The 72,089-nt window shown below is 40.0% G+C and overlaps 1 protein-coding gene across 2 annotated transcripts; it reads left to right on the plus strand.

Moving 5' to 3' along the window:
• Nucleotides 1-9,865: 9,865 nt before the first annotated feature.
• Nucleotides 9,866-42,171, plus strand: chsy1.S (chondroitin sulfate synthase 1 S homeolog). Of its 2 annotated transcripts, none has more exons than XM_018255269.2 (3): nt 9,866-9,955; nt 14,225-14,720; nt 38,841-42,171. In XM_018255269.2, the coding sequence occupies exons 2-3, from the start codon at nt 14,355-14,357 to the stop codon at nt 40,422-40,424; spliced, it is 1,950 nt and encodes a 649-aa protein (XP_018110758.1). In that variant the 5' UTR covers nt 9,866-9,955; nt 14,225-14,354; the 3' UTR covers nt 40,425-42,171. The 2 variants fall into 2 exon arrangements, with proteins under 2 accessions (XP_018110758.1, XP_018110757.1); XM_018255268.2 differs by lacking the exon at nt 9,866-9,955 and adding an exon at nt 9,962-10,888.
• The last annotated feature ends 29,918 nt before the right edge of the window (nt 42,172-72,089 follow it).

Consider the following 72,089-nt stretch of genomic DNA (forward strand, 5'->3'; position numbering starts at 1 on the left):
ATCTTTATTGCTAAAGGGACGTGGGAGTCTTGGGCCAGTACAGAACCCCAAAACAAAATATGCAGCATTTCTAGCGTACTTCTTGATAAAGGGTTGTTAACCTTTCAGATTGTTAACCAGAAATAGAAACTAGAAAGCAATTGAAAAAAAGTCTCTATCTATGAGTTTGTTAATACTGAAGTGTAAAGTTTAATTTTTCTTATGTCTTTCTAAATCAGCTCTGGGAGAGGGGTCACCAACTCTGCAACTGTTCTAATTTGATGCATTTAGTTGATACATTTCTTATTTTTGTCCCTGCTGAGCAGAATCCTAGCGTTTCATTAAAGGCAGCTGTTAGAATTTATACAATAGTTGCTAATATGCCAAAGATACTGCAGAGAAATGTATCAACTAATTGAAAATAGAAAACTGTAACAGTTCAGAATCTGTACCTGGATCACTGAGCTGCCGGACTGAAATACCTGAGTTAGGAACCTTAAACTTACATTTTGGATAAATGATAAAAAATTAAAGATGGAAAACAATGGAAAAAGGCTTTATTTCTGTCGAGCAATCTGAAAACAACTCAGTTGAAAAAAAGCGAACAACCCCTTTAAGCTTTTGTTAATGAAAAATGGCATTCCCATATTTCAGAGCTTTCTGCATAATGGGTTTCTGAATAATAGATCCCGCGCCTGTAGTATTAAGGTCCCCATAGACGCAAAGATTTCTCTTGCCAAATGACCGATTTTGGCGAAGTCCGACCAATCCTTCGGAATTATCGTGCGGTTAGTGGGATTCGAACGATCGAACATCTTGCGATTTTTCGGCCGACATCTGTCAGGAAATTGATCGGCCAGGTTAAAAAATCTTTGTCAGTCCCAGTGCAATCGATCTATGTTTGCAGAACCAAGCAGGCAGCTACCCTTTGTTTTCCTGCCAAATTGGTCTTTTTAGTTGATGGACAATTCTTACTATCGTACGATCGTTCCGAGATAATCGTGGTCTCACGATGATGATCGGATCTTTTAAAAATCTATGGCAGGCATTAGACAAAAAAATAGGTGGACACAAACTACTCAGTGACTACAAAACACACAACATGTTTCGGGCCTCAAACGCCCTTTATCGAGTGGCGTTTGAGGCCCGAAACATGTGTGTTTTGTAGCTGCTAATAAACTACACTGTTGCAGATCTTCTGCCTTGGATTGCTCTCCTCACTTTACTAGTTATATGTATGCTGAAGACTTGCGGTGAAGTCTAAGAGGAAAGAAGCACCATTGCATTAAAAAAACTGGGCAGTGCGCTGAAGTAATCCTGTTGAGTACTCAGTGACTATTCAGTTTCAGTGACACCTATTTTTAGTATTTGCTTTTCACTTCTTTTTGCTTCCTTTCACAACTCCATTGTGTCCTGTCTTAACTGTACTTCTCCTCTCAGGGGAACTGGTAGAGGTGCTCTGTTTTCTTCTGAACTAAGCCCTCTTTTTTTTGTAGGGAGAATTAGGAAAATGGTTGCCCCATGTGGGGGGTGGAAACTTGTTGGGTGTATCCTGTGTCATGTTCGACTATTTAAATAAATGGCAGTTCTTTTATAAATCCTTGTTTTGTTTGGTGAAGGCTGGGACCTGCTACTTCTTTGTGCAGCACTTCAAGGTCCACAAATGCACCATTAGTGGGTGTCATTAAGCTTTTAATGAAGGAAGAAGGGTGTGAGGATAGGTTCACTAAGTAGTGTTCTACATGTGGCTTTGAAAAATGAAATGGATTGGTAGGGCACGAGGAAGTGCGTAGCCATGAAACGCGTCAGACCTCAGATGCTATGTGTGTGAATCAGATGTGGATCTAAAGATTGTTTGCTTTTACCGGTGATCTGGGAGCGTGCGGTTCTTTGAAGTGGTTCCGGAGTGTGCTGCTGAACTTGCTGATGGATTGGTAGGGCATTGCCTGGGCCAGGGCTGATGCTCAAGGGTCACTGTGTTCTCTTTGCCCCAGAGTTAAAAGCTGTTGTTTCTTCCCTGCTTACATATGGGGATAAAGTTCACTGTGTGGCCTGAACCCAAGAAACAGACAGAGGGCTCATTAAAGTAGCTGATAAGCTACTAATTGAAGAACCTTGAGAAACCCTGCTACTAATAGCATCATTCTCTGTGCTTTTACCTAGGTTATTTTTATAGGGACGTTATCATATCATGGCTTATTTCACGAAGTCGCTTGAATATCAGATAAAAAACTCCCTTGCTTAGTAAAAAATTAACTCTAGCATTTTTCAGAGGTTCAGAGAAGATAATTTGCAGTGCTGAGCTGCTTGACCCAATCCACATTATGTTCTGTAAAATAAAGGATTTTTATAGTTGTTGATAATTTATTTTAAAGTAATACTGCAAAACAGTTAAAAAACAAACACAGGGTTAAACTGCTAGAAGAACAAAATGGTTACGAATTAGTAGAATTCTCAGTAACAAGAATGTGGTTTTGATGGTCCTGCTGGAGCAGCAGGTTTGGTAGCTGTTCTTTCAAGTCTGCTGGGCCCTCAAATGTAAATACTGTCTATGACAGTCTGACTAAGGCTTTTTATGTCAAGGGTATTAGTAAAGGTATAATAGAGTACATTAGGACAATTTGTGAAGTTGCTATGGTTTTCCAAGCCCAGGTCACAATACTAAAGAAAAAAAAAGTGACATTACTTTAAAGATTTAAAATAATACTTCTGTGCTTGCATGGGTTTTCTGGTTGTTTCCAACAAATTACTGGCAGAGTAATCCATGTTTGATGAATAGATAATAAACTGCCATGTACGTAGTACTGCATTGTACGGAATACAGGGTATATCGGACTCATGTTATCAGTTTAATTGTTATCTCTGCTCTGACTTGAGAGTTTACACAAATGTGTTTGCTTTCATGTTTCTTGGCTCGTGAGTTAATGTGATTTCAGAAAAACAAAGCACCCCCTATGTTTTATCGCAGTCGATTTACTTTATTGCTGGAGGAAATTAGCCACAGAAGAGGAGATTTATCGTGGGTCCTAAGTCAGACAAAAGGGATTTTTAAATAAAAATATCTTGTTTTAGTATAGTAATTGTTAATTTATTGAGTATATTTGTTTGTGACTTAATGAAATGTGTGACAGCATATAGTTTTTTTTATAATTATTCACCAGTATGATATGATGTTAGATTATATGTACCGATATATGTGTTATGTGTGGGGCCATTTACAATCTGCAAGTGCTGTTCTCCGTGTGCAATCGGCTTAGTCGTTGAGTGGAAAAATAACATTAATTAAATATATTGGCATCTAAAGGATCTCCTTGCACTTCCACATAGGTGCTCTGAGAGCCCATTTCTTTCAAAATCTGTGTGCAAGTGCAACTATTGACAAACAGGATCCCTGGAGCAACTGCCACCATTGAAGATGACGGTGGGTCCGGGTTCCCAAAGCACCCCTGGCACTGCAAGCTTAAAGGATCAGGCTCAAAGCCAAATTACAATAGTGGTTTTAATAGATTGATTCTGCCTGTAACATTTCCTTTGCAAAAAAAAGAGAGCTTAGATAAAGACCTCATTCTGGATTGATAAGAGACCCATCAACCTCTACCCACTTTAAAAGAACTCATCTTCATCATCATCACTCTGCGAGAGGAATTTCGAGGAGCACAATTATCCTTTCTCTCTTGCTCTACTCTGAGTGCACCATTATCAGTTGTCTCCTCTTCCCCAAAAAAAGATATATGACAGTACCATTTTGCATTCTTTAATGGCCTCACTTTCCTCCTCTGCAGAAAGATTTCTAGTGCTACATTATCAAGAGCATTACAGCCTCTTATCCTGCAATCCTTTCAGGACATTATTTTCATTATGTCCTTATCTTCTCCCAACTTATCTGGTGCACAAGACTATAAAGTACCTGTAGCAATAGTAAAACCTACTAACTTCCTTTATCTACTGCCCACACAGTAGCTGTTGTTTCATTAGCAATTTCTCTTCTTCCAGTCTTATGTTTATTTAGTATTACTTACTGACACATACTTATATAATTAACTCTACTACTACCCTGTACTACTTGCTGAAAAAGTAAATGATGTATTGGTTATATGCCAGCTTTTATTCCTTAGCCGTTTTATCTATACCAGTGTAATCGTGACTTGGAACCTGAAACTTGTCGAATGATGCAGTATGTCAGCTGTAAATAGATCTCTTTATACTATAAAGAAAAGCAAATGTAACTCTTCCCGCACTCACTAAGCAACAAAACTCCTAGATTTTGTAAGTAACTACCGAGGTTGCAGAGACACTAGAGTTATTAATATAAATATTAAATAAAATAACACGTAAAAACTTTATGATAAGCAGATACTGTATTTGGCTCTTTATTGTGCAGGCAACAAAACTGCACCTATACAGTGTGAAAAATACTACAGTAATAGCTATAATCTTAAATTGCTAATAATAGCAGTGTTGATCATCACTTCTGGGAAGGGACTGTGGCTGTGGGTTAGCAGAAATAGTAGGGAGAGATGGTGCCTATAGTAGCAGTTGGATAATAGCCTCTGGGAAGGGACTGTGGCATAACAGGTATAGCAGGGAGAGATGGTCCCTATAGTAACAGTGGGATAATAGTATCTGGCAAGGGAGTGTGGCTGTGGGATAGCAGGTATAGTAGGGACAAATAGTGCCTATAGTAGCAGTGGGGATAATAGTCTCTGGGAAGGGAGTGTGACTGTGGGATAGCAGGTATAGTAGGGAGAGATGGTGCCTATAGTAGTGTGGGAATAATATCCTCTGTGCAGGGACTGTGGCTGTGGGATAGCAGGGAGAGATAGTACCTATAGTAGCATTGGGGACAATAGCCTCTGGGAAGGGATTGTGATATAGTAGGGAGAGATTGTGCCTATAGTAGCAGTAGGATAATAGTCTCAGGGAAGGTACTGTGGTTGTGGGATAGCAGGTGTAATAGGGAGAGATTGTGCCTATAATAGCAGTGGGAATAATAGCCTCTGGGAAGTGACTGTGGCTGTAAAACAGGATTAGCAACGTGAGCTTGTATCTGCAACAGTGGAGATAAAGTCTGGGAAGGGACTGAGGCTGTTGGATAACAGGTACGGCAAGGTGAGATTGTGCCTGTAGAATGAGGGGATAATAGCCTTGGTAAATGAACTAAGATGTTGGGTAACAGGTGGAGCTTACCATTGATGTAAAGAACATTCATCAGTATTCACAAACTGTTAATACTGTCAACACACTTCAGATTCGTAAGACTGACACCATATCTACTTCATGTATATTGACCATAATGTATGGAACATTTTGGTCTTATTTAACTATCAAATTGCGTAATGTTGTTACAGCAATACATTACACCACAGCGCCAATCAGTAAAAACGTTTGCAAAGTGTATGGCAGTTAGGCAAATGAAAGAAAATGTCTGCATATTAGTGTATTTGAGGAAAATATACACAAATGTAAAAGGCAACCAACATACACCAAATACATTATACACAACCTTGCATTGTACCAATTATAGTTCATTGATTTCCATTGTAGGATAGAAGATACTGCATTGATTTCTCAAAGATCAAAATTGCCTTTCTGACATTGTGATGGACCCTCCTTATAACTATCACATTACTGAAGTTATAGTCCTAATCTGAGTCTATATTTAGACAGAACTGGAGAAACAAGCCGAAACTACAAGCCAAAGCTAAAAAAGAAAAAGCAATGTGGCTAGCCTGCCAGTAAGACAATGTAAATATGATAAAGTCTTGTCATTTATATTAGGCAAACTGTGAAAAGAAATAAAAAAGTAAGGTTAAAAAAAAAAGTCTGCTGTGAAAGAAATAGGTCAATTTAAAAACCGGCAACAGGTTTCAAATATCTTAATTTCTGCAGAAGCATGAAAACCTTTGAATAAATATTCATGAGTGTTACAAAATACCATGAAGTATATAGCGGATATGCTTAGCAATGGAGATCCAGTTGGGAAATAGATGTAATGGAAAGTGGACTGAAATATTTATGCTGTCCTACATAAGACATGTTGGCGTGAAGGAGATTTTAACAGCTAAAGCTAAGTTAAATAAATGATTTCTAGTAAAGGGAAAATATATCCTATAATGTGGTGGCTCCCACATAAATTCATAGATGCAAATACAATGATAAATAAGACTGAATTTCTCACCACTGTCATGGTTGCCCCCAAGGCCAAATAGCAAATACTAAAATCTTCTTTGTAGATCCAGTTGGCTTGTGTTTGACCTGGGCCTCCTGATAACAGCCGATGAAGTGGTCAGACTTCTATGGACTTTCTAACTAAGGTCACTCAAGCCAAACAAAGCCCATGCCTGTAACTGAAAAAAAACCAGACTTCAGAAAGAACTTTCATGAAAGGGGAACGATCACGAAAATGAAAATTTAATATAAGCTTCATCATACGGAAATAAGAAACTTTCTAAATACAATCAATTAAATATTCTGCATCGTTTCTGAAATAATCAAATTTATGTTCAGTATCCCTCTCTCTGCATCTGTTTCTCTTCATTCTGTCTTCATACAGCAGTTGGGTGTCAGATATTTATTGACAGTTTGATCCAATATATGTATATAACATATAAAGGGTAGTGATGGGCGAATTTATTCACCAGGTGTGAATTTGCTGCGAATTTGTGTGATTCGCCGCCGGCGAATAAATGTGTGAAACAGCGCGAAAATTGGACGCCGTCAAAAACGGACGCAGGCGTCAAAAACAAGACACTGGCGCCGTTTTGCAAATTCGCCCACCACTAATAAAGGGGGCTTCCTTTCCTAGCAGATGAATTACAGCTCACTCAAATAACTAATTCCAGTACAAAACAAAATAACTGCCTTTTGCACAAATTCTGCTTGTAGAGAGACGTGATGTCTGGTGATATTAATAGAGTGAGCTCTAATATATCTTCTAGGCAAAAGCAGCCCCCCTACAAGATATATTGGGTCTAACTGTCAATGAATATCTGACACCCAACTGCTGCATGAAGAGAGAATGAAGAGAAACAGATGCTGAGAGAGGAATAGTGAAGATGAACTTGATTATTTCAGAAACAATGCAGAATGTTTAATTGTATTTACTTCCAGGTTTCACCCCAGACCAACACACAATTCAGACTAAATACCTGGGACACTAAAGGCTGCTCTTTTCATTATAATCAGAGAAAATCACACATTCGCCATAGACGTAACAGTTACGTCCTGTTAAAGATCTTTCCAAGAAAGATTGTTTGTTTCAACACACACGTGTAGAGCTGAATCGTCAGATATACAGGTAGAAACAATAGCAGGGTCGGACTGGGGGGGGCCCAGGGCCCACCGGGACTTACTGTCCAGGGCCCCCCTCCGGACCCCCTGGCCCCCATACACCGCACATGGAGCCGCAAATTGTTTTTTGGTTTTTTTTAGGACCAGGAGATTGGGAGAGGGGGTCTGGCACGACGGGGGCCCATGAGGACCGGAGCCAACTGGGTTTTTTCCTGGTATCCCGCTGGGCTAGTCCGACCCTGACCAATAGCATTCTACCTATATCTGACGATTCAGCACTAAACAGTGGCTAATATTCAGGTGTTCAGAAATCAAAAATTTCTGCCTGGACTGATTGACGAGCCAACCAATATCCACGTCTTCTACTGATATTGGTCGGCTCATCTCCCACCATACACGCACCAAATATCATACAAAAGTTTCTTTTGTATGATAATATTGGTGATTGTATGGTGCAGGACAGTGGAGGGGGTGTGCCCTGGAGCCCCAGTCTGACGTTGTTCTTCAGAAGACAGACTGCTAGTTGCTTGGGGCTTGTGAGCTGGGCTCCCTGAAAGGAGACATTTTGTGTAAAAAACAAGTACTAGTGCATTATATTCATCTAGATATAGAAGAATTGTGTTTAAAAAAGTGATGTTTCAGGTTGATTTATTGAATATTTCTGCAAAAACCCTCCCTTCCACTTCGTGCTCCCTGAATTCCCAGGCTGTGCAGGGGAGCCGGTGGCTCTCAGCTCACTGCACTGTAGGACAGAAACCAATCAGCAGCTAGCAGGACCTGATAGGGAACTGAAGCCTGTCTCTGCTTGTGTGACTGCAGAGCTGTGATAGGCTGTCCCCCTCCTACTTTGATTCTGACAGGGACCGTTAGGACACGCCCACCCCGCATTTGCAAAACAGACAGGGACCAGTGAACATCTATAGTGAGCTCCAATAAAGGGGCTATTTTTGAAGATATTAATTATTAGCACCATGTAAAAGCAACACCATATATTACTTATAATTACCTACAAAATTAGGGTTTTTTCATTTATCCTATATGTCTCCTTGAAGATTTTTTGTGTGTGTGTGTGGGGGGTGGCTATGTCATGTTATGTTGCTGGGCATGACTTGGTTACTGGGACCACAGCAAGTCGTTTTAAGGTCAGATAAATTATTTCCCAAACACAGTGAACTGCTTAATAGTGTCCCACTGTCCCCATACATCCTGGGTGTCCCTACACCTACAGTGTCAGGGTCTGCTCTCTGCAATTACACCCTAGTATGGAAATAGCAGCCTGTGAATCTTCTGCAGTGGCGGAACTACCGGGGGAGCAGGGGGTGTGAGCGGGCCAGGGTCTGCACGCCCTCAGGGCCCCCCGGCAGCCCTCGCGCCAATGAAATGCGGGCCGTACGGAGGGGGGCGGGGGCCTGGCTGAGCATTGCGCACCAGGGCCCGCCCCCCTCTAGTTACAGTACTGTTCTCCAGCGTCAATTTCCGATTTTCACAATTTTTTTTGTGAAAACGTTCAAATTGCTTGATTTTTCCATGAAAACTTTTGAATTGCTATTATTTTTATTAGTGAAAACGTTCGAATTGCTCGATTTTTTTGTGAAAACGTTTGAATTGCATGATTTTAGTGAAACGGTTCGGACTGCTCGATTTTTTCATGAACCGTTCGAAATTGCTCGATTTTTCCATTAAAAAGTTGCAATTGCTTGATTTTTTTTAGTGAAAACGTTCAAATTGCTCAATTTTTTTGTGAAAACATTCGAATGTGCTAGATTTTTTTTTTGTGAAAATGTTCTAATTGCTCGATTGTAGTGAAAACGTTTGAACTGCTCGATTTTTCCATGAAAACGTTCGAATGGCTCGATTTTTTTTACTGAAAACCTTCCAATTGCTCAATTTTATTTAGTGAAAACATTTGAATGTGCTCAATTTTTTTAGTGAAAACTTTCTAATTGCTCAATTTTAGTGAAAACGTTTGAATTGCTCGATTTTAGTGAAACCGTTCGAATTACTTGATTTTTTTTCGTGAAACGTTCGAATTGCTTGAACTGTAAGTGAAAACATTTAAATTGCACGTTTTTTTCGTGAAAACTTTTGATTCACGATTTTTCACTAATTTTTCACAGTTTCGCGTTTTTTGCTGCAAATTTTTTTGGCGGAGTGAAACGGGAGAAATTCGCCCATCACTACCTGTGAGGTCTCCATGTGTATATGACTCCGACACCCCAAATCTTCCAGGCAGACTCTCTGGCTACTGATGAAAGCGGGCCCTAGAGTGAGTAGGATAAGGACATGGAAGCATTGGTCAAATAATAAATGCCTAATGTGCTGCTGCTCATAAATAAAGGAATAAGTTCTATTCATACTGCCCTATAATTATCCCCCCAGTTTGCTGAGGAGAAGAGTTATCAGACTACACGTTACTGACCAGTGCGACACACAAGCATTTCCGTCACTAGAGACACTTGAGCGCAATGAGACTTGTCGGACAGCTATTCAGACGCATCTCCTCAGCTGAAGGAAAGTTTGTTTTCTCCCCGCCCCCTGCTTTTCGTAGCCACGTTATACGGACCCTCACTTACTCTTCAGCCAATCAGAGGCTGTGGACGGGGGCCGGGCGGGTTCAATCTCCAGTTCCTGGGGTTTGTTCGTTCTTAAAGAGCCGCCGCTAGAGTGACGTGAGGAGGTGCTGCTGGTGTGTGAGAGAGAGATACCGGGTGGCAACCGTGGGTTTTGAAGGCAGGACACGTTGCGGGAAAGAGAAGGCAACGCTGAAGGCACAGGGGTGGGGAATTCTGGGGGCCGAGCTTTGACACCGAGACCCCTGAACAGGCCCGAGCTCAGATGGGAAAAGGGGGTTGGTGTGAGACGAGGAGGGGGCGTAAGGCCAGATCCGCAGGAGTGAGGGTTTGAGGTGGGGGAAAGGGAGACTGCCGGCCTGAAGTTATGTGGGGGCTGCGCGCCGCTGAGAGACAGCCTGAGAGTGGACTATGTGTCGGAGCCGGCCGGGGACAGACAATGGCGCTACTTGTGTAGAGAGCAGCGGGAGCAGCAGCAGCAGGGGACATACATGGGCACGGAGTGTATAGGCTGACAGCACGAGCCTATGAGGAGAGCCGAAGAGAGCGGCGGGCTCACTGTACGGTGGCGGCTACAGGCTGCCAGGATAGCGGGCCCCGGTGCAAGCTGAGAGGGCTCCCGGGCGGATTTGGATGCTGATTGCAGCCTGACACGGTCGCATTGGCCCTGCTGTCGCTGGAGATCGCGCTGCACCCGGAGGGATGGCTGCCAGGAGTCGCCACTCGTTGCTCAGCGTCCTGCTCGGACTGGTCCTGGGCTTTCTACTCGCCTCCAGGTTTATCCTGCCCAGAGCGGCCGAGCTACACAGAGCCAGCCGGAGGAGAGCGGGCGCCGGGGGGGTGGCAGGAGGGCAGGCTGCGAGCTGCGGCCGACAAGCTGCATTGAGGAGCGATTACAGCGGGGTACTAGGCTGGCAGCAGCAGCAGCTCCACACCGAAGCCCTGAGCCCAGGCGGAGAGGAAGACATTCCCCGGGACAACAACTTCCTTTTTGTTGGGGTCATGACCGCGCAGAAGTACCTGCAAACCAGAGCCGTGGCTGCTCATAGGTGAGAGGCTGCGTGTTACTGCTTCTTCTCCATCACACTCCTCCTCGCCACTGGCAGGGGCCACTGGGGCTTGTAGTTCAGCAACACTAATAGAATCCTGCTACACACACTGCCTGTGGCAGCTTCTAATGGGAAACTACTCATTTGCCACCCAGCTTCCCAAACCATGCCCACGCTGTGCCCTCCAGCCATTGTTATCCTGTAACTTGCCAGCTCATCGCTCTGCCTTCACTGCCAGTTACAGCTTATTAAAGAGATAAGGAATGGCTTAAGTTTCTGACTTTGGGGCGATTGCATCTCGGTGGCGTGTGCCCTGTAATCTCATTTTGTATCCATGATGGCATTTATTTTTAGTGTATGGTTGCCAACTGTTTTCTATACCGCAGGTTTCTGTTTGGTTATTACGGTTTAGAGGTGCATATAAACTCCATTCCTTTTAGAGTCAGTGGGTAGTGTATCCGGTAATATCCTGGGTGCATTGAGCTGCACTTTACAGTGTTCTTTGTGTAATATTGCAAAAAAAAAAAAAACCCTCAAATGCCTTTTTTTTTTTCTGGGGAAAATATTGAACTTCAGGTTTTATCTAGCTGCCATTTATATAGTCAGGGCACACAGGTAGCTTTGGGGAGATTAGTCGCCCGGCGACAAATCTCCGCAAAGTACCTTCCCACCAGGTAAAATGTAAACCGTCATCAGGATGCCACTCGGATTGGTTCGTTTTTTCCGAAGTTGCCTCACAAGGAAACTTCAGGCAACTTAGGAAAAACGAATCGCGTCAAGTGCCACCCCGCTGGCAATTTACATTTTAGCTGGCGGAAGGGCCTGCAAGCCCTGACCCTTACACACAGAAGCAAGGAGAAAAAAATGGGAGCAGTCATTTGTTAGTGAACCCAAACAGCCCTAGAGGAGTAGAATACTGAAGTCTTAGCAGTTGGCAAAGTGGGTGTCGTGTGAGAAGGTCCTCCTGTACAGTACCTCACACTGAAGTCGGGAGGGTTGATGATGATAATGATGAATCCTTAACGCCTAAAAACACTCAAGACCCTAAAGCGCTGACAATAGAAAAATTAAGATTTTAGTAGACCCTAGTGACTAGGGATGTAGCGAACTGCCGATTTTGTGTTCGCGAACACCGGCAAAAAATGCGAACGTTCGCGAACAGTTCGCGAACTTCGAACACCCGCTAAAATCGTTCGATTCGAACGATCAAAGGATTTTAATCGTTCGATCGAAGGATTTTCATTCGAATCGAACGATCGAAGCCATTCGATCGAATGATTTTCATTCGATCGAATGCTTACAATCGTTCGAACGAATGGAAATCGTTCGATTTTTAGCGGTCGAAGGAATTCGAATGGTCGAACGATCGAACGCGAACTCAAAATTCGACCGTTCCCAAACGTTCGCGAACATTCGGCGGACGCGAACGGTCGAAGTTCGCACGAACTAGTTCGCGGGCGAACAGTTCGCTACATCCCTACTAGTGACTTTATGGTGCGATTCCAGTTCCCAGGCTCTGGATTTAAATAAAGTGTCTTGTTCAGCTACATAAATCAATTTAAAAATACTGTACATCACAAGCAGCTGGCATAGCTTTGGGTAGTATGATCATATAACCACAGTTGCACAGTAGGTCTAATCCATCTATTTCATTTTACTTTAAGGCAAATGCTCATAACTTGCTGTCTGCACTGAATATTTCTTTTGAAATACATTTTGACTTATGGGATCTGACATGAAATATGTCTGGTTCTTTTTAGGAAGTAAAGTATTTCCTACTACTAGATAGTAACAAAGTAACGAATGGGGCTGTCCTTTTGACATTCATGGCTAATTAATGTGTAGCCGCTCTATATGTTTAGTTAGTGTGTGTGCATGCACAAGAAAGCATGTACTATGCCCTCGTACTTCTGTCACAGAAAACAGTGCAAAATTGACTGTGTCTTTGTTTCTTTACTTTACATTGAATCATGGAAGGTGCTTATATCAATTTAGGCAGTTTATTGTGCCAATTTTCTGTAGTGGCCACAGCACAATCTGGCAAGTCTTTTGTTTAGTCTCAGACTTTGAATCTTATCTGTCCTAATTGCTGTACAAAAAATAAGATAGACTTGTATATTACATATAACTGTTGTGATGTTAAAAAGTATCAACAGTCTAAAGGTGGCCATAGATGTTACAATTACCATATTTCTTGGAAAAGATCTTTCCAAGAAAGATCGTTCATTTCAATACACACGTGTAAAGCTGAATTGTCCGATATAGGTAGAATTCTATTGTTTCTACCTGTATATCTGACGATTCAGCACTAACAATGGAAGATGTTTGGGTGCCTTCAAAGGCGCCCTATCAAAAATTTTCCGTCCAGCCCGATCAATGAGCCAACCGATATCGGTCTGCTATTTTCCCACCATACACGCACCAAATATTGTAAGAAAATTCAGACTTAATTGTCAGCCTTTCTGCCACTGTGTAGGGCCTGTCTGATATCTACCTGAAATCTGGTGTTTGTTTTCACTTCATCGATAGTAATCGTGTTAAGGTGAGGGTATGCAGGCTGATAGCTGATGTCTTTGTTCTTTGGGCCAATAAGCTCCTGACTTGGTCCCATGTAGGGAGCCAGACAACAGGCCTGTTCAAAAGGTGAATGTTGGTATGTATGGTATGGTTACTACATGTTTCCCAGTAGTGATTTGTTAGTGAAGTAAGACAATTTAACATTATGTACAACAGTTTCTGAAAAGGGACCTTAAAAATATCCATTCTAGTATGTGGTCATGCGAATGACTAAACATAGAAAGCAGACCTTATCTGTGTTGAAAAAAGTTTGAATTAGTGACCTTATTACCTATTCCAAAATGGCAAGGGTCTGCATTTTTATTTACTTTAACAGACCGTGACAAACTGGAATTTTCTAAACTGTAAAGAATCTTTACATGTGTGATAAGTGACTAATGCGCTAGGAAAATAGCAAGGTCTTGTGTAATTTGACTGCTCCAGATGTTGACTCTGGCTTCCTGGCAATTGTGGGATATGAATTGCTGGGAATGGTTCATTTCTGTGAATATATTAAAGCTAGGTAGCCATGAGCTCTGGTCCTATCTACAGATCTTGAGGACTTATTTAAAACTTCCATTTGCTACCTCTGAACCTTGATGTCTGTGTTACAGGATTGTGTAGGAATTTGGAGTAATTTGAAACCATGTTAAGCTGCAGATGGTTTCTCTAGAATATTAATGTTTGTTTTCTTGACCATCTGTTATCTTTGTCACAATGTTCTATTAAAATAGTGGCTTGATGTTTAAGTCTAATGGTTATTTATATACTTTCTTGTAGAACCTGGTCAGCCTCCATTCCTGGTAAAGTTGAATTTTTCTCCAGTGAAGGCTCAGACACATCCATTCCAATTCCAATTGTGCCACTGCAAGGAGTGGATGACTCCTATCCGCCACAGAAGAAGTCCTTCATGATGCTCAAGTACATGCATGATCACTACTTGGATCAATACGAATGGTTTATGCGAGCAGATGATGATGTTTACATCAAAGGGGATCGCTTGGAGAACTTTTTGAGGAGCCTCAACAGCAGTGAGCCGCTGTTCCTTGGACAGACTGGCCTTGGCACCACAGAGGAAATGGGCAAATTGGCATTGGAGCCAGGAGAAAATTTCTGTATGGGTGGCCCTGGTGTAATCATGAGCAGAGAAGTCCTTCGTAGGGTGGTGCCCCACATCGGCGAGTGTCTAGGGCAGATGTTTACCACACATGAGGATGTGGAGATTGGCAGATGTGTCCGAAGATTTGCCGGAGTGCAGTGTGTCTGGTCCTATGAGGTAAGTTGTCTTTGGCTAGCAATTGACGAGCCTGGCCACCCAAAAGTGGTGTGCATCTTGCATTTCGATTATGACCTATTAAAGGGATACTGTCATCTGAAAACATGTTTTTTTTTCAAAACGCATCAGTTAATAGTGCTGATCCAGCAGAACTCTGCACTGAAATCCATTTCTCAAACGAGCAAACACATTTTTTTTTATATTCAATTTTGAAATCGGACATACAGCTAGACATTTTGTCAATTTCCCAGCTGCCCCTGGTCATGTGACTTGTGCCTGCACTTTAGGAGAGAAATGCTTTTCTGGCAGGGTGCTGTTTTTCCTTCTCAATGTAACTGAATGTGTTGCTGTTATCTGGTTACCTTACCATTGTTCTTTTGTTTGGCTGCTGGGAGGAAAAAGGGAGGGGGTGATATCACTCTAACTTGCAGTACAGCCGTAAAGAGTGATTGAAGTTTATCAGAGCACAAGTCACATGACTTGGGGCAGCTGGGAAATTGACAATATGTCTAGCCCCATGTCAAAATTGAATATAAAAAAATCTGTTTGCTCTTTTGAGAAATGGATTTCATTGCAGAATTCTGCTGGAGCAGCACTATTAATTGATTCATTTTGAAAAAAATGTTTTTTTCCCATGACAGTATCCCTTTAAGTATGATCCCTACACACATGGCATAGTACTATTCTTTTACAGGTAAGGAGTAAAAATGTTATCTGACATGCATATGTGCGTCTGACCGTTTTCCACCTGCAAAGCTTTCTTGGGGGGGGGGGGAACTAGTCTTTTCATTGAAACCTACCAGCTTGAAAACTACAAAATCCCAATACCCTGTGACATTTTAAGGTGGCCATAGATTAAGATTTTTCTCTTCCCCCAACAACCAATTTTAGTGCGATGTGGAAAAAAAATGAATTGGTCAGGTTAGAAAATTTTCATTGATCAGAAAGAAATTTACCCATTGTCCAATTGTTTGCAGAGCCAAGCAGGCAGCTACCCACAGTTTTCCTGGCTTCAACTAATCGACATCGCTTGAAACTGTCTTTTTAGTTGATGGACAAATATTACATTTAAACAATCGTTTCAAGATAAGCTTAGTCATTACGATAATGAAAAGATCTTTCATCTCAATGTCTATGGCCAACTTTAGGTGACAGGGCAACAAGAGCTCTTCTGCATTCATGTTTTAATAAGAGATGTGAAACATTGGCTTTTCTTAGTGCCTGCTAGTGTTTTATGAAGGATTTTGCTACTTTGTACTTTGGGACAAACACAATAAAGTATCAAGAGGTGGATCTGGCTACCTTCAGATCTTTTTCTGGCTAATCAATCTGCCTGTAAACACTCTTGTGACAGTGTATTCCAGTCCAGGCTGGAACAAATGAATAAGATATGAAGATGGATCATCCTTTCCACTTAGGATTTACAAATCCTCTCATAAGGATAAAGAGACTAGCTGCTATATTCCCTAATTAGAATGCTGCACTCTTCTTTTAAATAAAGAGAATTTGGTATATAATTCCATCTGTTAAATTGCTTTTCAGTACTTGTGCACTTTGTGTATTTATTGCAAAGCTCATATCAAGCTGTGCAGATGCCAACTGCCCCAGGGTGGCCTATTCATTTATCTGCAGCAAATGTAGTGATCTGCGTTAAAAACAGTTTCCCATTGTGGTTGAGATGTTTAGTCCCATTAGTCGGCAGATTAAAAATCTTTAATAGAAAGCCCCTGTGTTAAGCACCTTCTATTCATAAATGTTTCTGACCTCTCCACAGGGCACAACAAGTGCAATTAATTCGATTTATAGTTGTGGCCAAAGGGTCAACCGTTAGGAAATTGGAAGTCTGTTATTTTAAGTTGATGGTTCTGGTCCGTTTCACAAATTGGATTCTTTGACATGGGAAATGGAAATCTTGAGAGAAACTGGGTGTCATTTCCAGTATTCCTTCTGCTTGACTTGGTACAAAAACTGTTTTTTTTGTGTGTACCTTTTTCCTTCAGTGCTAGGCTCCCGATAAATGGGTGTAATCATGGAGGCATGATATTGCCCATGCAAAGGCTTTGAACTGTGTTGCACTTCCTCCAGCTACAGAGACAAACATCAGGTGACCCTCTCCTAACTACAGTAGAACCCCATTTTACATTTTTCAGAAACCGGGCCCACACACTCACTCACTCACACACACTCACACACAATATCTAATCATGCCCGCTCGCAAACCTGACCTTTTCCCCTCACTCAACCTAATCCCCCAGTCCCCTCTAAAGAAGCGACTAGCAGGCGGCATGCCACCCCCCCCCCTAAACTTTGCCGGCCTAGACCCTGGCTTTTGTGGCCTGCCCACAAATCCGGGCCTGACTAGAAAAAAATGCTGCAAAATTAAGGAAATGTATTTTGCATAATATATATAGGTGAGACCACCAAACAACAATGTAAGATGAGGGAAATCTAAAAAACAGGGGAAGTAAAATTGATTTCACTGTATTATAGAATGCATGTTAACTTGGTATTTTTCAGTTAACAGTCTAGTGCTTAGTCATCAGTTCTTTCCTTTCTTATACTATTTCCAGTTGGTAACTTTCATTATGCTGGAGTGCTCAGTAAACCTTCTGTCATTCTTTCAACTTGCTGCATGTTCATCCAGGGGATAAGAAGCAAACCGGATTAAACGTCATTTTTGGTTTGGGTCAGCAAAGGCTAATCTTTTACTGCTTTGTTTCAAGTGGTGCCTTCACATTTCTTATTAATGAAGTCGCCTGTTAGGGTTTCGATTTGTGAAGCGTTGTTCCAGGTGTGCAGACATTTTGGTAGGGTGTTCAGTAGCATAATCACGTTTTAGCAACAAAACTAAGATTTGAATTGTCCTAGCTTTATTGTTATAATCCATTTCCATGTTCACATGATGCTTTCACCAGTTTAACTCTTCTGATTGGCCTCTATTGATTCCCTTTTACTGGGATAAGAGCAACTGCTACATTTATTGATAATGACATTTCTAGGACCACCATCCTGTAACCAGAGAGAGCATTCCTCAAGGATTGAGGGTTACCTCAATCTGCGCCTCACACATAACTGCTTCTACTGATATGGGCCCCTTGTGGTGGCACAGAAGGCGTGTGGAGGGGTCTAACTTTAGTAACGGCTGGTGTCCTGTGAGTTTGTACTTCAGCATTAATAGTAATGATAATTTATCTATATAGTGCTTCCATATACTTCAGAACCTTTCCTTTTGCATATTGTAATGAATAGAAGACTCCATATTGAGGATATGCTCATGAGGATGTGCTGTTTGGATGAGGCCTTGCTATTTCATATTTCTAGCTGCAAAAGCCTTCCTCACACAATCTATTATTCCCCAGTAGTCTCCTAGTAAATGGAAGATTACCAATGCAGTTGATGGGTTGTTTTGGTTAATGAGCCACAAAGATGATAAAAGTGGATAGAGCTTAAAGAAACTGGAACACTAAAAAAAATTTTATTAAAAAATCCATTCTACCCACACTAATAATAGATCTATCCTGCATAAAGTTTATTAATAGCAATGCTTTATTAAAAAAATACTGTTAGAAAACACTGCTTCCTGTCTACTGGAAAACGGCGATAGTGTTACAGTTCCTTTAAAAGGAGGTTACATGTAGATTTTCCACTCTCCATATGTTTATGTGAATGTCATGTCCCACCTGTTACATTAGGGGTCTCTTTTTCCTGCTTGCGTTTAGGTTCGTGTCACCTTGAAGGTCACAAGTTGACAAAGCAAAATAGGGCTGTCTATTCTAGCCTACTACATTATTCTGGGAAGCTGCTTGCATGTGCTTACTTCCTGAGGCTTATCTGAATCATGACGTCGCATAGGGACCCGTCCGCACTCCCCCTCTCAGAACCTAGGAAGGATCTTCAGAAAGAAAATCCATTTGTTGGGAAGGGAAAGATTACACTGGAGGTATAAGCTGGTCTTAATTTTTTTTTTTAAACAATGGAAAATTTTTTTATTTTTTTTTTTAACCATGAGATTTTTTGTATCTGAAAGACTTTTTTTTTTTTTTTTTTTTTTTTTAATTAAAGGCTTTTTATAGGGTGGTCATGTTATGACCTATTTATTTACTATTGTGAATGAGTCATTTTAAAAGGAGCGTAACCAAGCACAGGGTTTGATATGCCTCAGTGTAGGCAGTTGAATAGGTAGAAAAAGCAAAAAGCAAATTCCAAACCAACCAAGAAAAGGAGCCTGTTTGCTTTGCTTGACTATTGAGGGCATATCTCTTACAGACCAAGCCTTGTTAGGTCTATGCCTGGGCACAAGGGTTGTTTGTAACAACTCTGCACCCAGGCTCCAGTATGCTGCGCTATAATTAGCTTTGGGCACTTTTTCTCTATAGCCTCATCCTAAGTTAGAGGAGCCGTTCTGACAGAGGGTAGTGGGAAAGATCAGAAAGTGAACAGCACTCCACACTAAGGCATAAACCTGGCATGCAGCCTCCGATAAGCCCCACTTAACTAATCTTCTCCACCTCGTCCTCATTCATACACAAACTGTTTTTTTGTCCAGTTTTGGAACATTTACTCCTAGTGCCTTATGGTCATACCATACCACCCTATTGTATTATCACCCCCATGTCATTTCAGCTGTGTACCAGTAGACATTCCATACATCAGCCCACAGAGCTAGTGATTTGTCATTGTTAGGTAGTGTCTAAAACACATGGCAGCACTTCCACTTTTATTGCAGGCAATTGAATCCAACTGTGCACAGGAAGCTTTCTTGTGCCATTTCCATCATCCTAAAATGGAAAGTAATCATCTGAAAAAGGTACACCAGCTATATTTGGGATTAAGGTTCAATTGACCTTCTGTACTTACATTCGGATCAGTGGGAATAGCGATTCAGTATATTGTATTGACCTTCTGTACTTGCATTCGGATCAGTATATAGTTTATAGGGACTAAATTTTACCTGCAACTAACCCTGAAGTTATTACAGTTCCAAGTACCTTAGTGGTTATTACTCTGAGCTTAATTGTATATTCCGACTGTCGGCCTATGTGGCCGGTTTAGCATAGAACTCAAAGCACTGGTCATTTGTACGAGTTACATTGTAACCTATAAATGTCTTTTTTTTTTTTTTTCTTTAACATTAATCGCGAGGCAGCAGATAGATTTGACCGTTAATGAAGTAAGGTGAGAGTTGTAAAACCCCCTTGGGGGGGGGGTGTTGGAACAAATCCAACATTTTTCCATAACTCCGTCACAGTTTGTTACACAAAACTGTCAATTTGTCACTAAAGACTGTTTCCCGTATAAAATCTGTTGCTTAACAGTATATATTAAAGTCATTCCAGTAGTTGGTTTAAAAGTTGTAAAGCCTTTGGCCTCCTATAGAATAAGAATGCTTTTGCAACACGATTCCAGCGTTTGTCCTTCTGGCCTCAGGACTTTTCAAAATTTGACTCTGGGTTTAATCCACAGTTAATTAAACTGCCATGAATTATAGAACTAATCTGTGTTAATGCCCTGGATCACTACTCTGCAGTTACCAGTGCACAGATGTTTTGCTTCAGTGACAGGGTCATGTTAAATCTGTTCATTGCTAATAAAAACCTGTTGTAGACATGCATCCTTCACCTCCTGAGAAGTTTCAGGCACATATGCTTTATTAAGACTTTCTTTGCCAGATGTTATTGTACTGCTGGCTTAAGAATGCATTGCATTGGTTAATTGCAGCTTTGAAAGTATACAATTCTGCACAATGAAAGTGTAAATGTGTAATTGATATAATTAAAGTTACAGTATTTGTAAATGTAATTTCAGTTGAAGGCAGGATCTGTCGGTCCTTTGCTGTTCCTTTCACTGCTTATCCTGGCTGCATGTACAACCGAAACAATGCTGTGTAAAGTATCAACTTCCAGCCAGCCAAGAGGCAGATTTTGATAATGTCTTGCATGTTCTGTGATTTAAGAAATTGTGAGAAGCTGAGGCTTGGTTTCATTGTTTCAGTGAGTGCAAGGAATTGGACAGCCTTTATTCAGTGGGGAATACAATTAAACAATGGGGTTTCAATTATGGAAGGAGCTTCGTCTAGAAAACTTAATTTTCAAAATATTTTATAGAATATGTCCCATAATTACATAGACTTGCTAATCTTTTTTTAGAATAACAGAGGTTTGTCTGTAAACCCCCAGGTGACAAGCATTTTGGGGAGCTATAATGTTACCTGCATTATATGCAGTGATTTTCACACTTTAAGGAGTAAATTGCCTTTGTAAAACGAATATTTTAAAATAGAGCTCCACAAATAATGACTCTCCGTTGCTCTTTTTTTTTTTTTTTTTTTTTTTTCTTTCTTCTTCTTCTTGGTATCTTATTAATGAATTGGTTTCAAAGTCAATGGCAATGGTGGGATTTAGCATTTTTTTGGCACTGAGAAAAGCAAGTCATACCATTATGCTTTACTGCCTATTTCTTTTGTACTACTTGTTTCTATATATTTTATAGACATTTAATTTATGCCTATTTCTCCTTTCAGTGATAATCACATAGGGCAATGACAGTACCTCTACAGTGAGTGGCAAATCTCCCCAAAAATGCTTTGTTGTACACTTGCAGCAAGTATATTACATTACTGCTCTCATAGAAGATATGCTTGTTTTCAGAGAGCTAATGTATCTGCTTTCGTTTACAGGAACTCTGAAAACTGAGCATATTTTTGATTGCAAATACTTCCTTCAAGATACTGTGACTGATATTCAGTCATAACTAGGCACTGGGATCATAAAAATACCCTGTTATATGTTACTGAACCTTTACAAAGCTGCTGCTATTAAAAGCCAACTCACCAAAAAGAGCAGATCTTTACCCAATTTGATCACCCATGTTGTGGGCCTATTTGGGCTATTCCAGCTGTTTGACCTCCAGGCTAAGTAAACTTTGAGAAGGGCGTCCATAAAGCTTGACCTGTTCATAATTAGCAATTGGTTGAACCAACAACTACAAAAGGAAATGTATTAACAGAGAAATTCTATTTGATATGATAAGGGTAACTGCTGGCTCAATTTTAGCATTTTCTTGCATGAACTCAAGGAAAGGTGACAAATCCTGAGATCTTGGGCTCTCTGTCCTACCACTGTTGTGAGTTTATTTTATTTTGTTTTTTTTAGCTAGACATGCAACTAGGATAAAGTAAAATAAAGTGCCTCAGAACTACAGCTTTCTTTGTGGCTGGCATTGTGTTATGGCATTGAGATCACGGCAGTTGCCACCCACTGTGTGCACTAATGATTTATAAAATAGTATGTTACTAGTGTAATTATAATAATCAGTGTTACCTCAATTACAAGGACTGAATAAAGAGTTATTTAAATGATGTCTGCGCTGTCAGCCAGCTGGACACCATATTTATCATAATATACAGGTTTCATGCCAGCATGACTTGTCTAAAGGAGTTTATGCCAATAAGGCACCATATGTCTGTGTGCAAAGGCATGTCTTAGGTTTTTTTTTATCCCATCTTCTGCCATAGCAGATGTCCGTGGCACAAAGCAGCTCATGGTTTTGTCTGACCCCCTTCTGGATTTCAGCAAATGTTTGGATTTACATATTTTTCTGGGAACTGACATGTCTTAACATATTCTTTCTCATGGCATATTTTGCCTCTGGAGACTCCTAAATGTATTTGTGATCACCCTCTTAACCCTCCCACAATCCAAATATGTTCTAGCCATCCTTCATGTTTGGATCATTCACTGTACCGACCATTAATAACAGAATGCTGCTCTATTAGCTGAATCGTTTTTTAGCTTGTGACAAGACCTAGAAATACTGATAGCATCAATACTAGCCATTTGCTTGTGTGTTGCTGATGCTTGTATAAAGACTTGTGTGCTGTGTACTGCCAGACCCTGGACAACTTTAGTGTACCCCATAGTCCAATAAACATAATGACTTTGTAAATAGACCCTGCTAGTTTTATAAACTCCGTATGTTGATCCTTAGGTTAAGCATTCTTATTATAGACAACTCGCACATGTTAAGGCCCAAGCCCTACATTTAACTCCAGTGCTGATCTAGTGTTTGGCATTTAAATCTATATATATCACATAAAATGTGTTGAAACCAGTAAGGATTACATGCAGACAAAATAAATGAATAAATGCCACCAAAGTACAATTGGTGAATTTGCTTTAGTCTGAGTAATCCGCAAGCAAGTGATTGGTATATTTCTCGCTCTGCTTTTATCCGTAAGCATTATGTCACCAATTGGGTATTTGCTTTTATTACGCTTTTACTAATTGGTTGCTTTAGATTACAGGAGGCACTTTGAAGTATACTTAACAAACTGCAGCCGGCAAAGGTGTTCAGTGTTCCCATGGCCAGATACTTCACTCCTACTGTTTACCATTCTGCCAGATAACTTCAAAGTGAAAGTAAAAAGTTCAAGTCATTGTGTAGGCAAAAATATAAAAAGTTTCCAAGATAAAGATCATAACGTGGTCGTGAGCATCTAGTCCTGCATTATGGTATATTTCCATGTAAACTTTTCTTTTTAGCACTCTGAGTTAAGGTGGCCATACACGGATAGATCCGCTCGTTTGGCGATGTCGCCAAACGAGCGGATCTCCCTCCGATATGCCCACCTTGAGGTGGGCAATATCGGGCTGATCCGATCGTGGGCCCTAGGGCCCAACGATCGGATCCTAGCGTTCGCCAAACGGGCGGTCGGATCGCGGGACCGCATCAAAGAACAGATGCGGACGCGATCCGACGGGATTTCTGACTTTCGGCCAGATCTCGATCGGGGAAGCCCGTCGGGGGCCCCCATACACGGGCCAATAAGCTGCCGACACGGTCTGTTGGCAGCTTTTATCGGCCCGTGTATGGCCACCTTTAGGCTCGCCCCAAAACCATGATGGTGGGTTATCACTAACTGGATTGTGGTTTGCATGTGCAAACTTTGGTAGGGCGCTTTTTACCTGTCCCATGTTGAAGGTAGAGCCCAGTCAGGAGAAAAGCGTCAAGCTACTGCTCTGATTCCTGTACCTTTGTGTCATGGGGACTGAGTAAGAATTTAGTCAACTAAATTGGCACTGGGCCGATTATGAGTTTCACTTATCCTTTACCATTTTAAACTAACGTATACTGATGTGATTCACAATCATTGCCTGATACATGTGCAGCATGCTGTCCAGTGCTTCAAGCTACCAAAATTCTGTGTGCCTCTGCATGTCCCATACAGAATCTATATGAAAGAGGCACTCTGACTCAGACCATGGTGTTGGAATGTCTCAGTTTGATTTACCTCTTGCTGACTCAAGTCTTGCACACAAGTGTTGAACAAGGTAGACTATGAATAACATTAATTCTCTCTGCTTCAGGGCTGTGTAGACCTGCATCATGATCCAATCCTGCTCTACCCTGTCCTCACAGCTATTCTCTGTTTTATTTAATTTTACTGCTCCGAAATCTTCCAATACCTGTACCAAAGCAGCTGCCTAGAATGTTTACAGTTTTTTGCTCTCGATATCTGTCTGATAGCAGTGGAGGCTCCCGTTCATTGTTTCCGTACCTACTAGTCTTGCTTTTGTCTTGAAGCAGTTAAATCAATCTTCTTTAATGATGCATACAGCCTTGGTGTTTCCTTTAGCTGTAAATAGATATCAGTCAGGATATGGTTTAAGAGAAGGAGGGCAAAATCCTTATCCATAGGAGCTTACAAAGAACTTATTGTTCAGCCCTATTGCAGCCCTCTGGCCAGATCTTGCTCCAGGGTTCTTGCTAGCAGTGCATATTGAATTCAAGTTATCTTGTGATAAGTGATACGTTACAGAAGCCTTTTCCTCCACAATGGCCCAGTCAGGAATCTAGGAAGACCTTCCACTTCTTTTTAACCCTTATTCATTACTCTTAAATTCTTTGTGGGGGGGGATGCAAAAGAGATTCTGCAGCTGGTTTTCCAATTTGAATATATCACCACTCACAGAATTTTTCCTATTAAGTATTTATCACAGAGTTCTGGCAGGCTGTTTGTAGCTCACGATTCTACACAGTCAATAGCTTGAGACTTGCAGGCCCTGCTGTGAAATATCTCGATCTCCTATAAACCTGTGTGTGCTGTGCTGTTCTGTCTCTCTTTCATTCTGTTGCAAAGTATTCAATTATGTTGTCTGCTTATCTGCTAGTATGCAAGTGTAGTCTTGGCTCCTTTGCCAGTGTCCCTGAATCTACCCCTTGTAGTGGTTGCTTTAAAAAAAAATTTAAGGATCAGTTAAGGTAAGTTATTTCTAAATAAAGACTTTGCGATTTCAAAGTTTAATACGTGTTGGTGTTTTGTTTTTTTTCCCGTTATGTACAAACTAATTTTTTTTTTAAAAAAAAAATATATTTTTTATGTTCTTGGTCCTTTAAGGCCACACAGGCATCCTGAAAACATTGACCAGTGCATTTCTGGGGGAAAAACCTTCACCCCTGCACCTGGCTTCTCCAGGTTTCCTCCTACAAACAGGCAAGTTCATTGGCTCCTGATAGAATTGACCATTATATGCATGGCTGTTATCAACTCCTTTAGATTGTGAGCTCCACTGTAACTAGGGTTTTGTGTATAATCTCTGTAAGGCATTGCTTAATATGTTGGTGCTATATAAATAAATAAATGATCGTAATCATAATCCCCTCCCAGTTTTCCCATAGGCCTCTGCTAATTTCCTTGTGTGTCTGCTTCTCTTCAAACCTCTTGTACCAATCAAACGAAGTTACTGTTTATTTAAAGACAGCCACTTTTCCCCTACTAGCACACCCAAATCCAGAATGGGGTATAGTAGAGGATACTTGAGTACATAATCTGGGATGCCGCTCACTACAGGGAAAGCAATCTATTAGTTGACTCCATGAGATACTGTTAAATGAGCACTGCTGTTCTGTAATCTGGTGCCAGTAATGAATGTTACATTGGTATTGCTGGAGGTTGCATGCAGGGATACACAGTGAGTATATAGAGCTCTGTACCCTTGTCACATCACAATGCACCACACTGAAGCTGCAATCACTGTGTCCTCCCCCACTTTTTTGTCTGATGTATCCAGGCAATAAACCCCCTCCCCCTTTTTTTATAATGTGACATCTGATTCAATATGACTTGTATATACGACCGCACATTTAGTCTGGGGCAATTTCCTCATGCCGTATCTATAAACTTTCTATGGTGGTGATATTTCCTGTACGTGCAGGTTATGCTGCTATCGGAACTCTTCGATTGTTACCGTCGCTGTCCATATGCAAATGTAAGGCGAATCGGCACTATGCTACCAACACAAGAACAAGGCAAACCCGTAAGCTGTCTTTTCCAGAGTTTGAGGCAAAACTCCAATATCTGATTCTATGCAACATTTCATGTGCACTTAATTCGCTTTCTCGGCTGGCTCTTTACAGCCTGTCTGATTGCTGACCCCAGCAACTAAAATCAGATTTGACTGTCTTTGAGGCTTTTTGGTTTTATTTAGGTTTTCTTTTTCTTTCTGACTTTCTAAAATTTATCTTGTTGGTTGCTAGGATAATTAACCCCTAACAACCAGGTTTAAATTTCAGGCCTGAGAGATGCAAAAGTTATTAAACCATTATTACTGCCAATGGCATTTTATACTGCTTTATACTCCACACTAGACGTTAAGGTAAAACTATCCATCCTTGCTAGATAGACTTTTGTTACAGTAAAGCTTTCTTTGTGTTTCAGCAATGAGAGAACTAGAAAACGTTTTTTATGTGGGCAATACAAACCCCAGTGATTGAAGCTAATTGTATTCCGCCCCCCCCCCCCCGAGAGGAAGTTGTACAGAGGTGCTACAATCCCAATCCAGCTGTTGATTTAAGGCAAACTTTTGGCTATTTCCGGTTTGTTTCCAATTGTGTCTTTGCTCTGCAAGTGTTTGTTAAACTTTCAGAAAACATCTGAACCCACTTTTCTCATGTTGTAGTGGCTTCTGTATAGGGTAGAGTGCCAAGGTGATGACACTTCTTTTGAAAGCAATAAGAGACTCTGTGTCGTATACTGGACAGTTTGTTTTGCACCAAATGCAACATTTGGGCATTATTCAGAATTAAGCAAAATCAACCAAACTGCAACCCCTGCGACAACCATCTAGGGTAGAATTGTTAAACTTGAATGATATAGAAGGCCAAACTCTGTTTGCTCTCTCTGTCCAACTTTATCAAATAAGATGGAATAAACCTATTTTATTTTAGTCCACTGTATTAATAATTGTTTGTTTCAGCTTTAATCAAGTGTACATAAATATTTTCTGGAATTTTTTTATATTACTTTATACTTTTGTTTATTTTATGTACACAATTATTAATACACAATAATTAAATATGGCTCCAACCTTTTCTGGGTGTTCTGCGTCAAATATTTTCTGGGATTTTTTTATATTCCTTTATACTTTTGTTTATTTTGACGCAGAACACCCATAAAAGGTTGGAGCCATATTTAATTATTGTGTATTAATAATTGTGTACTTTTCAGCTTAAACCAAGTGTACATAAAACAAACAAAAGTATAAAGTAATGTAGAAATCCCAGATAATATTTGACACAGGACACCCATAATGGGTCAGGGCCTTTGTTGGCTTTATGTGTTTGTTCTGGCAAAACGCGTTAAAGGAGAAGGGAAAGGTTATCACGAAGTACTGTTTATCAGAAACGTCTATATTAATACACTAGTAAACCCTCAAAGTAATGCTGCTCTAAATCCTCTGTCAAAAGAACTCCACATTTCGCTTTCCTTCTATTGTGTATACATGGGCATTTGTATCAGACTTACTGTTTTCAGCTTAAACCTCCAGGGCTAGGGCTTGAGCATGCTCAGTTTGCTCCTCTCTCCCCCTCCCTTTTGCCAGCTCCCTCCTCCCCTCTCTGCTGTAAACTGAATTCAGAAGTACAATTTTACCAAACTAAATGCAGTTTTAAGTAACTTTCCAATATACATTCATTCATATGGTTAAAATGGCTTATTTTTATTATTTATAAATATCATTTGTAGTTGAAAGTTGTGTATTTCATTCCTTACACTGCAGGTCTGTATCTTGAAACATGTATCAGAAGTCAGCCTTGGATGCTGCTTCACAGGTCTGTTAATCCTGCTACATTGTTCAATAAAGAAGGAAGAGCCAGTAGGACAGGAAATAGAAAAGAGACCGCTTTCCATAGCAGTTACAGTATTTATAAATCACATGTTGAAAATCTGTAACTGATATGTATTGTAAGTTGCTGAAAATTTAAAATTTTCGAACAAAATTTTACTTTGGGTTTATGTCCCCCTTTAATGCCCAGCTTGCAGACAGTCTCTGACCATCCTGTGAGTGTAGCCCTGCTGATGGTGCAGGGAAATGCAAGTCTTTTGATCCCGGCTTGTGCTTTTGCTTTTTACGCTTTTCACGTATCGATTGTTAAAATGTGTCCACGATCTCCCTTGTAGTATCTCCTCCAGACATCAATTGACCTATGTAGCAAAGGATGAGTATTCCGCTTTACTTAGTCATATGAAAACAATAAGCTGTGGTTCTTGCAGACTTCGCTACCTTTCAAATTCAAAGATGTGACCTTTGATAATCATTAACATATTTTTATAAATTGTCAACGTATTCTCAAGCACTGGGCAATAGATAAGTGTATGCACTGAGCATACAGATTGCCACCCATTCTCTCCCTCTCTGTCTTTTTTTTTTTTTTTTTTTTTTTTTTTTTTTTTTTTTGTCTCTCACAGGGGGTCATTTATCAACACTGGGCAAACCCATGACAACCAATCAAATTGCTCCATTCATTGTTCTACTTGCAGCTGGCTTTTAAAAGCTAATCACTGATTGGTTGCTATAGGTAACTGCCCATGGGCAAATTTGCCCAGTGTTGATAAATGACCCTCTCATCACTGTCTCTTTCTCTCCTGGCTGTTTATGAACAGCACATTCTTAATTTCAAGGTTCTTCTGCTAGAAATCTTCTGGTGTTCATCCTGTGAGTGTAGCCCTGCTGATGGTGCAGGGAAATGCAAGTCTTTTGATCCCGGCTTGTGCTTTTGCTTTTTACGCATTTGACTAGATACTATCCATTAATGTCCAGCTAGATCCAGCTAACAAGAGATGTTAATTCCATAAAGATAGTTTGCTGTTATGCAGTGAGACACTGGTTGTTGCACCTGGGCAAACGTAATCAGCAGGTAGCATTCTTCGGTAAAAGCAAACCTCTTACTGGTTTCTGCACCTGGGCAAATGTGATGGCTGATGCCATCAGTCGTTTCGAAATATTTTGACTTATCCAATATTACACAGGCCTTTTTATTTATTAAAAATAGTTGCATTTGATCAAATGCAGAACTATAATCTGGAAGGCTTTCTGTTTCCTCTCACAAGCCGGTATGCTGCAGTATTGATCTACGTCTCTCCTCCTCAATGTGCTCATATTCTCGTACTCTTAATTAACCGTTCCAGTCCATAAGTTTTATTGCAGTTTTCAGGCATATCATTAATGCCCATAAAGAGCTAGGTGTTTGTTTTTCTTTCTTGCTTGCTTTATGTGCCAGTGCCATTAACTCAAATCATTCTGTAGTTTTGCCAAGTTCTGAAATCTGATTGACATGGATGCTGAGATATTCTAGGCATTCTCCCTTGGGGGCAAACTAAATGCCTTGCTTTCCTCTAGTTGTTCTTCTTATGTTTACAAATCATGCCCTTTTGGCTCCTACTTTCTACTGACCTCCCATGGAATGTCCCCCAGCTGGTATTACCATACACACACACACACACACACACATTCAGTTAATGTTGGTTAAAGGGAAAGCAAACAATCCCAGCCTAGTAAACCGGCTGCCAATTTAATTCGGATGGGAAATGTCTTTCCCTGACCCTGAAGTTAGAAGTATTCTAATTCCCTTGGTCAACCACACTCTTTGTTGTTTTTTTTAGAACAGCAACTTGCTTTATCTAAAAAGGAATACAGAGTCATCTGCCCTGTCCTATTAATTAAGTGAGCAGGTATTGCACTTGTATTCATTCATCCATTTGTAATAAAGATTTGCATCATCTTTTGAGACATAAGGGAGAAGAGCAAATCATGAAATTGTCAAAGTGGGGCTACATCAGGCAAAGAAGCAACAAAAGTGCTGCTGCACAGCTGAAATCTACTCTGATGCTGGCTACCCTGGTTTCTGTACTGCACTGCAGTGTACATATGGTATCCTTCCAAATATGTATTAATGCTGCCTTCTTGAGTAGAATATAAGGTCTGCCTGCTGTATTTCTGAATGAGTTGGGACATTAAGCTTTTAAAGGGGTTGAAACCCTTTATTTTCTATTTGTTGACCGTTTTTCTAATTAAAGTGTAAAGTTTTATTTTTCACCTTCTAAAGCAGCTCTGGGGGGGGGGGGGGTCCGACTCTTTAATTGTTTTAAAGTGATATATTTAGTTAATACATTTTTTTTATCTTTGTCCCTGCTGAGTAGAATCCCTGAGTTCTATTCGAGGCAACTGTTAGAATTTATACAATAGTTGGTAATATTCCACAGATACTGCTGAGAAATGTAAATGTAGTTGTAACAGTTCAGATGCTCCTGGATCACTCAGCTGCCAGACTGAAACACCAGAAACCAATTTCTAAGACCTGGACCAGACCCCAACCCGCAGCCCGTGTCTCGAACCACAACCCGCATATTTACCAAGTTTGATCCTCTACCCAACCCGCAACTGCCTTATCCGCAACCGCCGACCACCATCAAACCGGAAGTGATGTTGCTGCAAACCGGAAGTGACATCAAAAGTGGACAGGGACAGAAACAAGTTTTGTAAAATAACATAAGAAAATTATATGAGACCCGCAACCTGACCCGCATCTATATCCGCACCTGAAAATCCTCCCCTCATTCTGTAGGATGCCTGCTTTTTTTTTTTTTTCGAGTAACCCGCGGGTAACTGACCCGCTGCAGGATGCTACATTAAACTTCAGTTTTGGAAAACCGGTAAAAAATAAAAGATGGAAAGCAATTTTAAAAGAAGTCTTTGTTTCTGGTGAACAATCTGAAAACAACTGAACTGAAAAATTTTTTGGAAGCTGAACAACCCCTTTGGTTTGGTGGTACCACATCAGAAAATATTAATAGCGAGTCTGGTTTGTTTTTGCTGGGTTATGTGACCCTAAAATTGAGTTATCATTTCTGCTATCTGAGGCACATTTGGAATGCTACTGATTTTATTAAAAAATAAAATAAAAAAAAAAGCACAATACATAGTGAAGACCAGTGGAAAAGCTGCATAGGACAGGTCCATTTATAATATTCAGGCAAAGGCAAGCATCCCATTTAAATGCATGGCGCTTCATTCACTGGAGGTTGCGGTTCCTGAACCACATCAAGCAGACTAATATAAGAAGTATATTAATAGTCTACAGTTTCTAGTTTCCGTTTCAGCACATGGTTGTGACTAAAACATACCTTCACTTATTTTATGGCCTTCGCTCTGGTCCTGCTGGAGCCCTTTGTTTCCAATCTGTCAGTGAGCTCCACTGACTCTTTCACTGTATGACATTTTAATAGCTTCCAGACAGGGACTTGAGGAGATAGATGTAAAAATATCAACACCTCTTATCTGTGGTTACAGTATATGTATGTGTTCCTATTGGCTGCCTTGCCAGGGTCCAACCAAGAGATGAAATGTCTCCATGTGATATGGTTACCCCCCACAGCGACCAGCAGATTAACAGTGATCGAAGGAATGATTTCCTATCTTCCTATCATTAAATATCATTGCATTCATCACACAAATGCTTTCTGGTCAAAGTTTAATAGGGAAGTAAAGGCTTTGTAGAAAGTTAAAGGGATACTGTCATGGGAAAAAACATTTTTTTCAAAATGAATCAGTTAATAGTGCTGCTCCAGCAGAATTCTGCACTGAAATCCATTTTTAAAAAGAGCAAACAGATTTTTTTTATATTCAATTTTGAAATCTGACATGGGGCTAGACATTTTGTCAATTTCCCAGCTGCCCCATGTCATGTGACTTGTGCTCTGATAAACTTCAATCACTCTTTACTGCTGTACTGCAAGTTAAGAGTGATATCACCCCCTCCCTTTCCCCCCCCCAGCAGCCAAACAAAAGAACAATGGGAAAGTAACCAGATAGCAGCTCCCTAACACAAGATAACAGCTGCCTGGTAGATCTACGAACAACTACTCAATAGTAAAAACTCATGTCCCACTGAGACAGATTCAGTTACATTGAGAAGGAAAAACAGCAGCCAGCCATAAAGCATTTCTCTCCTAAAGTGCAGGCACAAGTCACATGACCAGGGGCAGCTGGGAAATTGACAAAATGTCTAGCCCCATGTCAGATTTCAAAATTGAATATAAAAAAATCTGTTTGCTGTTTTGAGAAATGGATTTCAGTGCAGAATTCTGCTGGAGCAGCACTATTAACTGATTCATTTTGAAAAAAAATTTTTTCCCTTTAAGGGAGTCTATTCGATAAAATTGCTGCAAAATGCTACAAATCTCCCCATGTGCTATTCCATTTAGATGGTTGACTTTTCTTCCAGAGTATAAAGTACTTGTTCCTTACCATTTTGGTTTGTGAGCATCACTGCAAGGAAACTGTTAAATCAAGCAAAAATTAAACCTTATGCATTTTTGCTTGAAAAATTCAGAGAGTAAAATGCCCAAGATCACCACACGTGCAGTTGGTTCAGATATTATTTTTAAGAAAATTTTGTGAAAAGTTTCATCCTCTTATCAGTGTGTCCCTTGGTTTATTAACTCAAAATACAGCAAAATGTAAAATACAGCTGTGACGACATAATTTTTCTGAAAAGATCTTTGCCGTTCCTAATTTATCTATGCAGCAATGGAATGTGTCCCTGCTGATGCAGTTATTGGAATATCGTTGAATAAACTCCATATTGGTTCACTCCAGCAGTGCTGCTTGTTACCAGTCAGTATCCGTAATACCAAAATGCCTGTAGCTTGTTGTTTGTTGCTCAGGAGGCACCTTTCTCACAGACCTAAAATGATGAAATGAGAAAAAAAACCCTCTATATAGCACCCATATATCCTCTATCTCCAAATGGTGGTTGATACGTTTCCAGTGCAAAGAAATAAATAAATAAGCATATAGAAAGTAAATGGAATCAATGTTCACAAAGTAACTTACTCAACAAGTTCAGGTCAGAAAACTGATCAACTGCACTGTATACAAATCTAGAACGTTAGATGGACTTCATACTATAGCTATAGGACATATATAACTATTCTGTTGGACTGGTGCTTCAAATGGGCCATTACTACTGTAGCACTTGAATTGGGAATTGCAGTGTTGTGTGACTGTTCAATTTTTTGGACCTGATCTATAGCCATTTCTGCCCACAGACTGTCTGAAGTACCCATGTATTTCCTATCTGGCATGCATTAAATGGCCACAGCCAGGAAAAACTTACAGGTTACATGAAATGGCTTCATATTCTTTCACTCGACAGTAGAAGACTTAGGTGTGGCTTCTTTATAATATTTGTAATTTCATTTTTTTTTTTTTTTTCTCGCACCCCATGTCATTGGCAAACCACCATTTCCTTCTAAGAATCGTCTATGGTATGTATGTGATCTAAACACATACACACATGTACATGTATACATATACACCTTACATGGTTCTTAGAAGGAAATGGTTTTTGCAGTGTAGTTATATTTAGTTTTGGGTGGTAGATGCCCAGCACTATGGAATGTTAATTCTAGGACCAAGGAGGAACAGTTAAATTGCTGGTCTGATGATTGTCCTGCCACAAGGCAGACAGTAGCAGAGGGACAGAATCTTGTATGGTTTTCTGTCCAGGAAACCTCAAATCATCTGCTCACGACTCTATTTCAACTTCTTCCCCCCCACCCTCCCATTTTCTTGCTTTACTGGTCAGTAGCTGCAGCTTAAACCTTAAATTGCCAAGAGCAGATGGTTTGGCATAACTAAAGGGCACAGCAGTGAGAATGCCAAGGCATCCAGCAAAACTCACACTGTAAAGTCATACCGTAAAAAGGAATCTATTTCCGTTTATCAAGATGCCCCCCCTTCTAATACAGGTATGGGATCTGTTATGCAGAAAGCTCCGAATTACAGGAAGGCCATCTCCTATAGACTCCATCATATTCAAATAATCCAAATTTTTAAAAATGATTTCCTTTTGTATTTTTTGATTTTCCTCTGTATTAATAAAACATCTTGTACTTGATCCAAACTAAGATGTACCGTAATTAATTCTTATTGGAAGCAAAACCAGCCTATTGGGTATGTTTAATGATACAAGATTTTCTAGTAGACAAAGTATAAAGATCCAAATTACAAGGATCCGTTATCCGGAAAACCACAGGTCCAGAGCATTCTGGATAACAGGTCCTGTATTGGAATAAATGTGAGCTGCTATTCTGTTTGCCAATATACTGGTCTGTTTTTTTCCTATCTGATGTTCCTAAAATTAGGTTCTAGCTTTGTCTCACCCTAAAAAGAGATGGTGGTCTTGTGTTCTCTTGTCCCACAGCAACCTGGGTATTATTTGCTTGCACAGGAAAAGTGGGACAGACAAGTTTGTTTGTGTTTTTTTGCTTAGTAGCCTGCAAAGTAGCCTGCATATTAGGGGCAATCATCATACTTGGTTTTTGCTGTAGTGACAGCAGTACATAATGCATATTTCTCTAGTAGTAGAAGAAGTATTAACTCTCCTATTCTGCTTTTTTCCAAAAATCCTGTTGATGGCAAAAAAAGCAGATTATTTTGAGGTTGCAGTTTTACTGTCTTTCGTTTTGTGTACATCTCTGAGCCCCTCTTGCAATTCTACCTTTCTCATTTCTAAACCACTGCCTGATTGCTGTGGAAAGTTATGCCTAGCAACCAGATTAGTTTAAAATTCAAATGGCAAAAACCAAAATAACAGAACAGTGTTGGAACACTACTGTCTGCACATTAAATCCCACTGCGTTAATTTCATTTTTAAAAAGTTGTTTCTTGGCGAGGAGCTTCACCATTGGGTCTACCTTGGGGTCCCAATAATGGATCAGTTTGATAGCTCTGATACCAAATAGTGTAATTAATAGGATGGTTGTTGAAAAGAGGAACAGTCCAGCCATTAAGCCATCATGTTGGGGCACTTGAGTATCTGGTATTTCTCCTCCAGCAAAGAAACTCAATGCCATGAGCCTTCGTTGTGGAATAAACCTCTCATTCTGCTGCAGCAGGAGCCATTCTGAAGGCTGTGTCTGGCCAACTGACTGATAACCATGGAAAATGATGGATCTATTTCTAAAATCTTCCATTTGTTCATTCCCATGTGAATCTCTGTTCAGCGTGCAATCTCTTTAGCCTCACTTTAGTCATGGATATAAATAACTTACTTTTGGATTGTAACGCACTCTCTTGCAGCAGTTCTGTAATGAGACAGACTCTGGCTGATAATGTGATATATAAAGAAGTATGTTGCAATAAATGCTGTATAATGAGACCGGCCATCTCTTCCTTAACTATTGATGTAAAGGACCAAAGGCCAAGGGTCTCCTCATGCATAAAGGACATGTGCTTGGCCTGTCATTGGAAACGGCTTTAACACTTGTAAATTTTGGGGCTTTACATAGAAGAAGCACTGCCACTGGACAATCTTATAGTTCCGAATATTCAGGGGATCCACAGGCTTCTTTTTTATATATAATTCCAGCTTCTAATTAATGCACTAGCGCTTCCCGTGAAATGAATCCATTCTTTGTTTCCAGTGTCATCCGGCTTAGAGAGGAATGGTCTTTCCAAAATATTTCTGGCACTTCTGTCATACACTTAAACATAGTCCATCCTATTGTCCTCTCAGAGCATCCCCAACATTTCTAAGTGCTTTACGTAGTTCTTAGGAAGAACTGATCTACAATGGGTAAAATAAAAAATAATAATAAGTCCTATAGTTCCAAAACACTTTTTCTTTTGTAGTATAATATCTCATTGCATTGCAGATTTTGGTTGTATGTTATTTTGTTTTATTTTTAAGAGTGTATGTTTTTGGGCTTAGAAGTAGTACCTTTTATTTATTAATTTTTTTTCATTACCTCGACTTCACCCAGGTACATATTCCTCTGGTTTGCGAAATCTATAAAATATATATAAAATACTTGCTGTCACATAGAACCTGCATGATGTGATCATTAAAGAAGCCATAACACCTATTCAATCAGAATACAGTGTACAAATAGACCATCTGACATTTTATTTTAAAGGAATTGTTCAGTATAAAAATAAAAAATGGGTAAATAATCTGTGCAAAATAAATTGTTTCTAATGTAGTTCTTGCCTCCCAACTGTCCCGTTTTGAGTGGGACAGTCCTGCTTTTTACAGCTCAACCCGCAGACCCCCATTTGTACTGAAATGTCCCAATTTTCTATTTGATCTACTGCACTGAACACCCAGAAAAAGATACAATGTTTCTAACTTAATTGGCTTTTGGCAGAGAGGCCAGAATAGATACCTTTGTAAAAGTGTATATAAGGAGGTCTCTTGGGAGAACTAAGACTTTAAGGGAAGTTCACCTTCATTAGCAAAACTGTAATAACCGATTAAAACCACAGAAATGTGTTTAAACTTTCATAACCTGACACATTTTGGATGGTCATGGTAATTAGAGGGTGTTGACACAAACTGGGCATGGTCAAAAATGTCACTGTGCTCCGCTCGGCAAATGTTTTTGTCCCTCTTTCTATTTCCAAAATGTTGGGAGGTATGATATAGTTAGTTAGCCAAAAAGGTAATGTATAAAGGCTGGAGTGAGTGGATGTCGAACAGAACTCTAACTCGAAGTTAGAGAGCTGAAAAGCAGGAAGTAGTCAGGGGGGTCACATGGGACATAAGTGTTCAGTGAGTTTGCAATTGATCCTCAAGCCTGCAGCACTGATTCAAAAGCAAACAGTTATGATCCATGTGTCCACCCATTAAAGTCATTGATTGGTTACTGCCTGGTAACCAATCAGTGGAAACCAAAAGAGCTGAAAAGCAGGAAGTAGTGTTCTGGCTATTATGCTAGACATCCAGTCACTCCAGCTTTCATACATTACATTTTTGGCTAACTAACTATATTAGAAACATTTTATCTATTTACCTAGTTTTTATTTTACACTGAACTATTCCTGTAATGTTAATGAATGCACCAGTATATAGGCACACAGTGCTTAGATAAGGACTTGTGTTGCCTCATACCGACCTACCCCTACCAGATATGCAGCTTCTCCAGCTAAATTGTGGGCAGTCACTAAGCTCAAGGCAGTGGCACGTCCTGACCGTATGTCTCCTCTGCTTCCCATGTTAACACTGACACCATCATCATTTATTTATATAGCACTGCCATGTACTTTCTTATTCATTTTTAGCGTCCCTCTCCGGTGCTGAATGAGCTTGTGTAGAGATAATATCCAATTGCTGCTATGTGCTAGTGCACCTATGACTAACCTCATTCTACTAACCAGTCTTACATTTGGCTGTAGGGTTGTGTGGTGTCAAACGATTAGCCCCTCGCATTGCTAGCACATGATGGCGGCTTGATCTTGCAACAGCAGAAGAGTCCATTGCTCAACGTCTGTTATAAAGAACTTTTTGTGCTATTTGAAACCTCTCATCGTTTTTTTAGTGCCACGTAGACTTCCAGAAATAACATCAACACACTGTCATTTATCTGTCCAGGCACAGCCTAGCCACAAGTATGTTCTACTTTAAACTTGTGGGCAAAGCCTTGTGGTTGGCCTGCTGCATTAAAATGCCCACCTTCTTTTTTTTTTTTCTTATGGCCTTTAAATATTGTATCTGTTAGCCCTTATTAAAGGTGGAACAAAATCAATTTAAAAAGTTACATGTGAATAAGCACTCTTAGAAACCCGTTTCAGGCAGGGATGAGCATTAACTGATCCCTTTTTTTAAAATTTTATTATAAATAAACCGGCTCACGTTGCATGCACTTATTCATTGATCGAGGGCTAACCATGAAGCCTTGTTCAGAAAATATGTTGAGCTGAAGCCTGTAACTGTGCAGCACAATTTCAGACTGTGATGAATCCCTTTGGGACGCTCTGCAGGCATGGGGCCAAATTTTGTATAAACCAGGCCTTATTTTTAAGTCCATTTTGTCCAGTGCACACTACTCTCTCTGGCAGGAGTTTGTCTTCATTAAACTCAAAAACACAACATGCTCTCTTTCAGTTGGACTTTTGGAAAGCGGCCAGTGCGACCCATAACTGCTGTACCACAAACCCTTAACCCTCTAAAGGCTGGAGAACGTGTCAAGCCTTAAAGGCATTGCACTGTTCTTGGATAAATATATACGGCAAAAAAAACAAACCAGGCTGCATTTCTATTTGCACAGAATTCCCTGAAGGGACAGCAGAAATTATTCAGAAGTCTTGACATTTTTCTTCAGAACTTCTTAATGTTTCTTGGACTATTGTATGCTGCACAAATAGCCAAGTGAATTCAACTCATAACGTGTCTTAAATATAGTTTTATTAGACCATTAAATTTGTCTCTACGAAGGGTCTGCAGTGAGTGTCACTCCAGCCGTTATGGAACCAAAATTTAATATACTCTTCAAAGATCACAGACCCAGCAAATCTTAAATGGGTGGTTCTCCTTTAAGTTTAGTAGTATGATATAAAATGAATATTTCTAAGCATCTTTTCAATCAGGTTTTTTTTTTATCATTTTTAAATTATTTGCCTTCTACTTTGTCTATTTCCAGCTTTTTAAATGGGGGTCACTGTCCCCGACATCTAGAAGACAAATGTTCTGTAAGCCTACAAATGTATTTTTATTGTTACTTTTTATTACTCCTCATTCTATTCAGGCCTTGTCCTATTCATACAGCCTCTCATTAAATCAATGCATGGTTGCTAGGGTAATTTGGACTCTAGCTGTTGAAATTGAAAGCCAAACTCAAAAACACTAATAATGAAGGGACAATGTGCATTTTTTTGCACACTTGTATGAAAGTATTAGTTTACTTCATATAGCACCAGATAAGACTGCAATCTTGTTGACGTCTCGATATGTTTTGTTTATTTTTAGCCAATATTAACAGAATTCTTGTTTGTGCTTCCACAGATGCAGCAGTTGTTTTATGAAAATTATGAGCAGAACAAGAAGGGCTACATCCGAGATCTTCATAACAGCAAAATCCACAGAGCCATAACATTACATCCCAATAAAAACCCTCCCTACCAGTACCGCTTGCACAGCTACATGCTGAGTCGGAAAATAGCGGAGCTCCGGTATCGTACAATCCAGCTGCACAGGGAGATTGTGCTTATGAGCAAGTACAGTAATGCAGAAATCCACAAGGATGACTTGCAATTGGGGATTGCTCCATCTTTTATGAGGTTCCAACCACGTCAAAGAGAGGAGATTCTGGAGTGGGAATTTCTCACTGGCAAGTATCTATATTCAACTGCCGATGGACAGCCTCCTAGACGCGGAATGGATTCTTCCCAGAAGGAGGCTCTTGATGACATTGTAATGCAAGTTATGGAGATGATCAATGCCAATGCCAAGGTTCGAGGTCGCATTATTGACTTTAAAGAAATCCAGTATGGATACCGTAGGGTTAACCCAATGTATGGGGCAGAATATGTCTTGGATCTGCTTCTTCTTTACAAAAAGCACAAGGGCAAGAAAATGACTGTCCCTGTAAGGAGACATGCCTACCTCCAACAAACATTCAGCAAAATTCAGTTCATGGAGCATGAAGAGATTGATGCTAAAGAGCTGGCAAATAAAATAAACCAGGAATCTGGTTCCTTGTCCTTTTTGTCCAATTCTCTTAAGATGTTTGTTCCCTTTCATCTCACTGCATCAGAGGCTGAACACAAAGAGCCCAAAGAAACAAAGGTGAACATCCTGGTTCCACTCTCTGGGCGATTCGATATGTTTGCCAGGTTCATGGCCAACTTTGAAAAAACCTGCCTCATCCCAAATCAAAATGTGAAGTTAGTTATTCTGCTTTTCAACTCTGACTCCAATCCTGACAAAACCAGGCAAGTTGAGCTCATGAGAGATTACCGTGTCAAGTATCCCAAGGCGGATATGCAGATCTTACCAGTGTCTGGAGAGTTCTCCAGGGCTTTGGCTTTGGAAGTTGGATCCTCGCAGTTTAATAATGACTCTCTGCTCTTCTTTTGCGATGTGGATTTGGTGTTTTCCACAGAGTTTATACAGCGATGTCGGGCGAACACCGTTTTAGGGCAGCAAATATACTTTCCTATTATATTTAGCCAATACGACCCCAAGATTGTCTATGCGGGGAAAGTTCCCAGTGATAACCATTATGCTTTTACTCAGAAGACTGGCTTTTGGAGAAACTATGGCTTTGGCATCACCTGTGTCTATAAGGGAGATCTTATACGTGCTGGGGGCTTTGATGTTTCCATTCAAGGATGGGGACTAGAGGATGTTGACCTTTTCAACAAAGTGGTACAAGTAGGTTTAAAGACCTTTAGGAGTCAGGAGGTTGGAGTTGTTCACATCCACCATCCTGTGTTTTGTGACCCCAATCTTGATCCTAAACAGTACAAAATGTGTTTGGGATCCAAAGCCTCCACCTATGGGTCGACTCAGCGTCTGGCCGAGTTATGGCTTGAGAAGAATGACCCAACTTTTGGCAGAACAAATGAGTCTGTGAGGACAGCCTAGTAATCCAGCACTGCTGGGGGACCCTTGAACTTTCATAATCTAATTTATTTTTTCAAAATTATTTTAATAGTCAAGACTGTAGCGTTTGATAGAAATCATGTCTTTCTAAGAAAAAAAATGTGATCAGTATTTGCCTTTCAGCTGTTGCAATACGGCAACTTGAAGTCTCAAGAACAAATCTCTTGTTTTTTTTGTTTTTTTTTAACTGCATTCCACGTTTTCAGTGCTGCATTTCTTTGCCGTCATTGTCAGGACAGTCTTTCTTCTACAACCTTTGCCGAGGCCTTGCATTGTACCTACATTAACATATTTGCTCCATTTCGACACTTACATTCGGAAACCTTACAAATAGCGACATGGCCCCTCCTTTAAATACTGTTGCACAACCTTCAATGTCCAAAAATCTTGTGTCTGCACATGAAGTCAAATGACACGATTGTACCCTTCCATGTTTTCATTAATATTAGTATGCCAGTAACAGAATGTTTCCCATTAACAGATATTGCTGGTCATGTCCCAGGGTAACGTGTGTAAACTGGCGTAGATTCATAGTTAACAAAAAGTGAGCCCTTAGCCGACTTTTGTCTGTTTTTTTTTTTTTTTTCTTGTCTTGTCTTCCTTATGAGTTATACTTATTAGTATTGTAATTTATCTGTCATGTTTTTTCCCCCCCATTTTGTTTATTTAAGAATTTCTTATGCATAAACATTATGTACAATGATGTCCCAAGGCTTTATTTTCTTATGCTTGTAAGCTGTGTTTGTGTGGTTGTGATCAATCTGTGGTACACTGCAGGATCTGCCTGTTAGGTAAGCAAATTGGAGAGTAGCTCTGACTTTAGGAATACACAATGCTTCAATTGTTTACAGAAGGCTTTGCCTGGGTAGGAGCCCTTCACATAGCAGCCACCTACATACATATATATGCTTGTTTGGCCAGGTAGCTAAATGAGATCTTTAAATATTTAATGGCCCAAATATGCTGATGTAAATGTTCAATCATTGGGCCAATAACTGGAAAAGATGGGGGTGACTGTGTAGTACAATCAGAGACCTACTTTTAATGAATTAAATTTTTATATTGCTATGCCCGGCCACTGTCTGAAGGACTACTTCCTAATCTTTCTTATTTCTAATTGGTGACTTCTATTTCTTTCTGCTGGTTGTCTGACTTCTTGTCTCTAAGCAGTCCTGCTCGCTGCCCCATCCTATCCTTATGATAAGACCAAATACTTCAACATTCCTGCAATTACCAACAACCCTGCCTTTGTCAGAGATAGCCATGTAAAGACACTATTTTCCAATGTGCCTTACTTGATTTCTTGATTTGTAGACAGTCTTTCTCTACAGTGCTCCGGAATCATCAAACATCATGCCGGTCATCTAAGTTTCTCTATTGAGATGCTACTTGCAAACCATAAATAAAAATTCTGTATTTTAATTATCATACTTTTTTTTTTTTTAAATACTGTTCTTTTCTTAATGTCTTGCGGTGCCTTAAATAATCTGGCGCTGATGTTTAAACCAAATGCAGTACATGAGCTCAAAAAATAAAATTGAGCTGTCAATTTTTCAGGTCTCCTAAATCTCCTTTTTTTCCCATTTGTAATGTTTATATTTCGGGGTGGGAGTGAGTAGATACGAACAAAGTTTTTTAAATTATTGTTTTTATTTGACCGTTACATCCCTCCCAGAGGCACAATGTCTTGTTCATGTAAAATGTTTAATAAATAAAATGTTCACTGAAATGTAGTTCCGTTTGTAACTGTCTCATAAAATATACATTTGTTTGGTTTTGTTTTTGTAGTGGTCTGCTTGCAATTCGAATTATTCTATATCTGCACTCTGAAGCCCTGCCAGCCATGGACCAAAAATCTAGCAGTGTGAGACAAGCGATTAACTGCACCACACCACAGCTACCTGAGCACTTTAACCACAATTTTAGGGGGGGGGGGGTTTGTAGCCCCCAAAACACCTTGCCAAAGCATCAACCGTAGACTTTTATGTAAATGGTCTGGCAGGCTCAAGATGCAGTAGCCTGAAATAAAGTAAAGGGTTTTTTTCAGTCTTCTATGGCATGAGAATGGGGTTGCTTTGGAGCTTTAAGCACTTTACTTTTTGTAACCTAGAACCCCCCCCCCCATGCCATTGCCCTGAGAGAATTTGTTTGACATAGCCATTCATTATGTGCCAAGAAATCTAGATATACAGTACCATTACTGGGCCTTTTCTTCCCCCACTGCTCTGCTTATGAGTAACTCAAAACCCACAGGGACTAGCAGCTGCTAATAGAGTTAGTTACATTGTATTTGCTTCCAGGTTTCTTGATTTGAAAAAAGAAAATCAAATGTCTAAGTAGAAGGGAAGGCTGACTCATTGAGGGAGCCAAATGTTAGGCACCCATGTGATTATAATCGCTTACCTGATAACCGGAGTGCTTTTGTTTGCAGGAAGCCCCCTATAATCGTGTCCCTAGGTCAATGCAAATGTGGTAGAGTGAAAAAGAGTTTCTTTTCTCGCTCCACTACACATGCACCTCTGCACAAAGAAAAAAGAAGCCAGAATCCCTCTGCTCACACTGGGGCTGCTTTCTGATAACAGGAGCACCAGCCTGGGGTATTAGGAATGCGGTTCTAATCACTTGGGATGCTTAATATTTGACACCCCATAGTGATTTCCTTTTAATAGCCTTTTCTTATAAAGTTGTTTGTTTTTCCCAGAAATCTTCTGGCGGTGGAGAAAATGTACCTTTCACCACCAGAAAAGACCTCCTCCAGCCTCATTTTATTTAGAATAAACCGAGTGCCGCTGGTCTTTGTGACAAGTTTGCTACTAGCCAACCGAACAGGAACATTCTCTCATCCATGACCTTCTACCTTTGGTGCTTCATTTTCAGACATTAATGTTTACACAGTGAGAATCTAGTAGAGTTCTTCAGCATTCTCCTTGTTAAACAGTGACCCATAATACACAGTGCTTGACTGAGCATGTTAATTATTCCTAGTGGTCTCCAGTACAGGTCTCCCTACCACCTACGTCCGCTTCTTCCATATCAAGAGAAGTCCTCGACTGGATGAAACTGCAGAGAATCCGTACTTCAGAAAATAATCGATAAACCTGTATTTGAGCAGCTTCCAGACCACTCATCTTCAAGCAGAAAAATGTCCTCCTAAGAAGTGTTACATTTCTTTGAGAACATTCTGCTGTATACAGACTCTTCACAATGTGGAGTTTTAGGGGTTCATGTCCCCTGTAGCATGCACAAAATTTCAAGTTCTCATAAGTGAAATATTCAGCCACTCGCCAGCACATGAACCTGTCAGCCAGTGAAGTTTATTATCAGTGTCTTCTGAGCTGCCATTGGCCCTTCCATGATAAAGCTCTTTAAAGAATGCAATCATTGTTTCATGTATATGTATTTATTTTATAAACATAGTCCTTCTTATTTTCATCTGCCAATACATCTCTATCAAAGTTTCATTGCCCCCACCTTCGCAGCAAGAATCAATTGAGGAGAATCTTTTCCTCTCTCCGTTCCATGCCGGGAAGGAAGTTCTATATCAGCCTCTGTATCGTCGAGCAGCACTCAATGCTACTCGATTAATTTTTTTTTTTTTTTTATATTTGATTTCGAATTCTTTTGCTTTTTATTCAGCAGCTCTCCAGTTTTCAAAATGACCCTAGCAACCACGTATTTATATGAATAAGAGACTGGGATATGAATAGTAGAGGGCCTAAATAGAATGATGAGAAATAAAAAGTAGCAATAACCTTTATAGCCTTACAGAGCATTTTTGTTTTTTTTTAGATGTCAGTCAGTGATCCCCCCAACTGAAAGTTGGAAAGAGTCAGAAGAAGAAGGAAAATAATTCAAAAGCTATAGAAAAGAATTAAGGACAATTGAAAATATGCTAAGAATTAGCCATTCTATTATATACGGAAAATTAACTTAAATCTGAACTTCCCCTTTAAATTAGAGATGCGCTGAGTGTACTGTATATGCAGTTAATGGACCTGTTTGTGTTTTGTTTGTCATTTCTGTTTGGCATATACTTCTAATCAACAAAACGTTGCCCCATACAAGGTTTTCTGCCCTCCCATGAAAATAAGTGTTAGTGCCTGCATATGACCACACCCCTTAGATATTTGTGTCTGTATCATAGAAGCTATGGTTAAAAAATTATTCATCCATATCATTTGGCTGAAAAGTAGGGGTGTAACTTTAGAGGAAACAGCTGGGGTTCCAGCTATTATGGGGGGTGCCTTGTGGGAAAACCAGCTGGAAAATGCCTCAGCAGGAGCAACCGGTTGCAATAGGACTGAGGGCCCTTTCTGTGACATACTGTATACAGTTAGGTCCATAAATATTTTGACGTACAGAACCAAAATGCGAAAAAAAATGTCTATTACCACAATGAATTTTAAGTAAGTACTGGTGAACAAAGCAATGCAACAAGTGAACGACACTCGCCAGAAGTTGGTGTATCACTATCCAAGTCTACCATAAAGAGAAGACTGCATGAAAGTAAACACAGAGGGTGCACTGCAAGGTGCAAGCCACTCATAAGCATCAAGAATAGAAAGGCAACATTGGATTTTGCTAAAATAAAAAAAAAACATCTAAAAAAGCCAGCTCAGCTCTGGAAAAACATTGTTTGGACAGATGAAACCAAGATCAACCTCTACCAGAATGATGGCAAGAAAAAATTATGGAGAAGGCGTGGAACAGCACATGATCCAAAGCATACCACATCTCTATAAAACATGGCGGAGGCAGTGTGATGGCTTGGGCGTGCATGGCTGCCAGTGGCACTGGGACACTAGTGTTTATCCATGATGTGACACAGGACAGAGGCAGCCGAATGAATTCTGAGGTGTTCAGAGACATACTTTCTGCTCAAATTCAGCTAAATGCAGTCAAATTGATTGGGAGGCGTTTCATAATGACCCAAAACATACAGCCAAATCAACCCAGGAGTTTATTAAAGCAAAGAAGTGGAATATTCTTGAATGGCCAAGTCAGTCACCTGATCTGAACCCAATTGAGCTGCATTTCACTTGTTGAAGACTGACCCTGTTTGTGAGCCTTTCTGTCCGAAGTTCAGTCTTCAACAAGTGAAATGCAGCTCAATTGGGTTCAGATCAGGTGACTGACTTGGCCATTCAAGAATATTCCACTTCTTTGCTTTAATAAACTCCTGGGTTGCTTTGGTCATTATGCCCCTAGGACAATATAGGTATTTCCTTAAAGGGGATCTGTCCGGAACAGGGCTCAATTCCTGCCGCTGGGCCTGCGTGTGGCCCAAGCGGCGCCTCACGGTAGGGGGGGCTTGGGGGGCCAGAAGGCCCCCCAGTCTGACCCTGCCCACAAACAAACAGCAACTGCAATCCGTTGCAGTAAAGGCCTGGCAGAGCATTAAAAAGGAACTCATGGACATCACCAGATTCTGGGTTTCCTCAAGACTTCAGGCTGTCATTGCCAGCAAAGGGTTTTCAACCAAGTATTCGAAATGGACATTTTATTTTCAGTTTTGTAATTTGCCCAATTACTTTTGAGCCCCTGAAATGAAGTGATTGTGTTAAAAAAAGGCTTCAGTTCAGGGGTCTCCAACCTTTTTCACCCATGAGCAACATTCACATTTAAAAAGTGTTGGGGAGCAACGCAAGCATGGAAAATGTTCATGGGTTGTGCCAAATAAGGGCTCTGATTGGTAGCCCCTATGTGGACTGGCAGCCTACAGGAGGCTCTGTTTGGCAGTACATCGGGTTTTTAAGCAACCAAAACTTGCCTCAAAGCCTGGAATTCAAAAATAAGCACCTGCTTTGAGGCCACCAAGGGGTTGGTGAGCAACATGTTGCTCACAAGCTACTGGGTGTGGATCACTGCTTTAGTTCCTCACATTTTTATGCAATCTATTTGTTGAACCCGCTGAATTAAAGCTGAAAGTCTGCAGTTCAACTTCATCTGTGTTGTTTCATTTAAAATTCATTGTGGTCATGTACAGAATCAAAATATTTATGGACCTAACTGTATGTATGTGTATAATATGGAAACGATTAAAGATAACACAGTGTAGTGTCCCAACTGTGTAAAGTATCTACAGATAGAGATATTGAGCAACAGTCTTTCTATTAGGCAGCAATTCTAAGTTGTAAGGCACTTTATAAATGCTAGTTGTCTCGTGGCCCCACACATTCTGAGGAAACATAATGGGCATCCACCTGGGCTGCACCTGGCTCAGTCACAATCTGCATTACGGATCCATTTTCAAAAATATTCAAATTTATAATAAATTAAAATAGTATCATCTGTCATATTAAGTTGGCCAGAGCCTTAAAGCCACATGAATGGATCGGATTGAGTTCAACAGTTTGGCCAAATCTGAATCCATTAAAATTGCTAGAGTTTGGCTCAGACTTTGTGAGTGGGGGGAGTGGGGACACTGTACAGACAATCAGGTAACCAATTAATCTGCGTTTTAGGAATTTTATTCCACGGGAACCTACCAACTGTTAGGCAAGGATTCCTCCACTTCAGAAGCATACAGCCAGGTTCATTGGCTCCTGATTAAATTGACCTTAGTGTGTATGTAGGGACCTTAGATTTTATATGCATCAGCCCCTGTCAAAGTGGAGCTTACAATCTATGTGCTATAAATACCAGGAAATAAATAAAAACCAGGGGATATATGAGAATCTTCCACAAGCAAATCTCTGGGAGAAACAAAGCGACACAATACAAAGCAACAAGGTTTGGGTTAAGTAAAATATAATATGAGAAGCTTAAAGGAGCAGCAGGACTGGCACTTGAAGGCTCAACTCTGACACGCAGCCTGGAGCTCTGAATAGAAACAGAATAGCAGATTTGCATTTGTCTTTCACTTGATACTTGTGTGCCCAGGGCATTTCTGTGTCAGCAGTACTGCTGGCACAGAAATGCCCATGGCACACAAGTATCAAGTGAAAGACAAATAAATAAATACAGGTAAGGGAATACCACCCCAATACAGGGCTTTAACTTGCACATTGAAAATGGAATTCACCAACAGTATGGGTAAAAAACTGTTTATAATGACGCCCTGTTTTGTTTCCTTGTCTAAAGAACAAGCAAAGAAGTTGGACTACATTCCACATTCTACCTCCTGCTAGTTCCTTTCAAATGTCAATGGAAATTGCCAACATCATTTCATGGTTTAGAGCTAAAGTAGCATAAAATAAACAGAGACCGAGTCGGCAGCTTATTGGCCCGTGTGTGGGGCCATTCGACGGGCGTCCCCGATCGATATCTGGCCAAAAGTCGATCGGGCACGGTAAAAAATCCCTTCAGATCGCAGTAGCATCGGTTCATTGATGCAGTCCCGTGATCCGACTGCCGTATCGATTCCATTCTAATCTGATCGTTGGGCCCTAGGGCCCATGATCGGATCAGCCCGATAGCGCCCAGCTTGATGTGGGCATATCAGTGAGAGATACGCTCTTTTGGTGACATCGCCTTACAAGTGGATCTCCCTTAATTCACTAATCTGTCTAAATTTTACTCCAGGGAGGAAGCCCATAGCAGTCAATCAGAATTGTATCCTTTTAGAGCTCTTACACACAGGAGAGGCTAAAGAGTTTGGTGCAGTGATGCCATGAGATGTGACCACTGATCTCAGAGGAAGGACTAGTTATCCCATGGGTCCCATTAACTCCAATCAATGGGAGTCCTATGCAGATTTCCTTCTTTGGAAAACGGGGCAGGTATTTTGAACCAGCCAGCCCCTCCAAAAACTGGGCTGTCCTGGTCAAAACTGAACAGGTAGCAACCCTATCCCTCCTTTTGTTTCACCACAATGTAATCACTGCCTTTAAGTATGCATGCTCCTGGTGAGTGATCACTGCTGTGGAGTTCAAACATGTTGCAGCCAAACATGGCTATTGCATAGCATTTGGCACACAAGCAAAGGGGGACAACGGCACTTTTGGAGTTTGATGAGGTTGGGGAGGGATCAAAGGGACTGCATCCTTTCACAAGCTCCACTAATATAATAATATATACAGTAAATTTACACTTTATTATTCCTTTCAACTTTTGGGGTTCTTAGCATACATTTCTGGTCCAAAATTTCTGTTCCCTATACCATACAGATGTATGGAAACACTGCAGTTCTAAATATTCCCGAAACTATTGAAATGACAAACAGCAGTTATTCCTTTACAGAAAGTGAAGAAAAGGGAATATTAGGGTGTTCCAAGAAATAGCAGTGTCTGCATTCTTCTTTATAAACATTCACTGTATAAACTGAAAAATGTTTCAAGATTTTGCTTTCCTTTGAATCACTGAACTAATATTTAGTTGTATAATCAGTGTTTCTGAGAACTGCTGCACATCTGTGTTGTATGGAGTCCCCCAACTTCTGGCACCTGTTACATTCCACAATTCTTCTGCATTTCTTGCTTTTGTCTCAGAAACAGCATTTTTTATGTCACCCCCATGAGTTTTCTATTGGATTAAGGTCCAGGGATTGGGCTGGTCACTCCATAACGTCAGTCTTGTTGGTCTGGAACCAAGAGGTTGCTCGTTTACTGGTGTGATTGAGGTCATTGTCTTGTTGAAACCCCAATTTTAAGGACATTTCCTCTTCACATAAGGCAACATGACCCCTTCAAATATTTTGATGTATTGAAACTGATCCATGATCCCTGGTATGTGATAAATAGGCCCAACATCATAGTATGAGAAACATCCCCATATCATGATGCTTGTGCCACCATGTTTCACATCTTCACACTGTACTGTGGCTTAAATTCAGTGTTTGGGGTTGTCTGACAAACTGTCTGCGGCCCCTAGACCCAAAAAGAACAGTCTACAAAATGTTGCGCCATTTCTCTTTAGGCCAGTCAATGCCAGTCGTTTTTTTCCAACAATGGGACTTTGCAGGGGCTTCTTGTCGATAGCTTGGATTCACATAGACGTCTTCTAATTGTAACAGTATCACAGGTTACTTTACACCTTCTTTGATCTTCCTGGAGGTGATAATTCGCTGACTCTTTACGATTTGAATGGACAGAAGAATAGCAAAAGAAAGCAATTTTCCATTTTCTTCCTTGTCTTTCAGGCTGCTCAACTAAAATGATCTCAAAAATGATCCTGATTCGGCACTTCTTTGATTAAAAAGTTGATTGGAGAGGAAAAAATATACAAAGTTCTGAACAATGTCTGGAACCACTCATTTTACCAGAGAGAAATGCACTATAACCAGTATGCACAACATTTGCTGCCTCCCTGTAATTGACACCTGTTTTTTCACAGATTTTCACTAATTGAACCCCACACTGCTATTATTTGGAACAAGCCTCAATTAATAATTTAATTACACAAAATCAGCAGCATGCATGTCATGACTGTTTGGTGGTTTTCAATTACTCTACTACAACTGAGTAATTGTCCTGCTTTCCTAGTTCTGGGATGCAGCTTATGTTAATTTGGTCCACAATGCAATATTTTATCAATAGAGGGAAAGCTTGCTGTAACATACAATCTACTGCAAATATTGTTTGTGTATGTAAAAATAAAATGTTATTAAAACAGATTATATAATCAGGAAATTTTGATTTTTGGGTTTTACAACGCCTGATCCCAATGTTAAGTGCAGGAGGTCAATTGAACCTTAATCCCAAAATTTGCTGGTACACCTTTTTTATTTATGTGTTGGAATAACACAATAGCAAAACAGAGGAGCAGAAATGGTAATTAGAGAATTCCTTATATCCAGTCCCCACGTGTTGCTGTTATAGTGCAGGTTCCTGGGTTCTGAAGTTTCAGCTGCTGGTCGGCAGCCTAGTTCCCGGCACATTGTTGGTATAACAGTTGGCAGATAAAGGCAGTGCCTAGGTGGCATTGCTAGGGAAGTGACAGGACGGTGTTGCAGACACAATTCACACCCAACAATTGGATGCCTGCCACTCCCCAGGCCTTTACAAACAGCTGGAAAAATTCCTCTTGTTCCGTTAATTTCTCCTACTTGGATTGGGAACCTAATCCCCCTGACAGGAATCCCATTAAATGTGCAACTTTATCTTTTAATTTACCTCTGAGAACAATGGCTCTTTGTACCTGGCCATCGCTGCTCAGTTTATTGATCCTTTGGGCTGTGTGTGCAAGCTATTGCAACACACATTTATTTTCCCAAATTCTCAAGACAGATCAGTCCAAAATAATATGAATGAATATCTGATCCACTCGGGAACATCAAAGGGGCTTCCATAATAACTCAACTCCAGCACTGGCAATGTAATATTGCAATACTTACTTGGGGGTTCAGGTATACCCAAAACTAAGAAATTGTGTCATCACTTAGCACAAGTACTTTTTTCACTGAATGACATTCTACTCTATGCACAGACATTTTGATTGCAGTTAAGCCAATTGAACCCCATTCCATTCCATGACAGTTCCCAAATTATTAGCCCATAAACTTGCCACAGCTTAAAACGCCTCCCCTGACAGCTTTACATTATTTATTATGTAGGTATGTGAATAGTGTATATTCCTCCCCAGGGTTAGTGTGGCAGTAAGGTTTAAATAAGGGTCAGACTAAGTCGGCAAGACACCGGGGAAAAAACCTGGTGGGCCTTTGTGGTCCCCACTGACCCAGACCCCATCCCCCCGCCTGAAACCTTGTGTGCTGCCCCCTGACATGTTCACATCCATAAAGAGAGGAAACATGTAATGGCTGGGGTGGGGTGTTGGAGGGGTGTTTGGGCTACAGAGACAGCAGCCCCGGTGGGCGGTGGTCCCTGGACCACCAAGTTTAAATACATAAGCAACTGCTCCACAAGGCTGGTGGGTGCACTAAGGTGTAAAAACATCAGTAATCTCTCCCCAGGGTAAGTGGGGGCACTAAGCTTCTCAGAGAAAAGCTTTTTCATAAGCAGATTTGAAGCTGGTCTTTCCAAACAGCAAGAGACGTACAAAATTGCAGAAAAGTTCACCTTATCCCAGCCAGTGACACAACACAGCTCCGAATCTAGGCTGAAAAGTTAAAGTGGACCTGCCACCCAGACGTTAAAAATGTATAATAAAAGTCCTTTTCAAATTAAACATGAAATCCAAGTTTTATTTTTTATTAAAGCATTCATAGCTTAAACACATTTAAAAAGCTCAGCTGTCAATCAAATACTGCTTCCCCTCCTCTATGCCTTAGGCCAGGGGTCCCCAACCTTTTTTACCTGTGAGCCACATTCAAATGTAAAAAGAGTCGGGGAGCAACACAAATAAAAGAAGTACCTTGGGGTGCAAAATAAGGGCTGTGATTGGCTATTTGGTAGCCCCTATGTGGACTGGTAGCCTACAGGAGGCTCTACTTGGCACTATACTTCGTTTTTATGCAACCAAAACTTGTTTTCAAGCTTGGAATCCAAAAATAAGCACCTGCTTTAAGGACCCTGAGAGCAACATCCAAGGGGTTGGAGAGCAACATGTTGCTCGCGAGCTACTGGTTGGGGATCACTGCCTTAGGCATAGAGGCGGGGCAAGCAATTACTTTCACTTTCCATTCAGAACTTCCTAGATGTCACTGCTCTCCCCACATTCCCCCGTTCTCTTCACCATTTAATTGTGTAGCCAGGGCATGGGGATGGACATCAGGTCCCCCATTCTGGTACACAACCAAGATTCTGAGATGATACAAGGCTTGAATTAATAACAGTTTGCACAAAATGGCTGCCGTTTGCTTGCTATAAATATGAATTCCCAGACTGAAGAAAAGCAAGATTCAAATAATATATGGAGTGTAATTAAAGTTAATTTTGCTTGACAAGCGTGATAAAATACTAAAAACAAGAAAAAGCAGTAAAACCCTTACCTTACTAAAATTAATTGAGATTAATTATATGAGTGCTTAGTGCTATTATAATCATATGCTTAGTTCTCAATCAATTTAGCACCAACATACAATTAATGGTATTTCAATTAATTGTTTTATATACAAATAATTAAAAGATTAAAGTGCTCAAGTGATATAAATCAGGTGATGTGACCCGCAATAAAATTTATCTACACACAATTGATGAATAATCTAAAAGTTCATGGTTCTTATATGAATTAAATAAGGTGCTAGTGCTGTAGTTATAATTTTAAAGTGAGTTCATGGTATCAAACAATTAAAAATTTAAAATTGCGTCAGCAATTCATGAATAAAAGTTAGAAATTAGAAAATAGTATAGAGGTGGAGTTGTCCCGAAGAAACTAGCTGCGTTGTTCTAAGCCCTGGGACACCACACGTGGGAGAACACTGAGGACTGTGGTCTCGTTACTACATTTAACTGTCTTGTAAGGAGAGCTAACTTTGCTATAAAACCAACAAATCCTCAGTGCCTTAGAGATAAAAGAGAATAAAAGGAATGAATGCTGCGCTAGTAGCGCTACAATTCCATTAAACTTCTCTAGATCCGAGATTCAATTAAAGTTTAAAAAGGTAAGCTTTCAATAATAAGCTTTTTTAAAAAAAAAAAAGGTTTGAAGGCGTTCCGACACACGTTTCACTTACGCTTTATCAAGGCAAAATGTGATAAAATAGTAAAGTTAATTTTGCTTGACGAAAGTGATAAAATAGAATTTGGAATATTTTTTTTTTAGGTGACAGATCCCCTTTAAGGAAATACCTATATTGTCCTAGGGGCATAATGACCAGAGGCAAAAATGATGCTACTAGAATGTTCCACAATGTGGAGGGGCTAGTGTTTCTAACTATAAAGCAAACAGACCCGAGGTCTCCTCCCCAACCCCATGCAGGCTCTGCTTCCTTTATAGTTACACCACCTCCTCTATATCTGGAAATGATTCCCCCTTTCCCAGTCGCTCTGCTACCTGTGAGCTGGGAGGTAAGTGGCCTGGAGACACCGGCAGAGATGAGGAGTGGGCAGGCAGGGGGTCGGGTAGGTATCACACTGTGTGCCCCTTTGAAGATTTTTTTGTTGGGGGGCCAGCCTTCTACTTTTGGTCAAACGTACAGTATATTGTTATAGGGGTGTAGTTAATAATGCAGTCTTTAGCAATACAATTTGCATGAATTAATCTTCTATAAAGCAGTGCAACCTACAAAAGGAACAGCATCCAAGTTAGCGCCAGTTGCTTTCTAACCAAATGTTGCCCTGACAGTTGCCAATTCCTGTGCGCATTCACTGAGCATCAGTAGGCTGCTGCTATTCACTGGCACTGGCAGTGTGAACCTTAAAAGAGGAAAGATGAATTAGAATGAAAAATTAAAAACAAAATGTTAAAACAAAGTATTTTTTTAAATTTTAGAAAATACTGTTTTCTGAACAGTTTGTCATGCATATTCAATGCTAATAGGCCATACATAGAGCCATTGAAACATACAGCCACCATGCAGTGGGAACCAGTAGTGTTCTCATCATGATTCACTTTTGTGCAGCCAGCGCTACTACCACCGCTCCACTGCTCATTATATAGTGAATAAAGTAACCCCTCTTGTAAAATATAAGGATATTATAAGTTACTGAGGAGTTTCATGACCATATAAAAACAAGAGGCCGAAGGGTACTGGGGGTACTTTATTTATTATAATACACAAGTTTCAGTGAGTCATGTGACATCAGAACTCACCGTTTATAACTGATGACATCAGAACTCACCGTTTATAAGGATATAATTTACAAGATATTCATGGCTTTTGTGTATTATAAACATATACTCATCTTTCACTGCTGGATTTTGTTCCCTATTCCACCTGAAATCATAATGAATGGAGAAAGCAAACAAACAGGGCAGGGCTCCTTTTACTAAACCACTAAACCACAAAAAGAAACTTTAATTCAAAGGTGAACAACCCCTTTAATAAGTTTCAGAGAAAAATTGGTTTACATTTTTTTATCATTAGTGGTTTTTGAGTTATTTAGCAGTACTCCAGGGCAAGGCACAGGAGATATTTACTCCAAGTAATGCTACTATGCAGAGAGGTAAAAGACCTTTTATACTATGACCAGAGGTAAACAAGTTAGGGGTTTAACTTGATGTGGTATGGTGGATTATCAATTTTATCATCATAACTTTTTAATTTATTGAATTACTTAGGCAGGGTATCAGGGAATGTGCATTGATTGACTGGCCGGATCAGTGGCACTTCCATTGTACCTAAACATATTAAAATTTAGCCTTAGGTATTCACCCACAAACCCCCTTTTTGTAATAAAAACTAGCAACAACAATATATTTATAGCCTTACAAAGCATTTGTTTTTAGATGGGGTCAGTGACCCCCCATGTGAAAGCTCGAAAAAATCAGGAGGAAAAAGCAAATCATTCAAAAGCTATACAAAATACATTATGAAGACCAATTGAAAAGTTGATTAGAATTGGCCATTCTATAACATACTAAAAGTTTACTTAAAGGTGAACCACCCCTTTAAGTAGAGTAAAAATATGCCAAGGTGCCTTTGTATGAAGTTCAATAACCAAGGACTCAATGGGGCAAATTTACTAAAGGGCGAAGTGGCTAACGCTAGCGAAAATTCGCCAGCGTAATGTCATTATGCCACTTCGCCAACTTACTAACGGGTGCTGGCGTAAATTCGGTAGTTCGAAATTTTTTTTTAGGGTACCTTCCTTCCCGCCTACATTTGATAACATATGGCACCTAAACTATACTGTGTAGGGCATTAGAATATATTTATTAAGGTTCCCTGGCCTTGTGTAGCGTAATGTGTTTGCTGCTGCATATACGGCCATTGTTCTTTAACTGCACACCATATGCAAATTTGCCTTCGCTAGCGTAACTTCGAACCGTTGATCGTAACATTGCTAGTGCAACTTCGCAAACGATCGGTTACTTGTGCGCAACTTCGGATCTTCGTGAATTTGTGCAGCCCTGGCGAATCTATGCTTGGCAAAGTCAACACAAGTTCGGAGGTAAGTAAATTTGCCCCAATGGGTGGGTGGTGGATCTCTTCTTTCAAAGGCCGCACAAGCTGGAGTTAGTGCTGCCCAATGGGAGCCACCATTCAATATATTCACAGGCATCTTTTCTTTTTATTATGTAGTCGGTCCTTCTCTATTATAACAAAAAAAAAAATCATCAGTTTCAATGATCACACAGCCACCCACCCCCTGTGGGGCATAAAAATGTGAGGAACTAAAGCTTTTTTTCTAAAACAATCACTTTATTTCAGGGGCTCAAAAGCAATTGGACTATTGACTCAAAGGCTATTTCATGGGCAGGTGTGGGCAATTCTTTCATTATGGCATAATCAATGAAGCAGATAAAAGCCCTGGGGGGGGGGGGGGTGCTTGTATGTGGAATATTTTGCTGTGAACAGACAACATGCAGTCAAAGGAGATCTCCATGCAGGTGAAACAAGCCATCCTGAAGCTGCAAAAACATTAAAAAAAACATCAGAGAAATTGCTACAATATTAGGAGTGGCAAAATCTACAGTTGGGCAAAGAGAAACCCATCACAACAGCCAACTCTACAGGAGGTTGGTGTATCGCTATCCAAGTCTACCAAAAAGAGAAGACTGTATGAAACTAAATACAGAGTGTGCACTGCAAGGTGCAAGCCACTCATAAGCATTAAGATTAGAAAGGCAACATTGGACTTTGCTAAAAAAAAAAAAAAAACATCTAAAAAAGCCAGCTCAGCTCTGGAAAAACATTCTTTGGACAGATGAAACCAAGATCAACCTCTACCACAATGATGGCAAGAAAAAAGTATGGAGAAGGTGTGGAACAGCTCCTGATCCAAAGCATACCATATCATCTATAAACATGATGGAGGCAGTGTGATGGCTCGGCGTGCATGGCTGCCAGTGGCACTGGGACACTAGTGTTTATCCATGATGTGACACAGGACAGAATGAATTCTGAGGTGTTGAGAGACATACTGTCTGCTCAAATCCAGCTAAATGCAGTCAAATTGATTGGGAGGCGTTTCATAATACAGATGGCCATTCAAGAATATTCCACTTCTTTGCTTTAATAAACTCCTGGGTTGCTTTGGCTGTATGTTTTGGGTCATTGTCCAAGTCACTCACCTGATCTGAACCCAATTGAGCTGCATTTCACTTGTTGAAGACTGAACTTTGGACAGAAAGGCTCACAAACAAACAGCAACTGAAATCTGCTGCAGTAAAGGCCTGGCAGAGTATTAAAAAGAATGCAGATGGTGATGTCCATGAGTTCAAGACTTCAGGCTGTCTTTGCCAGCAAAGGGTTTTCAACCAAGTATTAGAAATGAACATTTTATTTTCTGTTTTTTAATTTGTCCAATTACTTTTGAGCCCCTGAAATGAAGTGATTGTGTTAAAAAAAGGCTTTAGTTCCTCACATTTTTATGTAATCTTTTTGTTCAACCCACTGAATTAAAGCTGAAAGTCTGCAGTTCAACTGCAGACTTGTTTCATTTAAAATTCATTGTGGTCATGTACAGAACCAAAATTAGAAAAAAAAGTCTCTATCCAAATATTTATGGACCTACATTAACTCTTGCACAGCCTTTTAGTGTGTCAAATATAAGAGTAACCCTAGTAATTCTCAATAAATCTCAATAAATTAACTAATGGTATCCTTGAACAAGTAGTCATGAACATACATATATGACAGTGACCAGTCTTCGGAAACAACCTATGCTAGGCCTGTACATGCCTGTCCCAAGACATCAAATGAATAAAGCAGAAGTCTAAAATTAAGCTGTCCAGCTGGAGGCCCTTTGGCCAGAAGTCACCAACCAATACATAACCCCCCCCCCGGCATGCCCTAGTACATCGTTCTTTGTATTTCACTTGTTGAAGACTGAACTTCAGACAGAAAGGCTCACAACCATATATAATATATATATATATATATATATATATATATATATATATATATATATATATATATATATATATATATATATATATATATATATATATATAATATATAAATATATATATACACATACACACTGTACGTTGTTTATGGTTGCACAGCCATCCTTTGAGAGAGTTCCTAAAATTGGTTGGAGCTCCTGGAAGTGCTGAAGTCTGTTAGTAAGAAGAAATTGAGCTGGAATGTCGCTGAGATGGGGCCCCACTGTCTACAGGGAAACTGCAGGTAAAATACAAGCTTTTACTTTGTGCAATGAACTCTACAAAATATTCCTTCATAAAGCTGTATTGCCTATACATATTTCCCTTGGTATGTTAAGCATTTTCATGATTTTTTTTAGGCCACTAAAAAAATTCCTAAGGTCATAAAGGCAGGGGGGAAATATCACAGCCTAAATCTTCATTTTCAGCAGGAATCCCATTTTTCTTCAAAGAGGTCAGACATAAGAGCATCATAGAAATATATCAGCAGAATCAGGCTCATCACTGCAAAAGCAACTTGATCATATCTTGTCTAAATGGCTGCTATAATGCCCTTACGTCCATCTCCAATGAGTTACAGTTTCAGACGGCCAAAAGTTTAATCTTTCAGAACTAATTAATAATTGGTTTCTTTTATAAATGTTCTTTTATACTCCTTAATACTCAAAACCCAAATCTCTTTAGGCTGACTGCCAGTTAGTTCAGATGTGTATTGCTTGACTGCATAGTAGATACCAGGGTAGACTGATGTGGCCATAAGAGCTGATTAGTAAATAATCCTGCAGCATGGGTATTTTATAAGTTTTCTCTGATTGCTGCAAGCATGCATGTAATAAATTGAAGCTATAATATAGTGAATAAAGTACCCCCTCTTGTAAAATATAAGGATATTATAAGTTACCGAGGAGTTTCATGACCATATAAAAACACGAGGCCGAAGGCCGAGTGTTTTTATACAGGTCATGGAACTCCGAGGTAACTTATAATATCCTCATATTTTACAACTGGGGGTACTTTATTAATTATAATACACAAATTTTAGTGAGTCATGTGACAGAAATTACATCACTACTCACCGTTTATAACTGATGACATCACTACTCACCGTTTATAAGGATATATTTTACAAGATATTCATGGCTTTTGTGTATTATATATGTATATTTCATTTGGTCACCTATTTATAGAGAGCTATTTCTTTCCCAATCGGATGGATATATGGTTTATTTGTGGATATCACAAAGCTAGGGTGGCATAGTATACGTGTAGCATGTTTTACTGATATTTGTGCCAGTGTATTCTCTTGTTACGCTGAAGGAATCTTGTTTCAAACTGGCAAAAGAAAGAAGAGGTGTGCGTGCAAATGTGCATAATTGCCCTTCTACAAAATTATATTGTACTGCTGCTTCAGCAATGTCTCAGTATTTACTGCACGCTGCCTTCCCTCCTATGGTGCAGGGAGAGACACAATTTCTTCCTTTCACTGCCAACTCTAAAATCAACATTTTTAACAATAAACTCCCCAATGAATATTCAGTTTTATTTTCAAAACTTTCACTTTCCTGGTCTCTGCTTAGTTTTATTGTTCTGGGAATTTTCACTCCCTGATAAAATACAATAGATGGCATCCCCTTCACATTTCAGCAGGATATAAATGATGTCTCCCGGAAGAGCCACTGTGCTGCGTGCATTTGATATGAAGAAAAGAAGTCTTCTGTACTCACTCTTCTGTACTCACCCATAATCAAGGATATTACATTTTTTAATCGCTTAATACACAAAATGTCTAAATGTGCTCGGTAATGGGTGCAGAGGTACTTTTTTCTTCATATGAATTTTGTGGCCATACCCTCACTGCAACCCCACCTAATGGTTTATAATTTTTTTTGACACACACAACACACGCACAAAGTGATACAAACACTAATAAGAGTCACGGGGGGCCGGAGAACAGGGTGATCCAGACAGCGGGGTCTGCTTCCACTTTGGCTCAAAAGATTAACCAGGATAGTGTTTTCCTATGGTATAATCATTATGTATTTATACATAAGTGGCAACATATTTCACAGTGTTTTTTTCTGGGACAAAGTGAAATTACGCAAATGTACATAAGGTAGGGGAGGAATTTAGACATTTTCGTTCTTTCTTTTTCTTTTTGCATATTCCAAGAGCAAAGGGACTATGGACACATGAGAAAAACATGTAAAGAACTGGTGTGTCATGATCCTTATGTTTACTGCCATCAACTTAAATCACCTTTAGCAGCAGGATTTTTTCCAACAGGGAATACACTACTTGTGTCATAGTTGTGTCAGTGGCACAGTATAAGAGCACCCCACAAACATTAACTAATCTATGTGTCAGGTAGTGAGTATGGGTTTGGTAGCAGCCTCAACCTTACCATGGACTGACATTGGTTGGTATGATTCTGTTTATTACCAAATACACTACCTGAACCTTGAACACAACATGTTACTCTGACTAGCCCCTTTGGATTCAGTATGGATAATTTAATTCTGCCACTGCTGATACCCAAAGTTAATTTTGCCTGGGTAAGAGACATATTTTTATTTATATATTTAAGGTGTTAAAAAGCCTAAAAAAAATGGTGTAGTTTGTATGTTCAAATTAAAGCAATTCATATTTCTAAGAAGTAATCCAATATAAAAAAGCATAGAAAGGCCTGTATGTTTTTTACACCTTACAAATGCCTACAAATATTTTATACCACCGCAGACCGATTGGGGTCAATGAGACAAGTTCAGGCAGAGAAGATTTTAATGTGGGCTGTTTCACACCACTTTTTACACCAGAATTTTACACTTGGCTACACATAACATTAGTTACATGGCTTGATAACTCCATGTGATTTTACAGTCTATAATGTCTATCAAGCACTAACAGTCAATCCGTGCCGTCAGCCCAATGTGTAGACTGGTCTCTTTGTGGTTTCAGCAATGATTGCAGAATAAGTTTTGCTCAGTTACTACTGTGTGTTAATTTGCCCAAGCCCCCACAGTTATCGAGCGTGTGGCAGATCTGTGTGAAGATGGATGTCTACCAACATAATTAGTTCCTGTATAATGTGACTTTGTGGAGCACCAATATATACGCTTGTGTCATGAATGAGCTTCTGTAACCAATCTGTGGGGTCTGGTGCCACAGCCAGCCAGGAAGATATAAGGCTAGGGGGAAAGGAAACACCAAGAGCAGCAGCCGTATCCTTTATTAATCAAGGGATTTTAGAGTCCCATAAAGTTCAATTTAAAGTGACGTCCTTTAACTCAAACCAGTGCGTCATATGGAATCAATAGCCGACCCTGCAAAAACCTTCCTCATCCTGCCCATTAATTTCACAACTCCTGCACAGAATTCTTTGGAATAGCACAGAGGTTATGTGTATGTTACATAATAAGCTGCATTTCTCAAGAACACATAAAACTTAAGGGAAACTGCAGGCAGCCCAGCACATCAAGCTACAAATATTATGCATCAAAGAGGGGTGAGAGAACGTTGCTGGAAATATTGGTACAACAGAGTTGGCATAAAAAAACAAGGTAGGGTATGCTATTGGTAGGCGCTCTATTCAGCTGGAAGGGTTTGCGCGCCCAACATGATCATTGTCTCTAGACCCTCCTGTGGAGCCTAGCTTATTCCCCACTGGAGCTATGAATAACATAGTATGACTCTGGGGGTCAAGGAGGACATGAATCCTACTGCTTTGAGTAAATACTTCTGAGAAACAGAGAGCTCTGCAGACTGCAGTTAAGTTTTTTGCCATCACAAACCCTGTTCTTGGTAACGTATTCTTAAAGGATTCCAAAGGTTCTAAGCAAACAATCACCCTATATCCCAAAACGCTGCAGATTATGGCTCATTTCTTTGTGGCCTCATTCTCTTTACCCACTCATTTCTCACTTTGTAACCCATGGATTCCTTGTATATGGAAATAAACATACAACTTACATTGCACTTACAAATTGGGGTAGGCAGAAAAGGATAGGGCACAGGGGGCACTGGGGAGCTTCCTTCCCTAGACCAGACTCACTTTCCACTAGACTTGCGGGTATGCCGTGGTTTATGTATTTTTGGCAAGTGATAGTATTAATTAGCAGTATCTTCAGATATCCGTTCTTTATCTAAAATACCTGGTTTGTCCATTTTTCTAGTGCCCTATATAAGTTTAAATAAGACGCTTGGAAAATTCTTAGTGGGGTTACTCTTTAAAGGTACATAGGTAGATTTACAGTATCTTGTAAAATGCTGTTCTGCTTCACTAATATAATCCATATAGTTCAAGATTACTATCGAACTGCCTTCATTTGGATTTTACATGCTTGTGTGGAGGATTGCTCCTTGTATAACCACTTAAACTAACATTTTTTGGTCTTGATTTTCCTTTATCAAAGTAATAAATATATCATGCCCTGCACTAGTAAAAATTATGTGTTTGCTTCAGAAACTCTACTATAGTTTATATAAATAAGCTGCTGTGCAGCCATTCAAGATGGAAAAAATTAGAAAAGGCACAAGATATATAGCACATTAGCTCTGTCCAATACAATGATGTTTTATCTGTTATCTGCTCTGTAACCTGTGCCATTTCTCTTTTTTTCCAGCTTGAATGGCTGCCCCCATGGCTACACAGCAGCTTATTTATATAAACTATAGTAGAGTTTCTAAAGCAGAGACACCAGATGTACCAGTGCAACATAATATTTTAATTACTTTGATACACTTTCAGCTTTTGGTGTTACTGTTCCTTTAACACTGTCTAGACCAGAAAAGCCCTATTAATCGATATCTTTCTATCTGTGTATGTTTATATGTATCTATGTATCTATTATCTATTATCCATCTGTCCATCTATCTATCTGTCCATCTATCTATCTGGTGGCATAGAAAATATTATGCCAGGTGAGTGAAATTAATATTTTAGTGCAGGTGACCATTTAAATTGTTGGCTCTTCCCTAACAATGTATATACTATTTTCTGCTATCTTTTAGGACAGCCTTCTGCACATTCTTTCAAAAGAACAGTATTGACCAAGTCATTTATTGGTGAATTTGGTTTAGGAAACAAATGCCCTTTATGTTAGAGGATGCTAAGCAGGTCTCACAACCAATAGTCAAATACAAGAGGTTCTCTGCACTCAAACCATTATCAATACATTTAAGACAGAGACATTTTGTGGATACAGGTACTAAAAATGCCTTACCCTTAAAACAAAACAGGGATTGTTTGTCCATATATTGCAATATATTTAAGCTGGCCAACTACGTCAAAGTCATCCCATATCTGGCCAGTCTTACACTCAAATTTTATCTGGTTCATTAAGAATTCTATTGCTTCATTATACATTTTTTAAAGGGACTACGTTTTACCTGCAACTTACTTGCTGCTTTCAAAGTAAAACTTCCAAACTTGGTTGCCCTTTTATTAGCCACCAGTGGGATCACCTGACTATAGTTGGTAAGGGTGGGAGCTACAACATGGAGCTGGCCAATGTTCCTATATAAACTATAAACTATAGTCTCACAACCAGTAGTGACAGTTACTTTAACTTTTACATATTGCTCTCCAGAACTCCTTGTTCCTTGTATCTCCCAGCATGTAAAATCCTGTGCCTCCATCTAAAGCTGGCCATAGACGCAAAGATCTGATCGTACAAATTGAGAATTCGTACGATTTTCGGACCGTGTGTGGAGAGTCCCGACATTTTTCATCCAGCGGAGATCGGTCGTTTGGTCGATCGGACAGGTTAAAAGATTTCTGTCGGCTGCCGATAATATCTCTGCGTGTATTGCCGATCGTACGATTTTCAGTGGGAGACTGTCACCAGCTTTGTCGGACATAAACTTTCGTACGATTGCTGTCAGGGGCAGAACATCGGCTGATCTGTTCTTTTGTGTTTTATTGGATCGGAATGGTTAGTGGCAGGTCGGGAGATGGGGAAGTCCGATCGTACGATGATTCGTACGATCAGATCTTTGCGTCTATGGCCAGCTTAATTATTTCAGCTCTTTTACTGCTTTAGCCAAACTTCTGTGTCCCACTACCGGACAATTGCACCTTTCTCAGCTGTGAAGTGAAATGAAACCTATTTGAATAGTTTAAATATAAAATTTCTCTTGCAGATCCAAATTCTGGCAGCGGATTCATACAGTGACACTTTTGTCAGGAACTCTGTCCGCAGTGATTCTCTTTCCCCGTTAATAAGGCAGCACATAAGGGACTAAATGTTGATCGTTTGCCTATTTCCTGTGTTTATATGAAACACATTTCCAGGCTGACTTACATGATGCTTTGCATACAGTTGATGAGTGACATTTTAAGTGCAAACAGATTTCTTATTCCTCCACAAAGGCTTCCAGTGAAGCAGCCTTATTCATTTTGACCACAGGGCAGCTATGGGGGCATTTCCTTAGCACATTTATCTCTTGGCCTGCCATTATTACTAAGCAGAAAAGTAACACTATAGACCCATGTAAAGAAGATTTAAATCGTTTGACTCTTCCAAGCTGAATGTTGTCATTCATGAGCTGTAATCCTGTTAACACAACACCATTTTTGTGTTGTTTTTTAAACCATGTGCTGTACCAATGTAAATGAAGTTTCAAATATTTATAGCACAGGCATAACTAGATGTTACTGGGCTATACAGCTGCCCATGCTACTCACATAAGTTGGCTAAGGCTAAGGCTGCCCATGCTACTCACATATGCTGTGCTTCATTTTGATGCCATTTTGTGCCTTTCATTCTCCTGGGCAACATCTAAGCTTGCTGTTATTATAGGGAATGGGCAGGTGGGACACCTGGACCCATGGGGGGGGGCGACGGGTGCAGGCCCCTGAACCTGAAACCCCATAGTCCAACAATGGGAATGGGGATTCATGGCTATGCCACATAGTCTCCGCTGCAGGGCATAAAGATAGCATGCTGGGTAAATTTAGACAGGGAAAAGTGTATATAAACATAATATAGCATACAGTAACCTTTCAACCCTTCCATAAGGGTGGTGACACACGCTAAAATTCTGGGGAGATTAGTCACCCAGCGAAATTTTTCGGGCGACTAATCTGCCCGAAAAGCCTCCATGAATGCAACCCGGGACCTCACGAAGAAACGGACGACTTCGGAAAACGAAGCACTCCGAGTGCCAGCCAGCGATTTCCATTCTAGCATGACTACCATGAGTGACAAATCTCCCAGAATGACTTTCAATAGACTATCATTAAGATCACTAAAAGTAAGCCCTATTACTTGCAACAATCTGACTTAATTACGGGAAATTGAGAAAATCATAGAAAGGAAATTTGCTGCCTGCAGTTGTAAAGATTTACCAGCAGACAACATGTCCCCCCATGGGCCATCAAATATTAAAGGGATGCAGCCATGTAAAGGCTTTGAATCTGCACTCCCTATAATAACCACAGTCATACAAAGCATTTCTTATTTCCAAAGTACAGCTGGATATAGATGGGAATTCCTGCTTTCCTGCCAGAGCACAGTCGAAGAAAGCGGTCGGAATTAGCACAGTGATCATTATTATAAGAGAGAGAAGTATCTTGTGTGATAGTATTTCTGATAATCGGTAAAACTGTGCATTTTGTCAGGAAACCATTGTAAGTTGTCTATTGGCTTTGAACAGAAATTATAATAATATTGCTTTTAAATGGTGTTAGTATTTTCCTACACCGGGTGAAAGGTATAGAAGAGAGGGGTAAATAAATACACATCATGTCAGGGGTCCAAATCAGAGAGCAAAAGTAACTGCAACTGAAATAAGGGAATTCCAGCCTTAGGTGCTCTGACTTCGGCTAAATTGTAACTGCTAGACCTGGTCCCTTCTCAGTTAAGAGCCCAAGCCAATACCCTCTCTGCATTGACCTAAAACCTTTTTCACAGACTGAAAAAACCATGATGACTAATAGAAACGAGCAATCCCTGCATGAGTGTATTGTAAGTTTCTTCATCTGAGCCCTTCTAGTAGCTAATAGGATCCAGACCAATGTTAGCGGCAAGGCAGGGAACTTAATCAGGCCCAGCAGTTTCATGCCGGGTTAAGAAGACATAGTTTAAAGGGAAAGTACCACCAAAAATGAACTAGGCTTATAGAGCTAACTACAATGATGGGATTTTGGCCTTTTTTGTCAATGTAGGAAATGAGTGTTTATGGATAGAAGTCCTTTTAGAGGCAACAGTGTAGATTTCTAAAATGTTGTACAGATGTGAAGGATAATGACAGGGAAGGTTTCTTTAATCACCATCATTTAGAAGCAGGATTTCATGCCACACACTTAAAATTCAAATGCTGCAAACTGGACTGCCATGCATATGTTTACTCATCACCCTCTACCTTGTGCAGATTGTACATGTGTCACCAACACAGCCCTTTAACCAGAGCATCTGAAATCACTGCAACATGATATTACATAATGTTTTAAGGCGCACAAATAAAACTACTACGGGCAGTAAAGGTGCAGCTGTGGTTTGACATAATAAACCACAGCTTGTTATAATTAACACTGGTGATTTTCACTCAGGAAACCTCCAAATGAGCTTCCCTTATTTTCTATGAGACTGATCACAGAATATACAGTTAGTGAAGTAGCCTCCAGAAACTGGAATGAACATTCTTATTGTGGTTCTTATGTACAGAAAGTGCTTACCACCAAAAAAACTGAGGGACAACTGATGTCTTAGACTTAGTTATAAAATTAGGGAACATCCTTGAAATGAAGGGTTTGGTGAGTGTTATTGATCACTCCCTATATTAGCCCAATATTAGCCTTCATGATTGATGAACAGAATATTGGAACGGCAGCCGTTAGCTTTGGGGGGGAGTGTACAAATCTTCCACTTTCTATGTTTATACAAATTAAAACAGCAACCAAAAGTACTGAACTGGGCCTCCTAGAGCCCATTAGAGAACCTAAAGTTAAATTCCCATTGTCACAGACATTAGGGTTTCATTGTCATGGTTATGACAGCTTAACAGCAAGATATGATCATCAACTCGTAACTTGGGGACAGATTTATTACAGGTCGAATTTTAAATCTGAATTCAAATTTTCAAAACTTTTTTTTGGTCAAAACTCTTAAATTCGAATTAGGAATAGTCCAAACTTGATTCGAATTTAAATTTGAATTCAAATTCAAAAATTGAGATTTATCAAATCTTGACCCTTGGAACAATTTAAATTCGATTATTTGCCACCTAAAACCTAATGTATAAGTCAATGGTTGAGGTCCAGTGACCCATTTGAAGATGTTAATAGCATTTTTAAAGAAAACAAACTTGATTTGAGTTTAGTTCATGAATTAAATTCGTGTTTTCGGGTCGGTAATATTCGTTTGAGGTTTTTTTTTAATTAAATAACCGCCCAATCGAATTTCAAGAATATTCCAATTTATTAGAGTTTAAAAAAAATCACATGAATTTGAAATTCGACCTTTGATAAATGGGCCTCTTGCACAGAATGAGCTATTAGTAAAGATGGGGCCAGAGAAAGTGCACTGATCAAACCTCCTTTATAGTATGGCGAGACTGTGTGGTACCAGTGTGAGAGTATGGGATGCAATTCCTAGAAGTTTACTCTACGTTGGGTGTTTAAAAGCCCAATGACGTAAGTCAGACAACGGATAAATTGGTGGCAGCAGCTGGGACTCTGCTAATCTTAGGAGGCCCCACAGAATAAGCTAAGCATATAAACACAAATAAACACTCATAACGTCTCAACATCAATTGAACTTAAGAGATTCTTTAAAGGATCCAGATGCTAAAAGTAACCAGATGTTCAGGGTCTCGTGTATTAAAGAGCAGTGGAGAAACTCTGGACAGAGCATCTGTTTTTTAGTAAATTTTGTTGAGTAGTTACAGTGTCTCACCTTTCAGTCCTCCTGCAAGTAATAGGCACATCTTCTTGCTCAGACTAGCTCACAGTCAGACATTAACCTTTTTGGCTATGAATTTATGAACTCTTAGTAAAAATATATTAAGTGCACTCACTCTTACCCTCTAAAAGGCACAACATTTTGGTTACTGCTCAACTCAATCTCTTTTATTACATAATTACATAACCCACTTAGTGTTTTTATTAGTGCAAAAAATGTCTCAGTATAGCACATGAAATACAGTATAAAATCTCTCTGTCCACATACCTCTTGTCAGTCATTCCATCCTGACATGTTTCACACCATTGGACTCTTCATCAGAGGAGGTCCTCATCATATTTATTCACTATTAGTTATATGTACGGTACCTTGCATTGACTGACAGAATGTGATCATGTGAATTTACTGCAGAAACACAAACTGGCCTCCACAAAGAAAGATAAGAAGGCACATCACACAGCCCCTTCCCAGAGACTATTATCCCACTGTTACTATAGGCACCATCTCTCACTACTATACCTGCTATCCCCCAGCCACACTGCCTTCCCAGAGACTATTATCCCACTACTACTATAGACACCATCTCTCCCTACTATACCTGCTATCCCACAGTCACAGTCCCTTCCCAGAGACTATTATCCCACTGCTACTATAGGCACCATCTCTCCCTACTATACCTGCTATCCCACAGTCCCTTCCCAGAGACTATTATCCCCACTGCTACTATGCTACTATATCCCACAGCCACAGTCAGTGTTGGACTGGGCCGACAGGACACCGGGAAAAAACCCGGTGGGTCCCGGCCATGTTTCCCGAAAAAGTCTCTGCTGCACTACTGAGCAGCACAGGCATGCAGTGTGAGGGCGTTCACACAGGCTTTCGTGCAGCAGCGTGCCGCACCAGCATTCCCGCAGGAGTGTGCAGATGGAGACAGAGGCCCGAGAGGGAGGCACGCAGAGGTAAGCCGGGAGGGGGCCCCCGGTGACTGCCTGGAGGCTTTCATGTGGCAGTCCTGGTGGGCCCCCACTCTCCCTTCTATACCTGCAATCCTACAGCCACAGTCCCTTCCCAGAGACTATTATGCCCACTACATTACATTGGCATTTTATTTATAGGTTGACAATCAATTATGTAATCCAGTGCTCAATTCCATCTGTCACGACTGATAGTTTTGAAAAGTTCAATATAACTGCATTGAAGCCATGTAAATCCAGGTAAACTGTTAAATACTATTTCTGTGCCTCCAATAGACTTTTTAGGGCAGTGATCATGTTTTCCCTTTAATGCCATTGCTTTATGTTCTCCATATTGCAAAGATTTACCCACTGTGCTGTATTGTTGCAAAACAATGTGTTTCCTGTTGCTGTACATGAATAGATGTATATGTAATTTATTTTGGACTTTTTTGGATTCAGTTGCATTATAAAGGATTTTGTTCTAAGTAGCCTTAAGGGAAAAGTATAATTTTTAGCATGCAAGAGGCAAAAACAGGTTGAAAAAGTGCCCATCCTGACAAATTACCATAACAACAGGTAAGAAACTTCCCCATTAGCATGGTGAGTAGCACATACTCACAGACATTTAACCAAACTATTTCAGAATGCGGGAAACCTAGCCTTGCAAATATTCTGTATATGTTGTACTGTATGCTATAGACCCCTCCTGTGAATGAATAGAAAGAGGCTTAACCCAAACTAACACTTTTTTATTTTGCAACAGGCACTTAAGTCTTAATAGTGGGGGACTGCCAGAACATCAGATGTTTCTTTTAGAGCAATGGTCTCCAACCAGCGGCTTGTGAGCAATGTGTTGCTCCCAGTGACCTCAAAGCAGTTGCTTATTTTTGAATTTCAGGTTTGGAGGCAAGTTTTGGTTACTTAAAACCCAGATGCACTGCCAAATAGAGCCTCCTGTTCTGGAAAAAAATACCAGCCTTCCTATATTCTTGCCGTTTTTTCCTTTTAATAGCATTGGCATCAAGCATAATTTTTTCCGGCCAGGTGGCAACCCTGCCTGTAGGCTGCCAGTCCATATAGGGGCTACCAACAGCTAATTGCCTGAATCAGCTGATACATTAGATAGCTTTAAGAAGGGGTTGGATGGCTTTTTAGCAAGTGAGGGAATACAGGGTTATGGGAGATAGCTCATAGTACAAGTTGATCCAGGGACTAGTCCGATTGCCATCTTGGAATCAGGAAGGTATTTTTTTCCCCCCTCTGAAGCAAATTGGAGAGGCTTTAAATGTTTTTATTTTTTGCGTTCCTCTGGATCAACTGCCAGTTATACAATAAGTTAGGTTGAAAAAAGACACGTCCCTCAATTTCAACCTTTTGACCTGTCTGGGCCTTAAAGAATTTACCCTTGAGAACTTAGAGAGCGTAGTTCAATTTGTACACTGAAAGCAATACAGGAATAAAAATACTAATGTGGTCAAATATAACTATATTACCCTATTAAAAAAAAATCAAGCGCTGTTACTGCTAGAGACATGTGGCAACTAATGCCGTGGCATCTTCATCTCTTTGCCTTTCCCTCCACAATGTTCAAAATATTGTCTGCAGACACCATTCCCCAGCCAATCACATTCACTCATCTGGCCGCTGCCTTGTTAAAGGGACCCTTCACATTTTTGGATATTTTCTCACAGTGTTAAACACTGGCATCAGCATATTGCTTATGGCATAGAAATTGAAATTGCTGGGTATAATTAGTTGCACTTTAACTCTTTTTCTTCTCCTATTTTGAACAACGCAAACTGAATTCTATTCCAAGGAAGCAATATAGTAGCGACTTCTAATGTGGAATCTACATGGCGGTATCCTGGGGACATATGTAGAACTGGGTTTCTCTCTGCTGTGCACACAAATCACAGCCATGTAACACAATGGATGCTAGCTTGTACAACCCCCCACAACCACCTCCATTCTTCTCTTAAGAGGGGGGTCATATTTCTGCTCTATAAAACATGTTTAAAGGGATTCTGTCTTGATTTTATGGTGTAGTTTTTATTTCTAAATTACGTTGTTTGCACTGAAAATAATTCATTCCGAATACAATTTTTCCTGATCCAATAAGTATATATTTCTTTATGTTGTATTATAGGTCTGTATGCAGCCATGTCAGGTAATTTTGCCTGGCCGTGTGGTTTCAGAAAGAGTCAGTCCATGTTACAAAACCCACCAGCACTCCCTGGCTTCTCCGGTACACGCTGGCCCAGTGTCAGGGAGCTGTTATCTGGTCACTTTCCTATTGTTCTGTTGTTAGGCTGCTGGGGGGGGGAAGGGAGGGGGGTGATATCACTCCAGTTGGCAGTGCAATATGTCTAGCCCCATGTCAGATTTCAAACTTAAATATAAAAAAATAAGTTTGCTCTTTTGAAAAATGGATTTCAGTGTAGAAGTCTGCTGAAGCAACTCTATTAAAGTAATACTAACACAAAAAATTAAACAGTTTTAAAGGAATGGCAATATTGTTTATATAAACAAACTGCTGTGTAGCCACATTTACATGATATTTTCCTTATTTTAAAACACATTCATTTTTTAGTGTTACTGTTCCTTTAACTGATTTTGAAAAAAAAATACAACCATGTTTTCTGAGACAGAATTCCTATTGAAGGTTATAAGGTTTCTAGGTTTTACAAAAGTGGCACTTTGCACTTTGGCACTTTGCATTGGCCAAATCATATTACAGCAAGCCTCTGCATTTAGATCTGATTGGCTTTGAGCTCCTCTCCTACCTGATGACTGTTCTTATTAGAAGCAAATATAAAACAAACTCAATAAAAGTCTGAATAAAAAATTACTCCAACGTTGACCTGACAAGTTCATGTAGAAGTCAATAGGGATGTCGCGGACTGTTCGCCGGCGAACTTGTTTGCGCGAACATCGGCTGTTCGCGTCCGCCGCAAGTTCGCGAACGTCGCGCGACGTTCGCCAATAGGCGTTCGCGTCAAAATCGTTCGACCATTCGATCGCTAAAATCGAAGGATTTTCGTTCGAATCGAACGATCGAAGCCATTGGATTGAATGAAATCATTCGATCGAATGGCTTCGATCGTTCGATTCGAACGAAAATCGTTCGATCGAACGATTAAAATCCTTGATCGTTCGAATCGAACGATTTTCGGATGTTCGAAGTTCGCGAACTGTTCGCGAACTGTCCGCATTTTTTGCCGGCGTTCGCGAACACATTATCGGCGGTTCGCTACATCCCTAGAAGTCAATGGCAGATGTCCCGCTGACATTTTGAAGATATCCTGATCTGCGCTGGGTGTTAAAAAATCAGGAGATTTAGTGGTTATGGGCTTCAATTCAGAAATAAAATTGGTACAATTCAGATCTTTTTTAACGATTTTATTGAGTCTCTTCCCGCACAAGAATTTTTTGTTAAAATTTGTGGATAAATGGGGGGGGGAAAGTCTATGCAAATTTAGTCAGAGTGGTTTTCAGAAAATAGTTAGAACATTTCGGATTTTTATAAATAACCCCCTGAATCTTGCTAAAAAAGGCTTGGGGTTGGCTAAATCCCAGACCAAACAGGATTCTGTGCATTCCTACATTATAGTATCCCTCTTAATAAAGAACCTGGCAAGGTAGCTCTGGGGCCCAATGCATGGTTGTCTATCTGTGCACCCTCTCCAAGGTTGCACCACACCATTATACTGCTGTGCTTACTGCAATAAACATATTTTTCGGGATTGTGCCCCAAAAAGTTGCAACCTAGGCAGATGCCTCTACTGGCTTCTCCTTGTACCAGCTGTGAAATAAAAGCTTGGTCCAATGATAGGGGGCAGGGTGTTGTTCTTTGACTGGAACTTTTAGAATTGTACTTTCATTTTAACATACACATATAATTCATATATTTATATACAGAAAATATTAGCATCAAATAAGCCATTTAGCACAACAGTTATTTC

The sequence above is a fragment of the Xenopus laevis genome, chromosome 3S (assembly GCF_017654675.1).
Source record: "Xenopus laevis strain J_2021 chromosome 3S, Xenopus_laevis_v10.1, whole genome shotgun sequence".
Lineage (NCBI taxonomy): Eukaryota > Metazoa > Chordata > Amphibia > Anura > Pipidae > Xenopus > Xenopus laevis.

Coding starts and splice junctions, on each gene's coding strand:
- chsy1.S (XM_018255268.2), top strand. CDS start 10,542: ATGGCTGCCAGGAGTCGCCACTCGTTGCTCAGCGTCCTGCTCGGACTG. Junction 10,889..14,224: donor AGAGCCGTGGCTGCTCATAG/GTGAGAGGCTGC, acceptor ACTTTCTTGTAG/AACCTGGTCAGCCTCCATTC. Junction 14,721..38,840: donor AGTGTGTCTGGTCCTATGAG/GTAAGTTGTCTT, acceptor GTGCTTCCACAG/ATGCAGCAGTTGTTTTATGA.